Consider the following 72,089-nt stretch of genomic DNA (forward strand, 5'->3'; position numbering starts at 1 on the left):
TTTGTCCAGTTTGTGTTAGGATTTTATTCTGGTTGTTTTGTTTGTTTTATTATTCAAACCATTTCGCCGGTAGTCTAATACAAAGTCGGTCTTTTGTTATTTCCATGTCGTCTTTTGTTTAGTCCTTTTATCATTTTGTTCAATGCCGATTCTAGGGACATGACATGCGCACCCAGTTTGGGCCTAATCTTAAAAGTTACTCATAAAACCCCGAAAAGGCGATCAGACCATATAAAGAAAATAAGGACGGTTTGAGATTATTCAGAGCTCGAGTCATGTGGAACTGGGGCAAGTTAAGCACAAAGAAAACCGTTAAAAGCAAGATTCGCCAAACTGGCATGAGGGTTGTTCAAGATAATGAGAGTTAGAGTGTCGCCCAACGGTGCGTTAGAAGTGACAAATGAACAAACAAATGTTGAATATAATTGTCAAGTCCAACACCATCAGAAGAGACTACAAATTTAAATCGTGTTGTTCGCACTTGGCATATTTTGAAGACTGGAATGACGAAGGCATTTTGTTCTGCTACCTAAACACTTTATCCTTCGTTACCCCTTTTGACCCTTATTTATTTTTCTTTCATACCCCTCGTTCGGAATCAGTAACAACGAAAAAAAGAGAGAAAGAAAGAAAACAACAACGAAAAAAAAAGAGAAAAAAAAAGAAAAGAAAAGAAAAGAAAATTGATAACAAAGAAAAAAAAGAATCAATTGAAAAAGAGGAATTGGGAACTACGTTTGACCTGATTCCTCAAAGAGGATACGTAGGCGCTTCACGGCTCGGTCATAGTTTTGAAAAATGAAAAAAAAACAATTAAGATATCCCCAAGCAAGAAACTGGGGCAGAGGTTGTGGTCGTTGTAAATAAATCTAATTCCGAAGGTTGTAACTAATAACCCAAAACTAATGCATTTTTTTGAGCGTTTAATACCCTTTTTTTCTAGCCCTATCCAAAAACCCACATTACGGTCCAAAGAAAGACCTTCTGATCAGTTTTCAAAAAGTGCCAAGTCAGACAAATGAAGAGTCTTACCGGCGAACATAACATTCTGTTCCACAGCAGAAAGGACTCTAATCTCCAACAGAAAGAGTCATACCAGCAACACTCCAAATCCCCAGCTGGAGAGAGATATAAAACGAGAGAGTCTTATTGGTGAAAACCTTCACAGGCACCATAAGGCGATGAAAGCTGAGAGAAGAACCCAAAAATGAGAGAGACTTGATAGTGAAAACCCTTCGGGCACTACAAGTCGAATAAGATTGAGAATCAGAGGGGGAATCGCCAATTGAAGATCTTAAAAGATGATTGACGGCAGAGGATAGGCCAAATATGCATGTCATGGCCATTAGAGCCGGTATCTGCGTTTGATAGATTTTTATTTATAGTTTCTTTTGTAAAAGAGTCATTCGTTTCCTTTGTCCTTTATTTTGTTTCTTTTATCTTTCTCCTTTCATAGAAAAATTCCCCAATAGAGTCTGTCGGGCCAGAACAAGTATGAAATGACTTCAAATATGCCATCAGCTTTTCAAGATGAGATCTGACTAGTACATCCAAATGGTATAGTCAGCAAGGAACAAGCGCGAGGCCAGTGTCAATAAAGATATCCCCAGCAAAAGGGAATTGACAAAAGGATTGACGAGCGTCAAGAGGGATATCCTTGCCAAAACCAAGGTTATAAACCTCAAAGACAAGGCCCGTGAACAAATCAAGGAGAGCAGTGAGCATGATTTGGCGAAATTCATACTAGACTAAAAGGTCGGGGAAATGCCAGTTTCCAAGCTATGCCACAAAAGAAGAGGGATATCCCCAGCAGGAAGGGATTATCCCCAGCACATAATATCATCCCCAACAAGTCGTGGAGCACAGCGCAATGAAGGAGAAAGGGAAAGCAATCCCAATAGGAGTATCACAGCCAACCACCATGTTTTAAACTAACAAATTTTGTTTGATTTGAAACAGGTAAAGGAAATGGCATTGATGCAGAAACGCATGCCACAAGGGATATTATCAAACTGGGGCAGAAAATTTTCCTTCCATTTAGAAAATTTTCTGGAAGTCAGGTACCCCCAGCTGATAACATTTTACCCCCCAACAGGTAAGTAAATCAAGGGAGGTAGTCTTTGAAGGAAGAAGCTATGCAAAAACAAAACAAAAAAGGAATAAAAAAAAGAATAATAAAAAGAAAAACAAAAAGAATAAAAAGATAAAAAAAAAAGAAAAAAAAGGAAAGGGAAAAATCATCCCCATCTAAATAATCCCCAACAGTTTCGAGGGAAGACAACACAGGTAAGTAAATAATTCAAAAAAAAAAGCGAAGGTTTCATTAATAGGAGACGCACTTCCTAGTTTGAAATCATTAGAGTTCTACCCATAGGAGATGCATTTCCTCCTAAGATTGTTTTATTTTCACCCCATAGGAGATGCATTTCCTCCTAAGGTTGTTTTGGTTTTACCCATAGGAGATGCATTTCCTCCTAAGTTCGTTTTAGTTTCACCCATAGGAGATGCATTTCCTCCTAAGTTTGTTTTAGTTTCGCCCATAGGAGATGCATTTCCTCCTAAGTTTGAGTTTTACCCATAGGAGATGCATTTCCTCCTAAGATTGTTTTAGTTTCACCCCATAGGAGATGCATTTCCTCCTAGGTTTGTTTTAGTTTTACCCATAGGAGACGCATTTCCTCCTAAGTTTATGTTCTACCCATAGGAGACGCATTTCCTCCTAAGTCTAGTTTTACCCATAGGAGATGCATTTCCTCCTAAGTTTAGTTTTACCCATAGGAGACGCATTTCCTCCTAAGTTTACTTTCACCCATAGGAGATGCATTTCCTCCTAAGTTTATTTTACCCCTAGGAGATGCATTTCCTCCTAAGTTGTTAAAAAAAATATTAAAAAAAAAAAAGCAAGACCTAGTCTGATGAACCTTCTCCTAGGATCAAAATCTTAGTCTGATGAATCTTTCTCCTAAGATACCAAAAAGAAAAGACCTAGTCTGATGAACCTTCTCCTAGGATCAAAATCTTAGTCTGACGAATTTTCTCCTAAGATAGAGACCTAGTCTGACGAACCTTCTCCTAGGATCAAAATCTTAGTCTGATGAACCTTTCTCCTAAGATACCAAAAAACAAAATCTTAGTCCGATGAATTTTTCTCCTAAGATAGAAACCTAGTCTGACGAACCTTCTCCTAGGATCAAATCTTAGTCTGACGAATCTTTCTCCTAAGATAACAAAAAGAAAAGACCTAGTCTGATGAACCTTCTCCTAGGATCAAAATCTTAGTCTGACGAATTTTTCTCCTAAGATAGAGACCTAGTCTGACGAACCTTCTCCTAGGATCAAAATCTTAGTCTGACGAATTTTTCTCCTAAGATAGAGACCTAGTCTGACGAACCTTCTCCTAGGATCAAAATCTTAGTCTGATGAACCTTTCTCCTAAGATACCAAAAAACAAAATCTTAGTCCGATGAATTTTTCTCCTAAGATAGAAACCTAGTCTGACGAACCTTCTCCTAGGATCAAAATCTTAGTCTGACGAATCTTTCTCCTAAGATATCAAAAAGAAAAGACCTAGCCTGATGAACCTTCTCCTAGGATCAAAATCTTAGTCTGACGAATTTTTCTCCTAAGATAGAGACCTAGTCTGACGAACCTTCTCCTAGGATCAAAATCTTAGTCTGACGAATTTTTCTCCTAAGATAGAGACCTAGTCTGACGAACCTTCTCCTAGGATCAAAATCTTAGTCTGATGAACCTTTCTCCTAAGATACCAAAAAACAAAATCTTAGTCCGATGAATTTTTCTCCTAAGATAGAAACCTAGTCTGACGAACCTTCTCCTAGGATCAAAATCTTAGTCTGACGAATCTTTCTCCTAAGATAACAAAAAGAAAAGACCTAGTCTGATGAACCTTCTCCTAGGATCAAAATCTTAGTCTGATGAATCTTTCTCCTAAGATAACAAAAAGAAAAGACCTAGTCTGATGAACCTTCTCCTAGGATCAAAATCTTAGTCTGACGAATTTTTCTCCTAAGATAGAGACCTAGTCTGACGAACCTTCTCCTAGGATCAAAATCTTAGTCTGATGAATCTTTCTCCTAAGATAACCAAAAAACAAAAAAAACAAGACCTAGTCTTACGAATTTTTCTCCTAAGATAGAGACCTAGTCTGACGAACCTTCTCCTAGGATCAAAATCTTAGTCCGATGAATCTTTCTCCTAAGATGCTAAAAAAAACATTTTGAAAAAGAGTCATTTTCCTAAAGCCAGGCACCCACCTGTATAACGAGAGGAATACATTTCAGTCTTTTTCATTTCAAGTGTTGAAATTGGGAGCCCGCCCATAATAACAGAGGCATACATTTCAGTCTTTACTTTTCAGGTGTTGAAATTGGGAGCCCGCCCATAGAACAGAGGCATACATTCCAGTCTTTAAACTTCTTGCCAGGCGCCCACCTGTATAACGAGAGGAATACATTTCAGTATTTGCATTCCATGACCCAGGCGCCCACCTGTATAATGAGAGGAATACATTTCAGTCTTTTTCATTTCAAGTGTTAAAATTGGGAGCCCGCCCATAGAACAGAGGAATACATTTCAGTCCTTACATTTCAAGCATTGAAGTTAGGTGCCCACCTGTATAACAAGGGAATACATCCTAGTCTAGTGTTTAGTTCACTCTCAGCACTGCATCAGTAGTATCGGTGGGCTACGATTTTGCTAACGACTCACAAACCTTCCCAGTGCAAACTGGGTTAGGAAATTTCATTTGTGTTGTTTGTTTTGGTTGTCAGGAGCCTGCCTATAGAGCGGAGGTTGTTGTACGCCGAAGATTGAAGAAGTTAGGGGTCCGCCTGTAGGACAGCGGAACATCGTTCAAAGTCAAGCCGCAACCCATTGGAAGGCAGAAGGCTACGATAGAAGTCCCCAACACTCAATCCAAGATAGAAGCAACAAGAATCTCGCCCCAAGAATGCGAGTCAACAGTCTGAGAGGGTCAACAAAAGCTAGTCACAAAAACAAAAAGAAAAAAAAAGAAGAAAAAGAAAAAAGAGAAAAATGAATGAATCCGAAGCACGGATGTAGAGAACAAATGTGATCTGCTCAAGAACTAGTGCCTACAACTAGCAAGTATCAAGGTTCAAATCCAAAGTCTGTATGAAGCACCATTCAAGACTCAAGACCAAGTTTCAGAAGACTTAAAGATAGGAATCCTTGTAACTAGTAGCTGATAGGCTTAGTTAGTGTCACACCTCCTTTTTCCGCGCCCGAGGGGCGCAGGGGGAGTTTTTTTTTCAATTAAAGGACAATTGAAACGGGATTGGTTTAATTATTTCAGAGTCGCCACTTGGGAGATTTAGGGTGTCCCAAGTCACCAATTTTAATCCCGAATCGAGGAAAAGAATGACTCTATATTATGGTCTGCGTACCAGAAATCCGGATAAGGAATTCTGTTAACCCGGGAGAAGGTGTTAGGCATTCCCGAGTTCCGTGGTTCTAGCACGGTCGCTCAACTGTTATATTCGGCTTGATTATCTGATCTTATACAAGTGTGAACTTATGTGCAAAATTTAACTTTTAACCGCTTTTATCATTTACTGTTTTTATCAAGAATTGCAACGTTGTGAAAACATATCTCGAATCACGTTGCATCAATGCACCCGTGATTGTTGACATATTTTGACTCGGTTGAGATTTGGATTTGGGTCACATAAATGTGCACCCGAATTAAGGAGAGTAAATTATTAAGACGTGCCTAAAGCAACTAGCGTATTTGTTGTTTTGGGTAAGGCCGAAAAATTCGCTAAACGACCTGTCCCGAATTCTAAGTGTTTTAATATATATATACAGTTGGAGGGCCCCGTAGCTGTGTACATTTTTTATTTGGCGAGGCTCATCTCAATTTTTTTAAAAATGAAATTGCAACGTCATGGACACGCATATCGAACCACGTCACAATCAATGTACCCGTGATTAGAAACACATTTCGACTCCGTTGAGAATTGGATTTGGGTCACATAAATGCGCACCCGAGTTTAAGAAGGTAAGATTTATTAAGGCGCGTCCTAAAGAGTCTAACGTATTGTTATTTTTAGGAGAGTTGTGAGATTTGCTAAACAACCCGTCCTGGAACCTAGATGCTTTGATAATACACCTTTAAACAAGGGCCCCGCGTCTGTGCGTTTTGTTTATTTTCATCGAGGCTCATCTCGTTCTTATTTTTTTTTATTATTATTTTTTTTAAAAGGATATCCTATAACAACTACGTTTCTCGTCGTGTTTGTCTTTATCAATTGAAAACAGTAGATAGTCCTAATTAATTAAATGCTTGCAAGTTATTTGTAATGACATTCAGAAAAGCTAAAAAAATTTCAGAAATGAGGCTGTATGTACAGTCAGCCGAACAAACAATTATAGGCCCAAATCCAGCCCATGCGTGATAGGCCAGACCTGGGCCTCTGCCTGTTCTACGCGAGCCTACTTGGTTTGCTTCGATTTGGGCTCGACCTTCATGAGGTTGAGGCCCTGAACTGATTCTTTGTTTTGTGAAATGAGTTTATCAATTTATGGGACAATATGGCAAAAGGAGAAAGAACTTTAACTAAAACGGATAGCTTTCCTATTTGGCCTACATTAGAGAATATACTACACCATCAGACTAAGTCTGAAATACAACTTATTACACTGGGCATATTTTTCACCTAGCAGTATACATACAAGGCTAGCATTCGTTAACCTACATTGATATACTTAGTATGTAGGCTGCTTCTATTGTCCAAACAAAAATGTAACTATTTCATGACATTTAAAGTAACAATTCATGTACATATATAAAAAAAACAATCTGCAGGTCCTCTCTTTTGCATTCATGCTCAAACTTTCAGTTACATTTGTGGTATTAATTGTGTACCTGGTATGGAGGACAAAGAAGGAAGGAATGGTCAGCTAGGCAGTATGCAGTAAACACAGCAACAACAGATACACAACAACAACACAGCAACAACCAACTGAACCAAGTGTTTTCCACAGCCACAGACAACCAACAGTGATCTCCCAGAATACAAGGACTAGCAAATAGTCGAGTGCCAAGCCAGTAATCCCAGGAAAAAGTAAAGAAATAGCAGCAGTAACTGAGGGTTCAAATGCAGTAAAACCACCAGTTCAACAACCACAAACAACTCAGTCAATGCAAGCAACAGAACTTGGCCAAGACAGCTTGACCCATATGCACTCTTATACAACTTTCAGGCAGTGTTTGGTTACAATCTATTTGGAAACCAACTTATGTTATTCAGCTTTCTTTAAACTCAGTAAACCTTTCTTTAGACTAAAAGTTTCAGCTTTAAAACTAAAAATTCCAGCCTTTTCTCTCTTTTTTTCTGAAGACTAAAAGTCCAGCCCTCTTTTTGTTTTCGAATGGCCTATTTATAAGCCAAAGACTAAGTGCAGCTAGGCTGCCCCCCCCCCATCTTCTGCAACTTGCAGTCTGCCTATACCCCTTAAAGCCCATGCCTAAACATCTTTTGGTGTCAGCCCCCTTTATTCCCCACGCCTGGTTTTTGTTTAATCCAGAATTATGGGCTCATTTGTTTATTCATTTTAAGCCCCATACCCTTGTGTCTTGTTCCCCATTGGTATTAGTTTAATCCTAAATTAGTACCCTACTTGTCAGCCCATTTATACTAATCTTTTCTGTCTTTTTCAACACCCCAGAATGCCCTTGTTAACCCTGGATTATTACTGCCCTGCCTATTGCAGCATCAGGGCACTTTGGGCTTTGAACATTCGATTTCAGAACTGCCCCAACCTGGCCTTTAATTGTTTACAATGTAGTTACAAACTACCATTCATGGGTAATGCCCAACATTCAAATCACAATACAGGCTCATTAGTCATGCGACATTATTAGCTCATTCGATTCATTAGTTATAGAAAACTAATCGACGACATTTATCGAGTCGACTATACTAATTATAGCAGGTAATAATCAGTCGCTCGCATAAACAATACGTTCAGGGACCTAAGGGGTATCAGACAACTTTTGTTAAATTACTGGGCCTATATGAATTAGTTCATTTGACGATTAATCTAACTGACGATCATGTTTATCACAGAGTGTATTCAGAACAAACAGAAGACAATCGACCAAATAAAAGGCCTTTAACAGAGATGGAAGAAATCCGAAATAAAAATAACAACATAACAAACAAACACCACGAAACATGCTGACAACTTAATTAGAACTAAAACAAAAGAAAGGAAAACTTACCAAAAGAGTTTGAAATCAAAACGGACCCAAATCAGATTCAACTTCGAACTTTTGAGGCCGAACAAACTTTAATCAGGGTGTTCTCACATGAGAACACCTTGATTAAGGTCTATTAGACCTCAAACCCTTGTCAAGACCGGCCGGATTCCCCAGGTGCATGTGTTTCAAGTTCTGGATTTTCAGATCTAATTTTTAAGGAGTTATGGGTAGATTCGGACCAAACCAAGCTTGGTTTGGTCACGAGAAAGGTTAGGGGAGTGGCTGATACAAAGATGGTGAGGTTTGGTGTAGATCGAGTTTTGTCTCGAATCTTCAAATCCAGATTCGAGACGATAGGAGATGATTCGAGGTTCGTGGTTAGTGGATTCGTGTTCAGGGGAGTGAGGGGGTCTTAGGGTGTTCAGGGGGTGGTCACCGGCGTTCGTGCCGCCGGCTTTAATGGCGAAGGAGACTAGGGCGGCTGCTAGGGTTTGGGGGTTTCAGGGTTCAGGGAAGGAGACGATGAAGGGTGGGGTTGGTATAGGGGGTGCGGGGTAAGGGCTGAGTTTATATATGGGGAGGTTGATCGGATCTGAGCCGTTAGATCATATGATCTCAACGGCTTGGATCTGAGGGTGGGAAATGAGACGGGGTCGTTTGGTAGTTAAACGGGGTCGTTTGGTTTAAGTGAGGGGTTGGGTCAGGCTGGTTATTTGGGTCGGGTTTGAACATGGGTCGCTGAAAGAGGTCATGAACCGTTAGATCGGCTGGGATGGACGGCTCAGATTGATTTGCCCGAAACGACGTCGTTTCAGGAGGTGCCTGGGCAGGCCTGGTCTGGACTGGGCTGAGTGATGGTTTGGGCCTGTTTTTGTTTCATTTATTTGGGCCCAACCGATTTCAACTTTCTTTTGTTTTCCAATTTAAAGAAAAATAAAAATAAAAATAACTAATAAAACCAATGAAATTAAAACAAATAACAATATAGCACTTCAACATAATTATCATAAAAATAAAAATGTTTAAGTAAGTTAAATCACAACCTAACATGGACGACGCACACATATATATTTTGAATTTTCTTTTGGAGCGGTTGCTCGTAAAGCAAAAATCACGTGCTTACAGCTGCCCCTCTTTGCACGAAGACACGAAGGGTTTTCGCGCAAAGATAAGCGAGCGATTTTTGCCCGTCCGAATACTCCGTGTGAAGCATTTTTTGAGGGAGATTTGACCGAACCTTTGCTTCAGAGGTTTCCTACATATCCTGGGCTGAAACAGGAATCAGGTCAATGTAGTTCGGGAAATTTTGGTAGCTGGGACTACCGTGTGACTGTATTGCGTGCTGCTGTTGTGCGCTGTTGTATACTGCTGTAGGATGCTACTGCTCAACCGATCTCCCTATTACATTGCTCTAAAAGGAAAACAAGAAGCTAAGCTAAATTGAGGATCCTGAAATCTTATCCATCTTCAACTTGTTCTTGTTGCTTTGCTTTCTTGTCGGCTAACACTCTCCTCCGATGCCTTTATCTTGTGACTTTGGGAGATGATGCTGGTCCTTTGCTGACGTTTGAATGCCAGTTTACATTACTTTGCTTGATCCGCTGGGGACACGGCTTTCTTCTTTAAATCTTCCAATGGTTTCTTCAGTGGTATGTTTCTTCATCAGCATCGTCATGCTGGGCATGCTACAACGTTCCCAAACTGCTTCTTTTGAGATGCGTTCCTTTTTCCTTTTGAATTGCACACTTGCCTCTGCAGTTGTCTGCTTCTTGGTGCTGGGGATTTTATTGTTTCCCGTTTGGGGCTCTCTGTTGTACCCTTCCGTCTCCAGGTGGGGTGACTGATTCCAAAATCTAGAGCTAAAGAGTATTCCCGCATTATACTGGTGGGCGACCTAGAACTTAAAAGTATTCCCGCATTATACTGGTGGGCGACCTAGAACTTAAAAGTATTCCCGCATTATACTGGTGGGCGACCTAGAACTTAAATATATTCCCGCATTATACTGGTGGGCGACCTAGAACTTAAAAGTATTCCCGCATTATACTGGTGGGCGACCTAGAACTTAAATGTATTCCCGCATTATACTGGTGGGCGACCTAGAACTTAAAAGTATTCCCGCATTATACTGGTGGGCGACCTAGAACTTAAAAGTATTCCCGCATTATACTGGTGGGCGACCTAGAACTTAAATGTATTCCCGCATTATACTGGTGGGCGACCTAGAACTTAAATGTATTCCCGCATTATACTGGTGGGAGACCTAGAACTTAAAAGTATTCCCGCATTATACTGGTGGGCGACCTAGAACTTAAAAGTATTCCCGCATTATACTGGTGGGCGACCTAGAACTTAAATGTATTCCCGCATTATACTGGTGGGCGACCTAGAACTTAAATGTATTCCCGCATTATACTGGTGGGCGACCTAGAACTTAAAATTATTCCCGCATTATACTGGTGGGCGACCTAGAACTTAAAAGTATTCCCGCATTATACTGGTGGGCGACCTAGAACTTAAATGTATTCCCGCATTATACTGGTGGGCGACCTAGAACTTAAAAGTATTCCCGCATTATACTGGTGGGCGACCTAGAACTTAAAATGTATTCCCGCATTATACTGGTGGGCGACCTAGAACTTAAAAGTATTCAAATTGCTTCCCCGTTCTTCCGAGAAAATTTTCGACAATCGGCAGAAAATTTTCTGCCCCGGTTTTGGTGACTTCCTTGGCGTTGCATCTCGCTGTCCTCATCAATCCTTTGTTTTCCTGCAGCAGACAGAAGGATTTAATTAGTTTTTATCGTGGTGGTAGAGGGTGCCTTTCTGGCGGATGGTCTTCCTTTCTTCCCCTTTTCTTGCTCTTTGTCCCCATAATTGGTTGGCGGGCAAAGTTGCCTGTTGGGGGTCTCTAGCCTGCTGGGGATTGGTTTTCAATTTATCCCCTTCTCTGCTTTCTCTTTAAACACATGATGTGGGAGTCTGCTCCTAACTCCCGAAACCACTCCCTTTTGGAGCATACTTCTTCCAACATTTCCGAGCACAATCCCTGCATTGCCTGGGGCCGGCCTTTAAGACTGTTTGTATTATCCTGCATTGGATGAATTCCCCTTCGGTTTCTGGTAGTAAGCTTTGAAAAATCCTTTAAAGACACATTTTAGGAAAAGAAATAAAGATATGGAAAGGAGAAAATCTTTCTGAACCAATATTTTGTGGGAGGAGACAATCAAAAGAACTTATCTGGAGGACACAACTGGTCCCCGTGATCATGGCGTGCACCATAGATTCCGACCCAATCTATTTGTATCAATTGATTTGCCCGATGGTTTGACTTGCTGGGGATGATAAAGGAGTGTTCACTTCGTTTCTAATGTGGTAGCTTCGCTGATCTGTCTCGTCGCCTCATAGTGCCCTTCGAGGGGTTTTCACTAATGAGACTCTCTCTTTTCTCTCATCTCCCGGCGCCTTATGGTGCCTGTGAAGGTTTTCACCAATAAGACTCTCTCATTTTATATCCCTCATCTTACATCGCCTCTCGGTGCCTGCGAAGGTTTTCACCGATGAGACTCTCTCATTTTATTTCTTTCGAGGAATCGGGGTGTTGTAGATACGACCCTCTTTTCTGGAGATTCCTTTGACTATCAATTCGTTCCCAATCTTACGATCCTCTTCTTTGCTGGGGCTTGGTGTATTATTCTCGGTCTTATTCGCCTGACTCGACATCTCTTGAACATTGATCGGGAGGTCTTTTGGACGTTGATGTTGGTTTTGGTGTGGGGTTAAAGAAAGGCTATAAAATTGAAGATAATTTGATGGGTGATGTGCTACAACTTTTGGAATCAAACCTTTGTTGGAACTTAAAAACATAACCTCTGCCCCAGTTTTCTTGCTTGGGGAATTTATTATTTATACTTATGTTGCGCTATGTGCGTTACGCACGCTGTGCCTATTACGCACACTATGTACATTATGCATCGTATATCCACTATGATGCATACTATGACCGAGCCGTGAGGCGCCTACGTATCCTCTTTGAAGAATCAGGTCAAACGTAGTTCCCCCGGTTTTGTATTTCTTTATGATTTCATCTTCTTCTTTTTTTTTCTTCTTTTTTTTCTTCTTTCTTTTTTTTTCTTTTTCATTTTCTTTCTCTCTTTTTTCATATCTTTCCCATTAGTGATTCCAAAAGAGGGACATGAAAGAATTACTTAGGCTCGAAGGGGGAAGCAAAGGTTAAAAGTGTTTGGATAGAAGAAAGAATTGCCTCCGTCATCTTATTATTCAACAAATGCCAAATACAAACGAATAAACCAAAAATTGCCATAATTAAAAAATTACGCATAATATCTCTTGACTGCATCTGAATTGATAGCCATGTCAACACATCTACCTTCGACATCTGTCAAACACAAAGCACCGTTGGACAATACTCTGGTCACGATATAAGGCCCTTGCCAATTTGGGGCGAATTTGCCTTTTGCCTCGACCTGATGTGGGAGGATCTTCTTTAACACCTGCTGCCCTACCTCAAACTTCCTGGGGCGCACCTTCTTGTTATATGCTCTTGTCATTCTCTTCTGATACAGTTGACCATGGCACACTGCTGCCAATCTTTTCTCATCTATCAGGCTCAACTGTTCCAATCGAGCTTTTACCCATTCATCATCATCAATCCCGGCTTCAGCGACAATTCGGAGGGACGGAATTTCGACCTCCGCTGGTATCACGGCCTCAGTTTCGTATACCAACAAATAAGGAGTTGTGCCTATGGAGGTCCGGACGGTAGTGCGGTACCCCAATAAAGCAAAGGGTAATTTCTCGTGCCATTGTCTGGACCCTTCCACCATTTTTCGCAGTATCTTCTTGATACTCTTATTGGCTGCTTCGACTGCTCCATTCGCCTTGGGGCGATATGGGGTGGAATTGCGGTGTGTAATCTTGAATTGTTGGCATACCTCTTTCATCAGGCTGCTATTAAGATTCGCACCGTTATCCGTGATGATCACTTTTGGGATCCCAAATCTGCAGATGATATGGGAGTGAACAAAGTCCACCACTGCCTTCTTGGTTACCGATTTGAAGGTTTTAGCCTCAACCCATTTGGTGAAGTAATCAATGGTCACTAGAATGAACCTGTGACCGTTGGACGCTGCTGGCTCGATGGGCCCAATGACATCCATGCCCCATGCCACAAACGGCCAAGGTGCTGACATCGTATGTAACTCTGTTGGCGGAGAATGAATCAAATCTCCATGTATCTGGCACTGATGGCATTTCCTCACAAAAGTGATACAGTCGCGTTCCATGGTGAGCCAATAACACCCTGTTCGAAGGATCTTTCTTGCCAATACATATCCGCTCATGTGTGGTCCGCAAACTCCCGCATGTACCTCTTCCATAACCGCCATTGCTTGACTGGCATCTATGCATCTCAACAATCCCAAATCCGGGGTTCTTTTGTACAATACTCCTCCACTGAGGAAGAAACCATTCGACAAACGCCGAAGGGCTCTTTTTTGGTCTCCAGAGGCATGTTCTGGATATATCCCCATTCTGAGGTATTCCTTGATATCATGAAACCAGGGTTCGCCATCTGCTTCTTCTTCTATGGCATTGCAGTAGGCGTGCTGATCACGGACCTGGATGTGTAAAGGATCTACATACATTTTGTCAGGGTGGTGCAGCATTGAGGCTAAGGTGGCCAAGGCATCCGCAACCTCATTGTGAACTCTCGGGATGTGTTTGAACTTCACCGATCGAAATTGCTTGCTCAGATCATGCAAACATTGTCGGTATGGTATGAGCTTTAGATCTCGTGTTTCCCATTCACCCTGAATTTGATGTACCAAGAGGTCCGAGCCTCCCAAGACCAAGACGTCTTGGACATCCATGCCAGCAGCCAAGCGCAGACCCAGAATGCAAGCCTCATATTCGGCCAAATTGTTGGTGCAATAGAAGCGTAGTTGAGCCGTGATAGGATAATGCCGTCCTGTTTCAGAAATGAGTACTGCTCCTATTCCAACCCCTTTTGCGTTTGCAGCTCCATCGAAGAAAAGCTTCCAACCCGGTTCCTCAGGTAATTCCAACTCATTTGTATGCATTACCTCTTCGTCAGGAAAATACATTCTTAAGGGCTCGTATTTTTCATCAACGGGATTCTCTGCCAAATGGTCTGCCAGCGCCTGGGCTTTCATGGCCGTCCTCGTCACGTAGATGATATCAAACTCTGTGAGTAGAATTTGCCATTTTGCCAACCTTCCCGTGGGCATAGGTTTCTGAAAGATATACTTCAATGGGTCCAAGCGGGATATGAGATAAGTAGTATATGAAGACAGGTAGTGCTTCAACTTCTGAGCTACCCAAGTTAGGGCGCAGCACGTTTTCTCGAGTTGAGTGTACTTGACCTCATGCACTGTGAATTTCTTGCTAAGATAGTAGATGGCTTGCTCCTTCCTCCCTGAGTCGTCATGTTGCCCCAGTACACAACCAAATGAATTTTCCAAGACCGTCAGGTAAAGGATTAGGGGTTTCCCGGGCTTAGGTGGGACCAATATGGGTGGATTAGACAGATACCCTTTGATTTGGTCGAAAGCTTCCTGACACTCTGCTGTCCAACCTACCGTAGCATCCTTTCTCAGCAACCGAAATATGGGCTCACAACTTGCTGTGAGTTGAGCGATGAACCTGCTGATGTAATTGAGTCTACCCAGCAGACTCATTACCTCTGTTTTGTTCCTTGGTGGTGGCAAATCTCGGATGGATTCAATTTTAGATGGGTCTAACTCAATCCCCCGTCGACTGACGATGAATCCTAGCAACTTTTCTGATGGAACCCCGAATGCGCATTTGGTCGGGTTAAGCTTGATATCATACCTCCGGAGCCTTTGGAAAAATCTCCTTAGGTCTGCTACATGGTCCTCCTGACGCCAAGATTTGATGATCACATCATCGACGTACACCTCTATTTCTTTGTGTATCATGTCATGAAACACAGCAGTCATTGCTCGCATGTACGTTGCCCCGGCGTTCTTTAACCCGAATGGCATTACCCGATAGCAGTAGGTTCCCCATGGCGTAATAAACGCTGTCTTCTCAGCATCCTCTTCGTCCATTAGGATCTGATGATAACCTGCATAGCAATCCACAAAGGATCCAATCTCGCGCCCTGCGCAATTGTCGATTAAGATATGAATGTTGGGTAGCGGAAAATTGTCCTTGGGACTTGCTTTGTTGAGGTTGCGGTAATCCACGCACACCCTGATTTTTCCATCCTTTTTTGGGACTGGTACCACATTGGCCAACCATTCGGGATATCGAGTGACCCGAATGACCTTCGACTGCAACTGCTTGATCACTTCTTCTTTGATTTTTACACTCATTTCTGTTTTAAATTTACTTAGTTTTTGCTTGACCGGAGGGTATGCCGGGTCAGTGGGTAGTTTGTGAACCACTAAATTGGTGCTCAATCCAGGCATATCATCATAGGACCATGCAAAAACATCTTTGAATTCCCTGAGAGTTTCGATCAATTCTGCTTTGACATTCGGCTCAATGTGGATGCTAATTTTGGTCTCTTGGATGTTATCAGCGTCTCCTAGGTTTACAGCCTCAGTGTTATTTAGGTTAGGCTTGGGTTTCTCTTCAAATTGGCACAGTTCTCGGTTTATTTCTTCGAAGGCTTCCCCTTCATCACATTCGGATTCATTATCACAAACGACCTCTTGCATCATTGAGTCAGATTCAGATTGATTTATTAGACTAGGTCGAAGATCCGCTGTGCATGCCATGTCATTAGGACCAGTAAAAAGAGAACTGTTCAGAAAGAAAAAGAACAAAACAAGAAATTAAAATGGGACAAAAGAAAAGAACTTTATTAAATTTGCAGGATAAAAAGGGTTCACACTTTTACACAACGAAAGTAAAATTGGGATTACACCCTTGAATAATCCGATCAAACAAACAAACAAACAAACAAAACATTAATCAAAGCCTACTACCAAGACTCCCCTCGGACAGGAAGAGGAGTAACCGTCCAATTGTTGGTCTTGGCCTCAGGCCCCACAAATTGTATCTCTGCTCTGCTAGAACCTTCTCCAACTTCCACCATACTGACATCCGCAAATAGCCTCTCAAAACTCTGATTGAGGTCTTCATTTATACCGATCAAAGGTCCTCGAATCTTTGGGATCGCTGACCCCTTGGCACTTGCTTTAACAAAAGACCTTGAGAGGCGTGGCACTGGTTTAGGCAGAAACCAGACCCTCTTCTTCATTCTTCGCGCCTCCTTCCTGTCTGCTGCAGTTGGTTTGAACCCCAACCCGAAGGTTTCCAGATTCTTAGGAAGGGAAACAGGTTGGACTATCCCTTGAAGTTCAACTCCCAGGCCTTTTCCCAGCACAAATCCGTTACCCAGCATCTCCGATACCATCATGACTGTTGCGGCAGCTACCCTAGGGTGCGGGATGATTTCTCCTTCAGAGATTTTGTTGGCCGACCCTGTATCGAGAATCTGGTAGACCCAAGGACCCTTGTCATCAGTGGTCTCTATGAAAGGCACAATGGTTCCGCCCATGGTGCCTGTTGTATCCTCGCCGTGCAACACGACCTCTTGTCTTTCCCACTCGAACTTCACTGTCTGATGTAGGGTGGAAGGCACCGCTTTAGCTGCATGAATCCAGGGTCGTCCTAACAGCAAGTTGTAAGATACCATGGCATCCAATACCTGGAATTCCATGGTAAACATGACCGGACCAATGGTCAGTTCAAGTACAACATCCCCCACAGTGGCTGTTCTGTTTCCGTCAAACCCCCGGACACAGATGCTATTCTCTCGGATTCTTCCACGGTCAATCTTTAGCTGGTCCAGGGTGGATAATGGACAAATATTGGCGCTCGAGCCGTTATCCACCAATACTCGGGTTACCACCGAGTCTTCACATTTGACAGCTAGGTATAGAGCTTTATTGTGCTCTGTTCCTTCCACCAGCAGGTCATCATCTGAGAATGTCACTCTGTTTACCTCAAAAATCTTGCTGGCAATGGTTTCCAGGTGGTTTACAGAAATCTCACTGGGTACATGAGCCTCGTTCAATATCTTTAACAGGGCCCGATGATGCTCTTCAGAATGGATCAGCAACGACAACAGTGAGATCTGGGCTGGTGTTTTTCTCAGCTGTTCGACTACAGAATAGTCATGTACTTTCATCTTCCTCAGGAATTCTTCAGCCTCTTCTTCGGACACTGCCTTCTTGGTTGCCACTGGGTTGGTTTTTCTTAGCTCCACCGGAGCAAAACATCGACCTGATCGAGTCAGCCCTTGCGCTTCACAACTGACCTCTTCCACCGGTTTTCCTTGGTATGTCACCACTGCTTTTTCATATTTCCAAGGCACCGCCTTGCTGTCAATCATTGGCAGTTGGACCACAGGCTTTATGGTCACCCGTTCTCTACATACCCCTTTCAACATGACTGCCGGTGTGGGCAGGATCCCTGGTATTACCAACTTGCTTGGCTCGGGTTTGCTTGCTATGACGGATGGGCTTTTCCCCCATATCACTACCGGCTTGACGCCTTCTCCCTGCGACTGTACACTCGTTCCTCCACTGGCTAAGACTTCTTTCGGGGCGGCTTGGATCATCATCACTGTTTGTGAGGGTTTTCTTAATTCTCCTCCCTCACACACCAACTCAATCATGTGAGTTTCGTGGTGCGCTGGCAGTGGGTTTTGGTTGATGTTAGGAGCCTCCGGTGTCTGGACCTCGATCTTATTGGTGTCAATAAGATCCTGTATAGCATGTCTTAACTTCCAGCACTTCTCGGTATCGTGCCCGAGCATCCCTGAACAGTATTCACAACTGATTGAACGATCCAAATTCTGAGGCGGGGGATTTAGTTCCCGAGTATGGACAGGACTAACCAAACCCAATTGTCGCAGCTTGTGGAACACAGCGGTGTAAGTTTCTCCCAGTTCGGTGAAGGTTCTTTGCTTCCGCAACCTGTCATTCCTAGCATCTGGATTTCCCCGGAAACCTGCCCCTGAAGGGTTTCTATATGCCCTCGGTAGAGGGTAGGTGTTTTGTGGTGGTGCATATATGTTCTGGGGAGCCGGTGCGCGCCACTGTGGGCGAACCGGAGGCTGAGTGTATACCTGGGCTTGGTGTACGGAACAATGTGGTTCTCGAGGTGGATAGAAATTTTGTGGTGGGTTGTATGGGTAGTTTGACCTGTGAGGCCTGGGTTGGTTGTAATGCGGCCTGCCAGCCCGGGACCAACTGCCTGCCTCGATCGTGGCAACCTCTTCTTTCTTTCTTCTTAGCGCACCTCCCGTGCCGCTTTGAATAGCCTGGGTTGTGGCCTTGAGTGCCGAATAGTTCAAGATCTTGTCTGACCTCAAACCTTCTTCTATCATGACCCCTATTTTGACCACCTCGTTGAAAGATTTTCCAACCGTTGTCACCAAGTGACCAAAGTAGGTTGGATCCAATGTCTGCAAAAAATAGTCCACCATCTCTCCCTCTCTCATGGGAGGATCGACTCTAGCTGCTTGTTCTCTCCAGCGGAACCCGAACTCGCGAAAACTTTCCCCGGGTTTCTTCCCAGTTCTCAATAACGTGAGACGGTCAGGGACTATCTCCAGATTGTACTGGAAATGACCTGCAAAAGCCTGTGCCAGGTCATCCCACGTGTACCACCTGCTGAAATCCTGTCTGGTATACCATTCCAGTGCAGATCCGCTCAGACTTTGGCCGAAATAAGCTATCAAGAGCTCGTCCTTGCCTCCTGCCCCTCTCATTTTACTACAGAATCCCCGCAAATGTGCCATGGGATCACCGTGCCCTTCGTATAAATCAAACTTGGGCATCTTGAACCCAGCCGGGAGTTGGACATCTGGGAAAGGGCACAGATCTTTGTATGCCACGCTGACTTGATTGCCCAAACCGTGCAAGTTCCTGAAGGATTGCTCCAGGCTTTTGAACTTTCTCAGCACTTCGTCCTGTTCAGGGGCCTTAGCCGGCTTTTCAATCTCTGCCGGCACTTCCACATGTGGATTGTAAGCTTGAGGCTCAGGCGCATGAAATGTAGGCTCAGGGGGATAGTATTGTGTATCGTGAGCCTGAAACAATGGCTCACTGGTCGTCCTTTGCAAAGGGGCCGATGTTGGTCCCACAAAAATGGGAATATTGGGTGTTGGGAGAGGTTGATGGGTTGGTGGAGCTTGGGAATCATGAGGGCTTCTTTCTTGATGATAGAGGGGATTTGGGCGGCTTGTGGAAGGGCCAGAGTGAGGGTACTCCGGCATGTGTCCCAGTGTTTCAGGACTCTTTTGTGTTTTGGCTAGGGCTAGCTGCATTGCATGCATCTCTAGTCCCATCCTTTCAATCTTTTCCATTGCCTCTTTTAGCAACTGGCTCATCGGCCTTTCTTCCTCATTACTATTCTCTGAAGTAGTCATGCTTGTTGCTACCGGTCCTTTGGATCTGGTTTGGTATGAATGTGTTGCCAGAATTCTTTAACAACTAACTGTCTGATATCAGACAACAACAAACTTTGTTAGTGTTAGAGCTTAACAGATTTGATCATAACACATAGAGGATGCAATGCACCTAGGCAGTTAATCGTTTCTACATGCTTTGCCTCAAACAACATACGTCATCCCGGTTTGCTCATTCATCCCTTTTTAAAGTACTTTGGGAAACCCTGTGTTTTATTTTGTATTTTTATTTTTATTTATTAAAAGCGGTCGAATCTTATGGGGATTGCCTACGTATCACGTCCCCGCGTGAATCAGACCAGGCGTAGTTCTGCCTTAAAGTAAAGAAACACACAATTCTTGTGAAATCATTAAATTCATTCTCAAAATTTTGCTATTACAAATTACATCAAGCAAGGAATAGCAATAGTACAGACTCCACAGTTCTTAACCCGTTTTGACTAAAAGAAAGGAAAATAACATATGGAAAAACGACAAAGTCAAATAAACAGGACTCAACCAAAGATTAATTTTCCAACTTAGGGACCCGCGAGGCATCATTCGGCCTTTCCGCGGCCCTTGGTGTGAGGTCCCTCTGCAGGTTTTTCAACTCATTCATGATTCGGTGGACGCAACCCATGATGGAAACAAGGAGGGTCTTTCGAGGCTTTTGCTCGCATGCCAGACATCTCATGTAGATGTAATGCCCAATCTCGTCGATCTTTCCCCGGATGTTGTCCCTTTCTGTGAACAAATGCCTTATCTGTTGGTTCTTCAATCCCAGTGTTTGCGCATTGTTGGCAAGCTGATCCTGGAACATCTCCATTTGCCTTTCCATTCTGGTCATTGCATCGTAACATTGCCTTCTGTCGGCTTGGGCATCTCGTGTTCGCTTGAGGATCCTTTCTCGAAGAGAGGCATTCGTTTCCCTTAATGTCCTGACGCTCAGTTCATACTCCCTTATGACTCGTTGCAGGTGCTGCCTCCGAGCCATCGCACCTTTTGCCCACTTGGTTCGCAATTTTGCCGTGCTGGCCCTGGCTTTTTCCAAATCTTCCTGGCATTCCGCAACCTGATCCTTTAACCCTGCTATCAATCTTTTATCTGCCCGGCTTCTCAGCTGGCTATTAGCCTCTTTTTTCATTCTCCAGATCTGAGCTTTGAGGACCTCGCCTTCTCTGATTAACCTGTTCTTTTCTCCCTCATGGGCGGCAGACTGTAATTGGCACTCAAACCTCATATCCTGAACTTGTTGCTTCAGTTTGCCTGCTTTGACAAGATATTCCTGCTCTTTGGCCAACCAGCCCTACTGTTCTTGTGAAGATTTGGCAAATTCTTGCAGGTGAGGTCTTTTGGTCGGTCTTCCAGATGATGTCTCCCCTTTGTACCAGGCCTGATACCCGGGCGAAACTTCCCCTTTTGCCCGATTCATTACACAAGTATTTGCTTCTAAGTATTGACATTGGCTCCAAATTTGACGAACCCTTGCTTCAGGAAACTGGCCGTCGGGACTGATCTCGATTACCTGGATGCTCAGATCCTCATCTTTTGGCACTATCTGATACCTCCCAAGTTGCCTTAAAACCCGATGCGGTGCGTATGGTTGAATGCTCTTAAGTCCCATTAAGAGAAAATGGGGCCTAGCTGCTGGCATGTATATGACTTCGTCGATCGATAACCATCCTAGCGCCCATTGTATTTGACTGGCGTTGAGGGTATGGAAATATGAGGTCCATGCTGTGACTCCTTCTGGTAGGTAGGTTTCATTAACTCTGGTATAGAACTCCTCTATGCAGGTCTTTCATGCGGATCCATGGCTCAGAAACTGGGCTCGGTGACATAGGTGTTCGGTCATCCACATTTGCAACAACAAATTGCAACCCTCGAAAAAGCTTCCTCCGGCTTTGCAAGAAGTGAGTGCCCGGAATATATCAGATACTATCATGGGCGCCAACGTACTATCACTTTGTGTGAGCAACGTACTGACGACCCCTGCTATCTTTATGTCAATATTCCCGTCTTTTCTTGGGAATACTAGTAGTCCTAAGAAAGTTATTATGAAAGCAATCCGTCTATGTTCTTCCCACTTTTGGCGATTACCTTTGCTGCACAACTGGTTTTCTGGCTTGTCGAATCCTCCTATGTGACCATATCTTTGATATATGAAACTCATGCTGCAAAAACCTTTTGCCAAGTCAGGGTTATGAATTGTTCTGACTATCTTTAAGGAGTCCAGGAACCGGTGTATTGCTACAGCTCTTGGAGCAATCAGATATTTGTGCCTCAAAGGAGTCTCAGCGCTGCCGATATACCCTGCTATTTCTTCTAAAGTTGGGGTAAGTTCAAAATCTGAGAAACGGAAGACATTGTGCGCAGGATCCCAGTGGGGGACTAGTGCCCTTATGATATCTCCTCGTGGCCTGATATCCAACAAACTCGTGAGGCCTTTCAGATACTTCTTGATTTCGTCATGCCCTTCTTTGCCCAAATCATTCCACCAGAGCCGCAATTGGAGGGGAATTTTATTCATGATTGAAAAGGGTTCATTCGGAATCGTGCTCATTCTGCACATTTATTAATAAGATTTTAACAAACGACACTTATCCTGATAAAACAAAAAAATATATGCGATTTTTTGTGAATTTTCGTATATATATATAAAAACTTTCTAAAGAAGTCAATAACGGAAAATATTTTGGATTTTTGTTTCGAAAACTGGGAGCCTGAAAGGACTTTTCTAGACCTTTAGCAAGACAAATACTTTTGCCACAAATAAAGATATATATACATTTTGAAGTAAAGCAAAACTTTTGAATTTTTCATATATATATATATATATATATATATATATATTTTTGATATATATATATATATACATATATTTGCAACAAATAATAAAAGTAAAGACAACACAAGACTCTTTTTATTATTATTTTCATAAAAAACCATTTTAAAAATAAGATCTCTTTTTTTTTTTTTTAATTTTTATGACAAGACAAACTCTATATTTCTATTGATATTTTATTTTTTTGAAAAACAGAACAACGACTTTTTTTCAAAATTTTGGCAGAGTTTTGACAGTATTTGTTTTTTCTTTTTTTTTCAACAATAAACAATCAATTCCTAACCGTTATTTCCCTTTTTTTTTTCACAATATTCCAAATATTCAAACACCGGTCAGCATGCGGGCATGAGACAAATAAATGCACGGAAAACAATAGGATGCACCAGGGTCTTTTCATATCAGGTTGCTAGTCCTAGACGGACCCAACCCCTGTGTTGAGTCCCCTAAGTCATATGCAACATGATGCAAATAAGCGTTCCTACTAGGGATCCGGCATGAAGTCACGTTATTCTATGTTCAAAACCTGGGTCGGTGTTCTAGACAGTGTACCCGAGCGGACAACTCGAGCTGAGGAAGGAGCTCCTTTCCGGGAACCAAAAGGCCAGCCGGCTTAGAAACTTTCCGAGCCTCTTTTATTTAGGGTATGACACTAACAGAATAGAGAGTCTCAACCAGTGAGCACATCCCCGGAGGTAAGAAGATAAAGGTTTCGGCACAGTTTATATACAGTTCAAATAATATCAAAGCGGTAAAAGCAGCATTTAGCACATTAGGCTCAGAACATGTAATAATCAGATAATAAATAAAGCCAAATAATAACAATTATTCTAAGCTCGAATTCTTAACCCTGAACCAGTGGTTCTGGGTATAAAATCCCCAGCAGAGTCGTCAGAGCTGTCACACCTCCTTTTTCCGCGCCCGAGGGGCGCAGGGGGAGTTTTTTTTTTCAATTAAAGGACAATTGAAACGGGATTGGTTTAATTATTTCAGAGTCGCCACTTGGGAGATTTAGGGTGTCCCAAGTCACCAATTTTAATCCCGAATCGAGGAAAAGAATGACTCTATATTATGGTCTGCGTACCAGAAATCCGGATAAGGAATTCTGTTAACCCGGGAGAAGGTGTTAGGCATTCTCGAGTTCCGTGGTTCTAGCACGGTCGCTCAACTGTTATATTCGGCTTGATTATCTGATCTTATACAAGTGTGAACTTATGTGCAAAATTTAACTTTTAACCGCTTTTATCATTTACTGTTTTTATCAAGAATTGCAACGTTGTGAAAACATATCTCGAATCACGTTGCATCAATGCACCCGTGATTGTTGACATATTTTGACTCGGTTGAGATTTGGATTTGGGTCACATAAATGTGCACCCGAATTAAGGAGAGTAAATTATTAAGACGTGCCTAAAGCAACTAGCGTATTTGTTGTTTTGGGTAAGGCCGAAAAATTCGCTAAACGACCTGTCCCGAATTCTAAGTGTTTTAATATATATATACAGTTGGAGGGCCCCGTAGCTGTGTACATTTTTTATTTGGCGAGGCTCATCTCAATTTTTTTAAAAATGAAATTGCAACGTCATGGACACGCATCTCGAACCACGTCACAATCAATGTACCCGTGATTAGAAACACATTTCGACTCCGTTGAGAATTGGATTTAGGTCACATAAATGCGCACCCGAGTTTAAGAAGGTAAGATTTATTAAGGCGCGTCCTAAAGAGTCTAACGTATTGTTATTTTTAGGAGAGTTGTGAGATTTGCTAAACAACCCGTCCTGGAACCTAGATGCTTTGATAATACACCTTTAAACAAGGGCCCCGCGTCTGTGCGTTTTGTTTATTTTCATCGAGGCTCATCTCGTTCTTATTTTTTTTTATTATATTTTTTTTTAAAAGGATATCCTATAACAACTACGTTTCTCGTCGTGTTTGTCTTTATCAATTGAAAACAGTAGATAGTCCTAATTAATTAAATGCTTGCAAGTTATTTGTAATGACATTCAGAAAAGCTAAAAAAATTTCAGAAATGAGGCTGTATGTACAGTCAGCCGAACAAACAATTATAGGCCCAAATCCAGCCCATGCGTGATAGGCCAGACCTGGGCCTCTGCCTGTTCTACGCGAGCCTACTTGGTTTGCTTCGATTTGGGCTCGACCTTCATGAGGTTGAGGCCCTGAACTGATTCTTTGTTTTGTGAAATGAGTTTATCAATTTATGGGACAATATGGCAAAAGGAGAAAGAACTTTAACTAAAACGGATAGCTTTCCTATTTGGCCTACATTAGAGAATATACTACACCATCAGACTAAGTCTGAAATACAACTTATTACACTGGGCATATTTTTCACCTAGCAGTATACATACAAGGCTAGCATTCGTTAACCTACATTGATATACTTAGTATGTAGGCTGCTTCTATTGTCCAAACAAAAATGTAACTATTTCATGACATTTAGAGTAACAGTTCATGTACATATATAAAAAAAACAATCTGCAGGTCCTCTCTTTTGCATTCATGCTCAAACTTTCAGTTACATTTGTGGTATTAATTGTGTACCTGGTATGGAGGACAAAGAAGGAAGGAATGGTCAGCTAGGCAGTATGCAGTAAACACAGCAACAACAGATACACAACAACAACACAGCAACAACCAACTGAACCAAGTGTTTTCCACAGCCACAGACAACCAACAGTGATCTCCCAGAATACAAGGACTAGCAAATAGTCGAGTGCCAAGCCAGTAATCCCAGGAAAAAGTAAAGAAATAGCAGCAGTAACTGAGGGTTCAAATGCAGTAAAACCACCAGTTCAACAACCACAAACAACTCAGTCAATGCAAGCAACAGAACTTGGCCAAGACAGCTTGACCCATATGCACTCTTATACAACTTTCAGGCAGTGTTTGGTTACAATCTATTTGGAAACCAACTTATGTTATTCAGCTTTCTTTAAACTCAGTAAACCTTTCTTTAGACTAAAAGTTTCAGCTTTAAAACTAAAAATTCCAGCCTTTTCTCTTTTTTTTTCTGAAGACTAAAAGTCCAGCCCTCTTTTTGTTTTCGAATGGCCTATTTATAAGCCAAAGACTAAGTGCAGCTAGGCTGCCCCCCCCCCCCATCTGCAACTTGCAGTCTGCCTATACCCCTTAAAGCCCATGCCTAAACATCTTTTGGTGTCAGCCCCCTTTATTCCCCACGCCTGGTTTTTGTTTAATCCAGAATTATGGGCTCATTTGTTTATTCATTTTAAGCCCCATACCCTTGTGTCTTGTTCCCCATTGGTATTAGTTTAATCCTAAATTAGTACCCTACTTGTCAGCCCATTTATACTAATCTTTTCTGTCTTTTTCAACACCCCAGAATGCCCTTGTTAACCCTGGATTATTACTGCCCTGCCTATTGCAGCATCAGGGCACTTTGGGCTTTGAACATTCGATTTCAGAACTGCCCCAACCTGGCCTTTAATTGTTTACAATGTAGTTACAAACTACCATTCATGGGTAATGCCCAACATTCAAATCACAATACAGGCTCATTAGTCATGCGACATTATTAGCTCATTCGATTCATTAGTTATAGAAAACTAATCGACGACATTTATCGAGTCGACTATACTAATTATAGCAGGTAATAATCAGTCGCTCGCATAAACAATACGTTCAGGGACCTAAGGGGTATCAGACAACTTTTGTTAAATTACTGGGCCTATATGAATTAGTTCATTTGACGATTAATCTAACTGACGATCATGTTTATCACAGAGTGTATTCAGAACAAACAGAAGACAATCGACCAAATAAAAGGCCTTTAACAGAGATGGAAGAAATCCGAAATAAAAATAACAACATAACAAACAAACACCACGAAACATGCTGACAACTTAATTAGAACTAAAACAAAAGAAAGGAAAACTTACCAAAAGAGTTTGAAATCAAAACGGACCCAAATCAGATTCAACTTCGAACTTTTGAGGTCGAACAAACTTTAATCAGGGTGTTCTCACATGAGAACACCTTGATTAAGGTCTATTAGACCTCAAACCCTTGTCAAGACCGGCCGGATTCCCCAGGTGCATGTGTTTCAAGTTCTGGATTTTCAGATCTAATTTTTAAGGAGTTGTGGGTAGATTCGGACCAAACCAAGCTTGGTTTGGTCACGAGGAAGGTTAGGGGAGTGGCTGAATACAAAGATGGTGAGGTTTGGTGTAGATCGAGTTTTGTCTCGAATCTTCAAATCCAGATTCGAGACGATAGGAGATGATTCGAGGTTCGTGGTTAGTGGATTCGTGTTCAGGGGAGTGAGGGGGTCTTAGGGTGTTCAGGGGGTGGTCACCGGCGTTCGTGCCGCCGGCTTTAATGGCGAAGGAGACTAGGGCGGCTGCTAGGGTTTGGGGGTTTCAGGGTTCAGGGAAGGAGACGATGAAGGGTGGGGTTGGTATAGGGGGTGCGGGGTAAGGGCTGAGTTTATATATGGGGAGGTTGATCGGATCTGAGCCGTTAGATCATATGATCTCAACGGCTTGGATCTGAGGGTGGGAAATGAGACGGGGTCGTTTGGTAGTTAAACGGGGTCGTTTGGTTTAAGTGAGGGGTTGGGTCAGGCTGGTTATTTGGGTCGGGTTTGAACATGGGTCGCTGAAAGAGGTCATGAACCGTTAGATCGGCTGGGACGGACGGCTCAGATTGATTTGCCCGAAAACGACGTCGTTTCAGGAGGTGCCTGGGCAGGCCTGGTCTGGACTGGGCTGAGTGATGGTTTGGGCCTGTTTTTGTTTCATTTATTTGGGCCCAACCGATTTCAACTTTCTTTTGTTTTCCAATTTAAAGAAAAATAAAAATAAAAATAAAAATAACTAATAAAACCAATGAAATTAAAACAAATAACAATATAGCACTTCAACATAATTATCATAAAAATAAAAATGTTTAAGTAAGTTAAATCACAACCTAACACGGACGACGCACACATATATATTTTGAAATTTTCTTTTGGAGCGGTTGCTCGTAAAGCAAAAATCACGTGCTTACAGTTAGTCTTTTTCCAGTTTTCATTTTTGTTGTAATGACAGGACCGCGGACCGGAACCTCAACGGAACGGCACCTCGATCGGCTCTTCACCTCGGTACACTTCACTATCTCTCTCATATCCGAACTACACGTGGCCTGATTCCTGTATAACCAAGGATATGTAGGCAGCTCAGATACCAGGGCTCGGTCACATTCCCTCCCTTTCCTTCAGTGTAGTCCGTCCAAGTAATGGTCGGGTCAAAAACACGTCTAGTCGTTCTTTGTCGGAAAACTCTTCGTGTTTCCAGTCAAAGAGGGGCAGCTGTAAGCACGTGATTTTTGACCCTCCCCGGGAATTTTTACGTTCTTAGCTTAAAATATTTAATTTAGGACTAATATAGCTATTTTGACTAATTTTACTTTATTTTCTCGCAAAAGAAAAATTACAAAAAATATATATATAAATTTTAGTTTATGTATCCCTCATAAACTTGAAAAATCAAAAATTGCACTTTATTTTGGTACTTTATATAAATTCGAAAATTACAAAAATATATAGTTCTATTAATGTTTGCAGTCATTATAATTTTGAAAAATACAAAAAAAATATTACTTCATATTTTTGTCTTTAAAAAAAACGAAAATTACAAAAAATAGTTTTATTAATATTTTGTAGCTATTTTAAATCTTGAAAAAATATTTAAAAAGATATAGTTTTGTTTAAATACTAGTCTTATTTTTGGTAGTTATTTTGCTTACATAGGACTAGTTAAGCAACGTGTTCCTATTTCTCGGGGCCGGGCAAAAGGATAATATTCGGGTTCAAACTACCCGGTTTTAGGCCTAATTTTCGGACCTAGCCCATAATAAACCGAGTCCAGGACACATGGGGAACCCCACCACGCGTGGGGGACACAAGTCTCGAACCCCACCACGCGTGGGCTCATTTCCCTGGGCAAAGCCATGTCAAATACACGGACAAACATTTGGAGGAGGGGGACTTTTGAATTTTTTTGAGAAAAAAAGTATTGTTCACTCATCTTCTTCCTAAAAAGGAAGAAGAACTGAAAACCCTAACGATGGAGACCCCCCCAACGCCTAAACCCCAGCTCCCTCCCGTTCGTCACTGCCCTTCGACACCGTCCAAACACCACCCCGGCTCCTCCCAACTCCGTCGACCACTGCCCAAACAGCCCGTCGCACCCCCCGTCGCCAAGAACCACCATCTCCTCACGTCCAAACACCAAACACCACCTCCGCGAAACCCACCATTGTTGCCGCTACCAGTTTCCTCCACTGCGTCCAGCCTCTGTCAAGCAGCAACGACTGTTGCTTTCCCGTTCGTCGCCCCAGCTCCCTCTCCGACTCACGACCACCATTAACAACCCTCCATAACCCTCGACCCTACTGTCAAAAACCATCAGCCCACGTCCACTCCTCCTAGCTCCATCAAAGCTGTCCGGACTCCCTCCATTAAATCCGACGACCACAGCTGTTGCTGCTGCGTCGTCACTACACGAACGACCCTCCATAGCTGCTCCTTTCCTCACCTCCAACGACCCCTTATGTTGCAGCTTCACACAACAGTTGCTGCGTCGAAAAATACAGCAGCTGTTGATGCGTCGCTGCGTTGCTGAGTAGCTCAGCCGTTGCTTCAGTCCGGTGAGTTTGTTTTGCTCGTCGAGGTCCGGTACGTCGAGGTCGCTGTCCGAGGCGTCAAGGTCCGCCTACGGTTCGTCGCGTTTCAAGGATAACGCTGCCTCGCAGTTAGTTGTTTTTTTTTTCAGATTTGTTTGAGGCATTGTTGGCATTTTCCCTCGTTGCTTCAGTAGACTTTTAGTTGTTCCCTGCTCATATGTATATGGTTATTCACTTGCTTCGTTTGATATGATCCTATGGTTGAGATTCTGGCAAAAGGTGCATAATTATGCCTAGTTTTCTTTTTGTTGTTGTTTTGTTTAAGTTTTGTTTCTGTTACTTTTATTATTAGGGAACATTGAAGTTAGGTTATAGATTTATTTTTACGCGATTTTGCTCAATGGACATAGTCTAGTGCCATGCTCTTAGGAGTTGCGTAAATATGGGCTTAAACCGTTGGTAGGAGTAATCCTTTGAAATCAGAATCCTACGTGTGTCATTTTAGCAAATTCTATGTCCATCGCAAGGTAAAAAAAATAAAAATAAAAATAAAAAGAAAAACGAGGCAAGCTTCGCCAAAAAAATAAAAATGCACAGATTGCGGAGCCCTCTAAATGTATATATTAAATACTTAGATTCCGGGACGGGCCGTTAGCAAATTTCACGGCCCTACCCAATATAATAATGCGCTAGTTGCCTTAGGCGCGCCTTGAATAATGTTATCTCCCTAAACTCGGGTGCACATTTATGTGACCCAAATCCAAATCTCAACGAAATCGAAATGTGTCTCTAATCACGGGTACATTGATTGTGACGTGGTATGAGATGCATTTCCATGACGTTGCAAATTCCTTTTTTAATAATGAATGAGACGAGCCTCGCCAAATAAAAATGCAAACTGCGGGGCCCTCAATAATTAGTCATAATAAATACTTAGAATTTGAGATGGACCGTTTAGTGAATTTCACTGCCTTCCCTAAAGATAATAACACGTTAGTCTCTTTAGGCGCGCGTTTAATAATCTACTTTCTTAAACTTGGGTGTGCATTTCATGCGACCCAAATCCAAATCCCAAAACATCAAATAAAATACGTTCTGGATTGTGGGTGCATTTCATGTGACATAGTCCAAAGACATGTTTTAAGCGATGTTCACATTCTTGTAAAATAATAATAATGATAAAAGCGGTTAAAAGATAAAATTTGCACATAAGTTCATATTGTATTTAAAATCAGATAAATAAGCCAAATATAACAGTTGAGCGACCGTGCTAGAACCACGGAACTCGGGAATGCCTAACACCTTCTCCCGGGTTAACAGAATTCCTTATCCGGATTTCTGGTACGCAGACTGTAATATGGAGTCATTCTTTTCCTCGATTCGGGATTAAAATTGGTGACTTGGGACACCCTAAATCTCCCAAGTGGTGACTCTGAAATAATTAAACCAATCCCGTTTCGATTGTCCTTTAATTGGAAAAAACTCCCCTGCACCCCCTCGGGTGCGGAAAAAGGAGGTGTGACACTCACTCAACTCGGACCCAAGAGTCCCATTATTCCGAGCTCACATCAAATTGATTTAAGCTTAGCTCCAGGATTATCTAAAACCTTATGGGGTATTATATTGATCAATAAAAACCTAAGGGTTTATTATGTTCTGAGTCCAAACTAATGCCCAGACTGATAATTTAAGTCACACAATTAAAAAATTTCACAAATGAAGACAAAATGAGATTTAACACAAAGCCAAAACTGAAATAAAAAGGTCCTTTTGTATTTCTAAAGAGACGCTTGCAAAAAATATTTACAATACCCACGAGGGGTCCTTACACAAAAACAAAATAAAGAAACCTAAAACTACTCCAGGCCGCATCCTCGCCACCTGCATCTCCGGGAGTCGCGCCTTCGAGAGCCTTATATTCGGGGTCTTCATCTTCGTGTCCTCCACTATCAAAGCCAATGCCTGTATCCTCGTCATTAGAAAGCAAAGCGACGACCTCTTCTTCCAAATCCTTTACCTTTTCAATATCGGCCGAGAAATTGAAGTCGCGAGTATGCACCTCCTCGAGGATCTCTCTCCGGGACTGTCGCTTGGCGTGGTCAAGTGCACATGATAACTTGACTTCAGCCGCAGCAGAGATATCTCTTGCCCGGGTGTTAGCTGCTTCGGTGTCGGTTCGGTATAAAGACATAATTGCCTCAGCGTCAAATTTAGCTTTGGCCAGCATAGAAGTGGATTTAGCTTTAAGCTCCTCGATTTCGCGGTCTCGATCTAGGCTCTCCTCCTTCACACTTTGAAACTAGAGTTCGAGTGATGCCAGCTACTCTCTAAGAGTTTCTTTCTCAGAGGCGAGACTGTCCATGCCATGCCTCCACCCCAGGGTCTCGTCCTCCTTCATCTTTAGCTCCTCTCGAAGTTGCTCCACCAACTCACCCTTCTGCTAAAACTGTGAAATTGAAGCATCAGTCATCAAAACAAACAAATACACGACAGAACCTCAAAGGCTATATTACCTTTTCAACGAGCTCGATCCGTTCTTGACAAGCCTTCGTCAATTCAACTCGGAGATCACTGATCTCCCCCTCTTTCTTGTCATAGAGGATTTTAAGAATGTCCCTCTATTCCGAGGTCTTCTTAATCTCGGCCCCACATCGAGCAAGCTCAGCTCGAGACTTCGAGAATGCGTTCTTATGAAGCACGATGGCCTTCACAAAAAGGGATAGGCTAGATTCAAAATAACAAGGATAAAGTACAAGCGTGATTTCAAAGGACAAATACTTACTTGTTTGATGAGTCACCGGGCCTCATCGAAAATGAAAGAAGTATCTGGGTCGGGGCCATCCTCGATCCCAGCAAGACATTCCGGAAAGATATCATGCCCTTCATGGCGCGTCCCCATATCGAGAGTTCCCATGTTCTGAGCATCTCGGAAATTCCCTCAAAGAACTCAGGTCCAGGAGGCGAATCATATACATTGATTACCCCAAGTGATCCACTCGGGGCGTGACCTTCTATTTCAGGGGCTCGGGACCGAGCCCCTCGGTCTCACCCTCCAAATGACCTCCAAAATGAGGTGCTTTTTTTGCTGCCCCATGGGCTGGGGACTTTGCTTGAGCTTCCCTCGAAGATTTCTTCGGTTCTAAAATTAACCACATCTACCACTACCAGTTCGGTAGACTTCGAAGCACCATTGCTTTGTCTTTTAAGAGCAACCAACATGCAGTCGTCATCTTCTTCTTCTTTCTGGTCCCGTAGGCGTTGAGCCATTTTTGGAGATAAGGCCACAGTATCGGCTTTAGGCTTTTGAACCGTGCTCTTCTTCGGCTTCGGGGTATTTGCAGACGACCCCCTCTTTCTTTTCTTTTCTTTTCTTTGGGAGGCTTTGGGATCTCTTCTTCAATAGGTACGGGTGGCCACCTTTCGACAGCGTCTCCAAGGTCTACATAAAGACAAAGTAAGTATTTCATTGAGAAACACAAGTAAACAAACAAGAAAACTCACCGTGATTTTTTGCCTCCCATCGGCCCTTGGCTAAATCGTGCCAGCAGCGCTCCGCATAAGAAGAAGTAGAGGCCTGCTTGCGGACCCAACCTTCGAGGTCTGGGACCGCTCCTGGAAACCAAGTGGCAGCTGCACCATCGGAAAAGGGGTCATATTGAGAAGAAGATAAAATCATAAAAAAGGGAAGCAAGTTACTATGTATATACTTTTCATGTTCCATTGCACGGGGAATGGCATCCTTTCAGCAGGAATCAGGTTAGAGGTCTTGACTCGGACAAACCGGCTCATTAATCCTCAGTCTTTGTCCTCATCGATGCTGGAGAATAGAGATTTTGAGGATCGGCATTGCAATTTTATCAAGCCACCTCAGTATAGTCGAGGACTGTACATCCTGATCAGATGGTCAAGGGTGAAAGGCATCCCCTTGACTTGGCTCGAGAAGAATCTAATCAAATGAACAATTTGCCAGAATGAAGGGTAGATCTGGCCAAGCGTCACTTGGTATCGTTGGCAGAAGTCGAGAATAACTGGATCTATAGGATCCAGATTAGGATTTGTGGGGCCCAACGTGAATGGGTAGGTTTACACGCTTAAGTACCCCATTTTATGGGTAGTAATGTCCTCTTCTGGGGAAGGAATCACCACATCTTTGTCATCCTAGTTGCAATCCTTCTTTACCTGCTCAAGCTCATCCTTGGTTATCAAACAGATGTATCGAGACATGGGCTCACATCGGCCTAATGTCGATACAGGTTTTTCAATTTTGAAATCGAATATTATTTCTCACGATGGGGGAATGCACTCCTCGATGCGAGGTGGCACCAACGGTTTACTTCTCGATGGCCGTGATGACAAAGAGGCTTTTTCTTGTTGGGGAACGGTTTTGGATGTTTTAGCCATTGTGATTCAAGTAAAGAAGAGAAGGTTGATGATGAGGTAAAGAACAAGTTGAGAGAAGTGTGGTCTTAGGGAAGTTGAAGGAGCTAACAAGATTTGGGAACGAATTGAGAAGTAAAGTTTGCAAAATTGTGAAGTTGGCCTATTTATACAAGTCACTTAAGCGTATTGGGGAAGCCAAAAGGACGATCGTCAGCCGCCTCTAATTAATGACCTAGGAAGCCATGCAGACACGACCTTTCAATCACTTCAAACGCTAACATCACGAGATTGGCATCATGATCGAGACATCGAGGAGATCGAGACTCAAGTCGTTTTTATCATCTTATTCTAAGAAACGCAAAGACTATCTGTATACGCTCGAAATCGTATGCCTCCGATCTATAGGCTCGAGGGGTCGTCTTGAGCCCGAGTTCAGGCAAGGTCGAGTTCGAGCTCGAAGGACCAGACCCAAGCTCAAAGATAGGATGCAATGCCCAAGGGTCAAGTATGCTCGACCCCGGAATAGTACTGTTATGAATTTATAACAGAATGAGCTAGATTCCTGCCACGTCCCCAAGATCATGGCGCAAATCTCGCAATAGGATTATACGATTCCGTACTAGGCGGTTACATAGCTGTACTAAGAATATTCCTTACTGTAAATAGAAATATTCCTTATTTAGGGTTTCCTTATTATATAAAGGGGTCCCAATCATTTGTAAGATAATCTAATCAATGAGCAAAGAATATACTCTCTACTTTTTGCCTACTGTTCATCAGAATTGTTCTTATTGTTCTAAGCCCACCTCGAGGTCACCGCAGTTGAGCAACATTGGATTGATTCACTTGTTTCTTTCATTTCTACTTCATATTTGTTGATTACTAACTGGTATTGAACTAAATCACGTATCTTTAAAACCACAAATCAAGTTTAATTGTTACCGTATTTTCGAGATAAACACATATTTTATTGGATATGAGAAAATAATTTGAAATGAGTAATAAATATTGTGGGTATAATAGGAAAAAAATTTGTCTTCTCTTAATATGCGTAAAGTGACAAGTAAAAATGAAAATCTATTTTTACAATACATGTCAAGCAAAAGTGAACATAGGGAGGAGTACAAACTAAAGTTCATAATATTAGCATATATAGAATAGAGGGATCAAAATTTTTATTATTTCCCTTTTGTTTTTCTTTGTTCTTTATAAAGAAAAATATATGTTGGGAATTGGGATCTTTTTAATACACTCAGGTCCCATGTTATTATATAATTGTGATCGGGGCCCTTAGCTATTGATACGAGTTTAATGTTTTGGGGAAATACAGATAGTATGGGTATGACATGCATATCACATGGAGTAGTATATATAATCACTTTCTTGAGCAGCAAGAAAGTATTATTGTTTTAATTAATTTAGTTGGGAACTTAACATAAACGTTAAATCAATCATTTTCTTTATCATCTTTTAATAGTTCCCAACCCCCAACCAACAATTATATCAATGTTCTTTCTTGTTCCTTATTCATATTGTTTTTTTTTTCTTAACCAAATCCAACAGTTTGCTTGTAATAAGTAAAAAATTAACACAAAATATATCTATAAGTCATTATATTGTAAGATTATTTTCTTACCTTTAAATTGTAAGTGGGCATATGAAATTATTTTCTCTATATAATCGTAGCAGCAAAAATGAAATTTATTTCAAATGGACAAAATATACTTTTTTCCAAGAAACTCAGGAATAATTAAAAGTAAAATATACATCCACACGTGGTTCTGGTGTACATGGATCGGGTTGGTTCGGTTTTTATCAAAATCAAACCAAACCAAACCAACTATATCGGTTTGGATTGTTTCGGTTTTGTCGGGTTTTTCGGTGTTTTTTTGTTATATGAATACTATTTCAATCTTACTTTGTTAAAATTATAGATAAAGCTTTGATAAGTAAATATATGTTTAGTAAATATGAAAAAAATTGGCAAACATATGATCTATTAAAATATTCTAATGGGAGAATTTTTTTAGTAACACATGATAGTTATTTTCTTAGTCGTCTAACAATAATTTTTCGTTAATTTATGCTTTCAAGGTTAATACATGAGATGATCCCAAATATTTCTACATTTTCTAAAGAAAAATCACTATAAAGTCTTAAAAATATAAATAAAATTTATATATTTATATGTCGGTTTGGTTCGGATTTTTTTACTCAATATCAAACCAAGTCAAACCAAACTTAGTCGAGTTTTTTAATCGATTTGATTTAATTTTTCAATTTAGTGTGATTTTTTCGGTTCAGTTTGAACACTCTATTTTCATATCCTATTCACCTTTTTCTTGTAAGTCTATGTAACGTTCTTTTATTATAATCAACAAAAGTGTCTCAGTCTCTAGTACTCTAGTAACTAGGCACATATAGTCAAATATATCCAATTAATTAACAAAAGTTAACTCTGCTTCCGTGGGGTGTGGTTGCAGTGTGGGGTTGGGAAGGAAGGTCGTTATGTGTGGATATGTGGCGTTTTTGGGCTTTCTCTTGTCCCAATCTTGTGGTCGGCTCTTGAGTGTGTTGTGTGTTTTGTGGGGTGGGTAGGTCGGGGCGGATCTATAGTATTTGTCCGGACGTTGTACATATAAAAAATTTTAAAATTAAATATCTAAAAGTATTTAACGATAAGCTCAATTATTATTATAATATTAATTTGAAGTTACTATAAAAATTCATAAACTTTAAATTTTGAATATTAGTTAGATAGACAAAACTAGTACTACTTTTATTATATTTGTACCTTTATCTACCTCCTAAATAAATTTTATAGCCTATGATAAGTACTGTCTCCTATATGTCGTTAATAACTAGTTTCTTGTCCAGATCTACGTTTTTTTTTGCTTTTGTCTCAATTGTTAATTGTGAGGAAGGGTTGAATTGCATAATAGCAAATTTGTGTTGGAATATATACCTACAGCGGAATCAATAACAAAATCTTATTCACGTGTAATCTAAACAACTAGCACGTATGGAGATTTTAGGATTACCTCTTGAAGCGTAAACACAATAAATCTATGTCGTTTTCCAGTTCCTCAGTTGAAAACACACCAGCAGATTTCCACAGTCTTCTACTGTGTTACCCAAACAATAGCCGGAAAAACTGGAGAATTTTGGGTGGGCAAAATTCTAGTAGAAACCGCAGTCAGAATCTTGTCAAAAACGTCCGGCCCTTATATCCATATATATAGATGCGTTTTAGGTCAAAATCGTTTTCAAAACCTGTTAGGTTTCCTTCTCCCACTAAGGGACGGTTTCCACATTTTTTTCCCACTAAGTAACAGTTTCCACTATTTTCTATTATTTAGGCACAGTAGGAACCACAGAATTTAATTAACAAGGCTTCCTATTATGATATTAATTTCGAAATTCTGAAATTATCATAGTAAATTACGAATTATTCCACTAAAAATTCGTAATTGCACTCCTTAGTTCAATTTTGAAATTCTTCCATAAAACCTTATTTAACTCCCCATGTTAAGATTCAGATACTAATCAATCAAATTAAATTACTGACTATTTAATTTATTGATTACTTCCTTTAGACTTACACTTAACTTATTTCATGTGTCGGATACAAAATCCGCCGGCCGGGTTTACACATGAAAACTTATAAGCTTTCATATCTCAAAATCGAGACAAGGATTCCATCAACTAATTATTACATCGCCAATGTATATCATTGTTATCCAATTTACCAGGCTTATTGACTCGCGAAAGAATCTCGCCTTTTAATAAATCAAAACAACAAGTTACATACACAGCTAATAATAATTATATCAGGATTAAGAGTATAAGTACATTAAATGGACTAGAGAAATTATTTTATAAAGTCAGTATAAAATACTCATCTCTACTTGATCCGTTCAATACATACAAAATGTACTAGCACAAGAAGTTGGAATTAAACCATTCCCATAATCAAGATAAATTATATTTAATCTTGTGCTACAATCATTCCGATGATTTGTCCAATTCCATCGTTAGATTGTGAACATTAACTTTTATGTCTTACAAGAACCGAAGCTAACTCTATACACTAAATCATCTACTATGTAAGCAATGGACGCACAAACCAATACATGATCTATTTAAAATGAAACTTTATTGAATTTAAACAAGTAAATAAATAATTGTTCATAAAAAATACTATAACAATACGCATGGCTTATAGTATATTCTAACAATTTATAGGTCAATAAAGTTAACTGATTTGAAATCGAACTCTCTATCTTGAGCGAATAGTGATAGAGATTGAAAATAACCAGTTTTTCTCTCCTCGTGAATGAAGCTAACCTAACAAGTTGAGTATTCCTCCTTGCGAGAACACTAACCCTTCCGATCTCGCTAGACTGGGCCTCAGTCTTGAATAATTTTTGTTTCCTGTACCAAATACTTATTCACGTTTAGTGCTTAATTAAATTACATTATATTAATAGTTAATTTAGCGACAAATTGATTTGAAAATATATGCAATTAAATAATTATGGTTAAGTAATCAGAATCTGTCTAAAAAACATACGTTTCATGTATTTATTGAATTTGTGTTAACATAAAGATGCCATTCTTTTTTTTTGTGTGTGTGTGTGGATTTATATGGGGGTTGACTTGAAGATGGCCTTGACGTTAAAGTCGTTACATCAGGCTGCCTTAGGTCACTGAGCATAAGCCTCTCTTGCCTAGCTGTTTCTTTCTTCATTCCACGAAGCTTCTCTAATTACCCAATTAAACCGTTAATATTACAAATAACCCTATGCTTTTAATTTATTCTCCACTTTTCAGTTTAAATCAAGGCTCCTACCACTTTATATATAAATAAACTAGTCTTCATATCCACCTACTTATCCCATCCCTCGTCATCTCTCTAAGCTCCATATTTCTACTGCTTTATACTGAAAAAATCTTCATCTTATCACACTTCAATACAGAAATGGCTGCTAAACGGTTTTTTGATGACTCCGATACCGACCCAAACCAACCAAATTACAAACGCATCAGAACTACACCTTCTTTTGCTTCGTATGTTCCCTTATCATAGATCACTACTTTTAATTCTTTCTAATATTTCTCAAAGATTGAAATCTAACTTATCCTTTTTTGGGTTATTTTGTAGTGTCATTAAAGAAGTGGTGATGGTGAAATTCTTAGACAACGTCTCTTCCGCCTTGGAACCTATGCTCCGTCGAGTGGTACGACTTAATTTCACAAGCTTTTACTACTAAAAAAATAAAAATTAACTGTTTTGTAGCTAAATAAAAAAAATTGTTGCTAACCTTATTTAATGATAGATTATCAAAAAATTATATTGAAAATTAGCGACAAATCTCATAGCTTAAAGTAATTAAACTTTACTCATGATAATTGGTGAAATTAATTTACAGGTTCATGAAGAGGTGGAAAGTGGATTAAGGCGTTACTCATGTCGTACCATAACGAGATCTCCTTCACTAAGAATCAAAGCTTTAGAACCATCTAATCTTCGCCTGACTTTCAATAAAAAACTCTCTCCCACAATTTTCACCGGCAGCAAAATTGTCGCCGGCGACGGCCACAACCTCCAAATTCTGCTGGTGGATACAAGCGGCGAAGGCTTGGTTCCGACGGCTCTACCTTATCCTATCAAAGTTGAAATCGTCATACTCGACGGAGATTTCAATTCAAAACAAAATGATCAAACCAGCTGGACTCATGAAGAATTTAACAAAAGCATCGTTAAGGAGAGAACCGGAAGGAGGCCATTGCTTGCCGGTGAACTCAATTTCACTATGCGTGACGGCGTCGTTTCTGTTGGAGAAATTGAATTTACTGATAATTCGAGCTGGATTCGGAGCGGAAAATTTAGGCTTGGTGCAAAATTGGTTCAAATTGGAACAAGTCAAACTACTGTTCAGATTACAGAAGCCATTACTGAATCTTTTAGGGTTAAAGATCACCGCGGAGAATGTAAGCTATTTCTCTTTTCAATATAATCTTTTTTAGTAGTCAAAGCTAATATGCATCGATGACTCGTTCGTTATTCCAAGGTAACATGTAATCTGTCTTATTTTTCGGGTTTTTAGTTTCGTTTTTGCTGATTATTATTTGTAGTTATCATATAGGTAACTTAATAGTGTTGTAATTTTTTTTTATAATTAAACTCATAAATTTGATATGTAACATATTACAGTGTACAAGAAACATTACCCACCAGCACTAGGAGATGAAGTGTGGCGGCTTGAGAAGATTGGAAAAGATGGAACTTTTCATAAGAAGCTGTCTTCAAATGGAATCAACACTGTACAAGATTTCTTGAAGTTGGCCACTGTTGACACACCAAAGCTTAGAACTGTAAGCCTCTTCACTAGAATATTCCTTTAATTGATTAAGGTGCTACTGAAAAAATGAGATAAACAAATCTAAATTATATAGTATGAAAAAGAATCTTTTTATAAATCAACTGAAACTTAATTATTTATGATTTCACAGATACTAGGAAGAGGAATGTCAGACAAAATTTGGGATGCGACATACAATCATGCAAATAGTTGTGAGAAGGGATCTAAGTTATATGTGGCCAGTGGAGCAAACTACACTCTATTTCTTAGTCCAATATGTCAAGTTGTTAGGGCAATCATTGATGGCCAGATTTGCCCTACCCGTGATTTAACTGGAATACAAAGGGTAACATATTGAATTATCGATCGAATTTTCACTTTGAGCTACTGTATATTTTAACTTAAATAGTTATAATAATATCTATATCATGGTATTTTTAGGCCAATATTCAGAATTTGGTGAAGTATGCTTATGCCAATTGGAGTTCCTTAGAAGAAGTTGATGCTCGGGTGAATGGGCCGGCACTGCTAACTCAAGGTACTTTATATATATATATATATATATATATATATATATATATATATATATATATATATGCGTATATTTTCAATTTCTAATCCGTACCTTAATATCATATTATATGGCCACCATGCACAAAAAGTTGCTTTTAATTTAGTTGTACTTGGTAAAGATTGTATATATAAAGAGTTCCTTTTCGAAAAGCTCAAGTTTTTGGAATTAATAATAACAGTCAATGTTCTATATTTTAGTACAGTTTGTTGGTTTCTATAATATAGTAATGAATTCTGATATGAACAGGAGAAACAGTGGTGGATCAATATCCAAATGTTCTTTATCAGCAGCTGCGATCCTATCAACTGAACGCAATTTTAACAGATGCATCAGAACAGTTAGTTGATTGCAACAATGATTGGATTGATAGTTCTAGCTACATTTTCACGCCTGCTGATCATAATGGTGGTTTCTGATAATGGACAACTACGTTGACTTTTTTTTACGCTATCGATGTTAACTTCTTCTAAAAAGAAACTCTCAAGGAATGAAATTTATGCATCACGTTCATGTACATATTGCGTAGAATCCTCATTTTGCCCAATAAGGGGCTGAAAAATGTTGTAGAAGTCGTGCCAACCCCTTTGTAAAAGATATGTGTGGTTTGGCAATAGTACAAGTCTAGCGGTTGTTGATCAATTTTACCTGAATGACCAAATGCAATTATTTATTTAAGTATGTATCTATCTATATCTTCTTTATTTTACACCCTTATACAACTTTATTCTTTGACCCAAAAGAGAAAATTGAGTTTGAGAGAAGTTGCTGGTGAAATACCTAATTATGCGTTGACTTCTTAACACCTTTTCTTCAAGTCACTATTCAAACTTGTCCCATTTCATTTTTTTCTTCTTCTAACACTTACAAGTTTATAAAAGGCACCTCTCACAAGCAGAGGCGGACTTATGCGCAGGGTGTTCACGGTTCAGTTTGGCCGATTTTGATTAAAACTAAAATCAAATCAATTTAATTGGTTTTTAAAATTTTAAAACCAAAACCAAATCAAATTATATATAAACCATCGGTTTGGTTGTTGTTGGTTTGGTTCGATTTTTCGGTTCTTAGCAAGCTAATGATAAGTTGATAATAGTAAAACAACACTAGACAACAATTTGAAAATAATTTGCTAAATTTATGCTTTTTTATATATTTATTTCGGAACTGAAAATTTATTTACCTGTTTATACAAAAATGAACAAAAAACAAACTAAAAGTTTACTTTCTCAAGCTCTAACTACTATAGTCTTGCAATTTGAGTTTATTTTATTTACTCTTGTCATAGTTTTTTTTTTCCTAACTCTTTTATTAGGAAAAAGTATGTGTGTAGGTTAGAGAATTAGATTCTCTTAAGGAAAAGAAAATTGGCCGATTCCTATTCTTTTGAGCTTAGACAATCTTTTAAGATATAAGTAGGATAAATCAAAATTCAAAATAATAATTAAAATGCATAAAGTATTTAAAATTATTTACGAAAAGATATTATATCATATATCAATAATTATTAATATTTTTATATAATTAATCGGTTCGGTTTGGTTTTTTCGGTTTTTTATAATAGAATCAAAACCAAACCAAAAATTATCGGTTTTTAAAATTTAAAACCAAAACCAATCCAAATCAAGAAAAATATCGGTTTACTTAATCGTTTTTCGGTTTGGTTCGGTTTTCTATCAATCCGTGAACAACCCTACTTATGTGGAATCTAGGGGGTAACTAGCACCGAAAATTCCTGTAAATTAAATATAGGTGTATATAGGCTATATAGTTTAATCTAGAGGTGTCAAACGGGCTGGGTTGACCCGGGACCGCCCTGGCCCAGATTGGTTGAAACCCAGACCGGCCCGGCCCGGTACTTAGGAGGAGGGGTTAGGGGGTTGGTCCGTTCACTTTAATTCATCCGGTTAACCGGACTGGTCAAACCCGATCAACCAAAATTCCTGTAGAACCGGTTAACTGGTCCGGCCCGGCCTGGACCGGTTTAAAGGCTAGATTTCAAATTTTTTTAAAGGTTTTAGAGTTTAAGGCAATGCAAAACCTTTGAATTTACTCTTTTTTCGTTAATTTACTTGTTAAATGTAAACCTTTCAATTTGTAAGTATGAATTTTGAAATAAATATAGCACTTGCAATTTATAAGTGCAATTTTTTTTCCATCTTCATTGAATTCTTTATATTTTTACTTATATTAATATAAATTACAATAGTTATACAAAATACAAAAAAAAAAAAAAAAAAAACAACACTAACCCGACCCGGCCTGGCCCCTTGAACTCGTAACCCTTACATTCCATTTTTTACCCGAATGAACCCGAACACGTTAAGCCCGGTAACCCCTAACACGTAACCGGCCCGGTTCGAAATCGGGACGGTTTCAACTTTTTCCTACCCAGCCCGGCCCGGCCCACCCGTTAGACACCCTTAGTTTAATCTATATTTGTTGAATTTATGTAAACAGCTAATGTGAAGATATGAGTAATTCTTTAATTTTTTTTAGGATTTATATAGGGATGGGGGTTGACTATAAAAATTGTACAGGGCGTCCTATTTGGTCCCACTATTTAACCTATACCCTTTTTTTTTAAAGTTTTAATTTGTACCCACTTTTTTAAATAACTTCATCCCTCTTTCTCCTCCTCCTTCGTTTTCTTCTTCTTCTTCTTCTTCTTCTTCTTCTTCTTCTTCTTTCTTCTTCTGCTGTTGGTGCTGCTATGAAACTTCAGTTCATGGGATGGTTGCCATAAGTATGTTTATCAGATTATTTAAAAACAAATTATAAATAATTACGTAAGTTAGTAGACAATAATTTGTGAATATTTTCACGTACGGAAAGTTTAAGGTCACACTTAGTGATTCTTTTCATGATAATTCTGTTCTTTTCACGTTTATTGTTTCCAAAATTTATGATTTAGATACTATTGGCAATCTGATTATTTATCTAGTATGTTAGAAAGCTTTTTCAAAAACTTCAGCTTATATAGTGCTGAAGTTTTTACAAATGAACTAAATAACTTCAGCATCTTCTGCTGAAGTTTTTGAAAAAGCTTTATGACAAAACTAATGAATCCAGGACAAAAAAACTTCAGCTTATTTAGTGTTGAAGTTTTTACAAATGAAGTAAATAACTTCAACATCTTCTGCTGAAGTTTTTGAAAAAGCTTATCCAGGACAAAAAAATTTCAGCTTATTTAGTGCTGAAGTTTTTATAAATGAACTAAATAATTTCAGCATCTTCTACTGAAGTTTTTGAAAAAGCTTAATGACAAAACTAATGAATCCATGACAAAAAAAATTAAGCTTATTTAGTGTAATTACAAATAAAAACTTCAGCAAATAGAGAACAAAACTTCAGCTACTATGCTTAAGTTCAGCAATTATAAACAAAAATTTCAGCAAATAGAGAACAAAACTTCAGTTACTATGCTTAAGTTCAGCAATTACACACAAAACTTCAGCAAATAGAGAACAAAACTTCAGCTACTATGCTTAAGTTCAGCAATTACAAACAAAAACTTCAACACACTTGGTTCAGCATACTTGCTACTTCAGGCCCGTCTACTAGAATGCTGAAGTTTTGCGTGATTGTCTTTGCTACTTCAACCCCGTATGCTGAAGTTACGCGAAAAAGTGGATACGCTTGCAATTTTTTTTTGCAAAGTGAGCACAAGTTAAAACATGACCCAAAAAGTTGGTATAGATGCAAATGCCCCGGGTTGACTTGAAGAGGGCCTTGATGCTATTTTTTTTTTTTTTTTTTTTTGGATTTTTGTCTTTTAAAATTTAGTCTTGTATTCTCGATAAGTTTTATTAGTAATTACGATCCAGTGTATAGCTGTGTGATAGCATGAATTGTATAAGTAACCAGTATTGTCAAGGTAAATTTTTTTTTTTTTTTTTTTTGTTTTCTCAAGCTAAAGTACTATATTCGAGGGAAACCTTTCTATTGCTTGATTGTTATAACCTTTAAATAAGGCAATATGCCCCTTAAATTAGGGTTTGTAATGTAAATGAAATAATAAATTGGGCAAAATACAAATTGGTCGGTCGACCGAAAGTAATTATGTATAAAAGTGTGTATAATATGCATATATAAAAAAATATATATTTTATCGCTATTATTTTTAGGAGTGGCAAAAAATATACATTTCTCTAATAAGTTCACCTAAAAATGTACATTTCCCTAACAATATGAAAGCTGCTTAGAGGTAGGGGTGTTCATGGTTCGGCTTGGATCGGTTTTTCCTTAAAAAGAAACCAAACCAAGTAAGTCGGTTTTCAAATATTAGAACCAAACCAAACCAATTAAGTCGGCTTTTTCTCGATTCGGTTTATGTCGGTTTTTTGATTTTTTCGGTTATTTGTCGATTTTTTCTTAAATATAAGACATACACTACCAAACACACATTTCGGCGACCACATTTTCAACGTAACACTATCAAATCAATTGCCCTTTGAGAAATCTATTATTTACTAACATATATTGATGATAATTGAATCAAATAATGATGAATAATTTAAGGACTCAATTAAAAATATATTATTTTTAACATGAAATAGATTCTTACACTTAACAAAAGAAAACTACCAATTAAACTAGAATGTAAAGGTAAAGAACTGTACTAAAAGTGTAAATGATTAATATTTACTATAAAAATTTTAAAACTTTATATAAAAGTATACACATATATAGGTGTAACAATAAATTTAAAATAGTTACTCCTATATTCGGTTTGGTTCGGTTTTTTTTAATTAAAACCAAAACCAAACCAAATTTGATCGGTTTTTAAATTTCAAAACCAAAAAGTATCCTTTTTTTTATCGATTTGATTTGGTTTTCGGTTTGGTTCGGGTTTTCGGATTTTTCTGAACACCCCTACTTAGAGGTAACTAAACAATTTGAAAGCGGGGTTGAGGGAGCTCGCTCTTTTTTACGCCATTTTCACGAGGCTAAGCTCACTTTATAAGTAATCTCGAGATATCAAGTAGTTTGGGTGATTGAATAATTTTAAAAGATCTTTTAAAATGCTGTAATTGTTAAAACAAGTGACTTTAATTCGCTATACCAATTTTTGAAGCATTCGATGTCTTCGTCAACTGAGTTGATGGTAAAGGCGATTTCTCACATAATTAGAGAATGTTAAAATCATTACAGAATTAACCTCTCCCAATGATCTCATAAAGATTTTTTAATCCTCATGCGCTATCTGGTGCCTTACTCAGTAAACATATGTAGAATCTTGTTGTTGATATTATTAAGTTATTTGGCAAGATAACTAAGAATTTGATAACTAATAGCATAAGTAGTTTATTAATTTGTAATGTAACTAATTGATATCATAGTTCTGAAATCAGTGAAAGATGAATTTTAAGCTAATTGGAAGAAAATTACTAGTAACAATTGCAAGTAGAAAGGACATAATAATATTGAACACTACTGCCTAAGGGGATATTAATTTTGGAGGAGAGTTGCAAAGTTGACAATAGGTATGACATCTTTTTCCTAACACCGTCTTTTGTAGTAGCTCGATTTAATGGACAATTTTGCAGCTTAATTTACTCTGATCAATACATTCAACATCAATATCCTGCCATGCCAGACTAAATGTACTCTGATTAATCATCCTGGTAAAACTTACTTATAATCTGCTACTACAAAGATAGCCAATCAAACAAGTATCTACTTAAAAAAATTAAGAAATGAATTGAATTAGGGTTGTTAAATGGGAAATGCTGCATACGAGATATGTACATCCCTGTTAAGATAAAATTGGTCCAAATTAATAAAAGAAAAATTTCAGGTTTTGGCAACCAATAGAGCAGGTGCTCAAGAATCACCATAAAGTAAACCACAAACTAGACAAGGTGAGGGCATAAACTTAGCCAGTACTGGAAATAGATGTTGTTGACGTGCTACTGCTAGTCCATTTTGCAATAACTGAATCAGGTGAGAGAGATAATATATTATTCTTCAACAAGCCAACATCATCGCCAGGACTTTCCTTCTCTGTTGCTCCTGTAGTTTTATCCATACTCTGAATTCCCAGAAGAGCCTTCAAAACATCTTGCATGGATGGTCTCAAATCTCTGTCATTCTGTAAACACTGGAAAGCCAATTCTGCCATGGCGGTGATCATCAACTTTACCTTCTCATTGGAATCAAAACCAAGACTTGGATCAACCAACTCATGTAATGCATTGCTCTGAATCTTGTTAATAGCCATATTTGACAGATTTATTTCGTATCGATGCCTAGAGATATCAACAGCTGGTAGGGAGGATATAAGCTCGATTAGTACTACCCCGAAACTATAAACATCACTTTTACCGGTAAGTTGATAGCATTCGTGATACTGGGGATCAACATATCCAGGGGTACCCTGTGGAGCTGTTGACACGTGAGTAGCATCAGTTGGGAAAAGCCTAGACAAGCCAAAATCTGCTACTTTGACGCAGAAATTATTGTCTAGGAGGATATTGTCAGTTTTTACATCTCTGTGAATGACATCTGAATTGTGGAGATATGTTAGTGCACTTGCCGTTTCTACGGCAATGCTCATTCGTGTATTCCATGAAAGCGATCCAGGCTTAGTGTGTTCTCCATGAAGATGATCAGCAACTGTGCCATTGGGAATATATTCATACACAAGAAGAAGCTCGCGGCTATGGCGAGATGTGCATCCGTAAAGGGTAACTAGATTTCGATGGTGCAGGCGTGTGAGGAGTTCAACTTCATTACGGAATTGCTCAACTCTCTTGTAGTTGTTCTCATATAAACGTTTTACAGCAACAACACGTCCATCTCGAAGTTTACCTGTAACATATCATGTATAACCAGATGGTCAAATAAAATATTTAGGTTTAGTAGCAGGTTGGTGGTGAAAAGATCACTTCAAGATAATTCTTTTACCTTTGTATACTGTGCCAAAGCCACCTTCTCCTAGCTCTTTGTTGGAATCAAAATTGCTTGTGGCTTCTTGCAGTTCATTGTAGTCAAATACGTGAATTCCGAAATAGTGTGAAGCCTTTTCAGGGTCCGTTATTGAGGAGGGATAAGAAAGGATGCTACTGGAGATCAAAGACGAACCAGCGTCACTTTTCTTCTGTCGACGACGATAGAGAAAGAAAATTACACATGCCACAAAGGCAGTTAATGCAACTGCACTTGCACCTGAAAGAGATAAATATGTGACCAGGGAGTTCGAGATCGTTGTTGAAGAGAAGGACAATAACAAGATGAACAAGGTCAAAGGACAGTTACCTACGACAGCCTTCACTCTGATATCTCTTTTATTGCCTGTAACGCAGACATAAACAAGTGATGAAATGATACAGAAACACAATAAAGAATCTCCAGTGGTATAATAAATCAACTGCTATCACCTTATTATTTCTTATCTATGAAGGAATAAGGTGGGTTTTTTTGTACTCCGTTATGGATTACATAGTCAAACACGGAATTGGACTTTTAAGTTTCTAGATTAAACATGACGTGTTCTGCTTTGAGTTTAGATTCGTTATTCGAGCACCACATTGCTCTATGCTATTCAAGCAATCTCGACATTTTAGCCTCACTCTTTTGCAGAAGTTGTGGGTAATTCATTTTCGCATAAACAGGGTGCTGACATGATTCTACTGCATAGTTATAGTGCTCTAGAAACTCACTATGAAAAACCGGAAAAGAATGATTGATGATAGCATTACTGGCGCAATTCACAACATATGTTTCCCTTTGACAAGATTGGGTACAGTCATAGGAGAAGAGGAGATGTTGTTGGACCTAGCCCAAATAGAGGCGCCCGAGGTTGGGCACAAATGCTTCATCAGATTTCTCTGTCTTTTATGATCTATCCCCTCCTTAGTGTATTAATGGAGGAAACTTAACAAGCAAAACAGATAATAGAAGGAAACATGGAAAATAACTGTTGTAAAAACAATATTTAGAAAAGCCTGAATCCTAAGTCAGGTTAAAATGATAGAATATAAAGATATTCGGATGAAAAAGTGAGAAAAAGTTGCATTTCTTACTAAGGTCAAATGTCCAACTTCACCACCTACTGGCTAAGAGAGTCAACGAGTCGAGATGGTGCCAAAAGCTTATAGACATTTCAATTACGAATTAGAAAAGAACTAGTAGAAAGGACAGGGAATTCGTGAAGTATTCAAATCTCTGCTTGGTAGGAGCGAAAGCGAGGAAACATAGAGGGAAGAAGTTGTTTAATTTAGTCATCGCGTCCACATGCGCTTTAGGAACAAGCTAAAAGAATACCCTGATGGAGACCTTTTCAAGAATTTACGAGTGAATCAAATTCGATCTGTTGTTTTCCTGGAAATTCTATCATATATCTGATGAATTTCTCTGTCTATAGATGTATTGTCATCTCCATCTTTCACCAGTTTTGATATCCCTATCTTGCCGGGTGAGGCTAAAACAATACTTCCTGCTGTGTAATACTACTGGAATCTTAGAACAGGCATCAGCAAAAAAGGCTTGTGCTGGGAAATCTGTAACTATATTTTATTGTTTGGGCTTCACAAACTTGATAAAAATGCCCCAACAAATGTTACAAGGGGAGTAAATTAGAAAGACGTGAAAAGAATTGGAAGTTCCCCCCATAAAAATGGAAAAAATATTTTGAATGGACAATTTAATTAAGATGTCTGTCAGGGCCAAAATAGTAGGCCATATGCCAGCCTATGGTTTTTTCCCCTCCTTTCTTGAAGACTATGGGCTACCAGTTAGATACAGCTAAATTTGGCAAACAGAGTAAATTAGATTAGGGAGATGGAACACACCTTGATCTATTACATAACCACAGTAATAAGAATAAGTTCGGTCCCTACAAAGGCACGTTGGCTCCGTAAGATTTGTCTCTGACCAACATAACCCGCCTGACTTCTCACAAACTATACATTCTGTGCTTTTGTTAAACACCACATCAAACCCTTGCTTCAATAGCTCCAATATCTTCGTACTTCCTTCGTTCTTGAACTGCTCAAATGCCTTCATCACAACAGGAACGATGACCTTATGCTCACATCTCGGGTAACTTGGGCCCCAGAATGATGAAAATGACTCATGTGGATAGAAACCAAGACTAGAGTTTCCATTGATATTGCAGCTAAAGGCGAACTTTTTCCAGTCTGAAGGTATATCGAAAGGACAATCATAGAACAAGAGGAAGGCTTCCGAGTCAGGATCATAGCGGAAAAGAGCATCATTCAAGGTAGTGTTACCAAATCTATCAGGACAAATGTCTTCTTCAAGATCTTTACGTGCAATTCTCATGGTTTGTTTTTCTCCATTGATGTCAAGTACACGGAAATCATGACCGTCAATCTTCATAACGGGATAATGGTTGGCTTCGCATTCAAGGTCGAATTGTGGAAGACCACATTCTTGAGGTCGATCACCACCCCAGAAAGGAAAGCCGATGTTCTGAATATTCCCACAGCTATAGGAGCTATTACAAGTAGTAAGCTGTTTATTTTCTTGGCCATAAGATAGTGAGGAAGTGATCAAGAAGAATATGAAGGTGATGATGGAATGGAGCAGAGGAAGAGGGAAGCTTTGAGCATGCATTTGTGAGAACTCATCAATGATAGACTTGGTTGGCTGGAGGAGAAGTTAGGTAAAATATATGATTCAATTGAAATGTCCAAGAGTCAAAGTTGATCCAGTTTTGACTAACAAAAAATGTCATACTTGAGTATTGTTATGGTAAACAAAGAATTGGCTGCTCCTTTTATGACTTTTCCAGTGTATTGTAGAAAATTCGCTTTTAACTTGAGAGGGTTGGAGGAAAATAAGGTTCTTGTTCACAACTAGAAGAAGAAATTTCAAACGAATAAAAAGGCATAGATATTTTACGCACGTCTTATTGGTAGCTTTCCATGCAATAACCTTGAAACTTTCCTCCGAGACTGTAAATGCAGTTAGTTCTAGATGATGAAGCTAATTTTAATTAAAAAAAAGATAGGAAAAGGGACGGCAATACTAATGTGGACAGGAAAAAAAACGTATGCCTTTGAAAATTCCCTCTAAGCATGGAATATAAAATTCCAAAGTCTCTATTCATGAGTTGACTGCACCTGACGACCATTGTCTAATGTCTATATTATTCAGTGTTTATTTTTTTTGGGTGCCATGTGAACCTAACGGGTACTTTCAGTGCAGCTGATAGTCAGAATCTACATCTTAGCGGAAAGAATAGGAGATAAATAATAAAAAAGGAGATGGCTTTTTAGACCCTGAGTCTCGTCTACAAAGAGGGCTTTTTTCGAATTTTCTTTTGGGTCGCCCTGTATCACTTTAGTGTAATGTTTCAATTTGCAAAGTGTTCTCCTCTTTTCTAATTTTCTTCCCTAATTTAATGGATCTGTCCTTAAAAAGAAACTTTCAGAAAAGAATATGTACCTGAACTAGGTCGTGAAAGAATAATCTCTAGATTGGAGTCATGGAGTGTTTACGAAACAAGCAGAATTTGCTTATTTTAACAAAGAATATAAACCAGTTTATTACATATTCCAATAACGTGGAAAAGAGAGAAAATTCCAAAAGAACAGAAAAGAAACATCATAGGCATCAAAAGGTCACTCATTTCCTACCGATTCCTATTGTCGAAACTAAGTAGGCGTTTGGCCATAGCTGCCAAAAAAAAGTTTTCGAAGTAGAATTTTTTATTTGGAAATTAAAGTTTTATTTTGAAAAAAAAAAAGTTAAAAAATTCCAGAAAACTTGAAATTTTTGGTTTTTGAAAATATTATTTTCGAAAAATCTCCAAAAACTTATAAATATTCATGGACAAACAGGTTTTTGAAAATATTTTCTGGAGAAAAGCAAAAAATGTGTAAAAATAGCACGGTATAGCCAGTTTTCGGACTGGTCATTCAAAAATAACCAGCGTTTACGAAGTCAATGAAAAATAGCCACTATTTTGCTGCAACAGAGACCGGTCCAGCATAATATACTGGAGTTCGGTGCACCTGTGTATGAACTCCAGCATATTATGCTGGACCGGTATACTTTGCTGACTCCAGTATAATATACTGGAGACTGGAGCACCGGTGCTCCAAACTCCAGTGTATTATACTGGACAATTATACTTGTTGGAACTCCAGTATATTATGCTGGAGTTCTAGTGTACTTATGCTAGAACTCCATCATATTATGCTGGAGGTCCAGCATACTTATCCTGGAACTCCAGTATAATATGCTGGAGTTCAAGCATACTTATGCTGGAACTCCAGTATAATATACTGACATATTTTTCGGGTTTTGAACAATATTTTCACTCAGATTTATCTTTACATGAAAAGTGGCTAAATTTCGATTACTTTTAAAATTGTGCTATTATTGAACGACCAGTTGTAAATCTGGCTATTTTTGAATTTCTCCCAAAAAATGTGTATGGCCAAAAACAGTTGGGCAAGGCCAACCTTTAATGGGCCTTTTATCTATGCTGCCTACTGGGTTCATTTTGGGCTCTTTTTGTGGATTATTCAAGAAATTTTACCTCCTATAGCAAAGGTTAACACCTTATTTATTTTTAAAAAATATCATTTAAAAAAATTATATTCTATAGATACCTTTTAAGTTTTATAGCAAAATATTTAATTTTAATTACCTCCTAGCCCTAAGCCACTAAATACGCTAATCAATTACACTATTTTCTTTCTCTCTATACTTTGATACATCTCATTTTCTTCCCCCATCCCATTAAAATTTCCGATCTCCTCCTTCTTCCACCGGATTTGTGCAAAGCCCATCTCCTAGATTCTTCAACACAATGACCCAATTTAAAATTTTCAAGAAATTCAAACGCTTGAAGCTTTTTGAGCCATCACCAGGTGTACTTGGCTGTTTTTTCTTCATTGTTTGCTTATTCTTGTGTCTGTTTTTGTTGGATTACAGAAAAGTAAACAAGGACCTCGTTTGTATCAGCAAACATCCTTGTTTGCTACATGGATTGGGCTCAATGGATCGCCTGTTCCATATAACAAGACTGAAAAGTTGGATTTTTTTGGAAAAGGGAGCAGAAAGTTGTGATCTTTTTTATGGGAAACGGGTTTGGGATGAAAGTTATCCACTGTATAAATAAAAGGATTGTAAGTTCTTGGATGAAGGCTTTCGTTGTTCTGAGAATGGTAGACCTGATAATTTTTATACTAATTGGCATTGACAACCTAAAGATTGCAAAGACAGCAGCCGCCGACATATAATCCGGTTGGTTTGTTCTTGAACAAAGACGATGGAGTTTGGGGCTGAGCAACTTAATTTTCTGTTAATATATTTCAATGTATTTTCATGAATTTCATTGTATTCATTGTCTTTTTTTTCATTGTAATTCAATGTGTCTCGTTGTATTCCATGTATTTCATTGTATTCACTGTCTTTTTTCTCATTGTATTTCAATGTATCCCGATGTATTCTATGTATTTCATTGTATTCACTGTCTCGCTATATGCCATGAATGTATTCATAAGTTTTTTTAATTAATATAATTTATGTATTCAGATGTATTATATAATTTCTCTAAAGATTGCTATATTTTTGGGGTATTTTCGGTTGAGAATCTTTTTTATAACTGAAAATACAAAATTTGTGTGTTATGATTGAGTTTGTTGAGTTATATTACGAGTCTATTATGTTAATTGATTCACTTTCCGTTTTAAAAACAGTGTAATTCCCTATTTCACGTCGTGAATACAGTCGAATACAATAAGTTGTCCAGCTGTAATCCCATGTTTCACTCCATGAATATAGTCGAATACACTCGAATACAACAACTGATTAGCTGGACTACCTTGATTCACGCCTATTTTTGCTACTGTATTCATGAATACAATAGCTTAAATACATCAAATACATCTTATAACCATATAAAAGGTATCTATAATCCGTAATATAGCAAATGGTATCTATAGATGACTAATTACTACTAAAAGATAGTGCTTTATGAAAATTTCCCATTATTCAACACGGTTCAGATTTTAGACGCACTTCAAAAATAGCCAGATTTACAAGTGGTAACTGAAAAATAATCACAGTTTCAAAAGTAATCGAAATTTAGCCACTTTTCATGAAAAGATAAATCTGAACGAAAACACTGTTCAGAATCCGAAAAATATTCCAGTATAATATATTGGAGTTTGGATTTTGTACATGTGAACTTCCAGCATAATTTACTGGACTTCCAGCATAATATACTTCCAGTATAATATGATGAAAATTCATACACAGGTGCTTCAGTCTCCAGTATATTATGCTGGAACTTTCCGTGTGCTAGAGTTCCAGCATAATATGCTGGAAGTTCATACACAAGTGCACCAATCTCGAGTATATTATGCTGGAACCTTCCGTATTGCAGTAAAATAATGGCTATGTTTCAATGACTTTGCAAATACTGACTATTTTTCAATTATCAGTCCTAAAACTGGCTAATCCGTATTATTTCCACAATAAATTGTTGAGAAGTTAGGCAAGGCAAAGCTGTGCTCTGATTCGTTTGAATTCAAAGTAGGTAGAGAATAGAAATGGTATAATATTAAGAGTCAAATTCAGGGCCGGCTTTTGGGTAAAGCCCAAGCTTTAGGCCCCCAATTTTAGTGGGCTCCATTTTTTACCTTATAATTTTTTTTAATTAAGTAATTTTACTTTTATTATATATTTTGGTAAAAAATAAAATATTTTTTTTGTTTCTTAAAAATGAGCTCCTACGTATAAATGCAAAATTTATGGAAGGAACCAAGTGATTATTCTTTTTTTTTAAAAAATATTTTTCTCATTAAATATTATGTAAACCATATTCAATTTCCTTTATTTTTAATCTTTCTCAGTTCTCACCAAATGTTACTACTATTATATTTTTTCTTTGTGCCTCCAAGAGATCATATTATTCTATAATTTTGTCAATTAAGCTAAAGCCTACCAGAAGTATATTGAAAGAAACATATATTTATTTTCACATCAAATGAATGAATCAAGTTCTTTTATTCCAACTTTTTAGTACTAGTTTTCATCTATATTTGTTTTATACATACTCATATATTATCCTTTTAGTATTTATTAAATTTAAATATGTCAAATATAAAGTATGAATTCGGTTATGCAAGACTTAAGGAAAAAAAAGTTAAATCTTTGATACAATCCCAAAAAGAAGAAATGATAGTACTCTAATTGATATACTCAATTCAATAAAAAGATTTGATTCTTTTTCAAATGCTTATATTGCATATAGAATAATGGTAACAGTTGTTTCGGGTGGTCCTCGACCACAAACTAAAACTTTGAAAGAAGTTTTTTAAATTAAAAATGATAAAATCTTACTTAAGATCAACCATGGCGCAAAAGATTAAATAGATTAACTATATTATCAATTGAAAAATAACAATTAGAAGAAATTAATTATAAAATAAATATTCATAAATTTGCATCTGAAAAAGCTAGAAAACTAGATTTCAAATAAATAATATATATGAAAGTTTTTTTATTATAAAATATAATTAAGGCCTCTGGTTTGGCCTTAGGCCCCAATGGTATGGAGCCGCCCCCGGTCAAATCCTAACATCAGCTATTCAACGAAACCTGATACCATTGGCGTATAGAATAAGATAAAGATAATGAGTAAACGCGTAAGCCAAAAATCAGAAGATTGGACTTTTTGGATCAGATAGCATTTTAAATTAGTAGTTGGGAAAGAGAAGTGATATAACCTAACCTTTGCATCAATATTCTTGTGCAGGACGAACGGTGTTCTTTATTAAGGTTTGTGGAACCCCTCTTGACTAACCAGCCTTTAAGCCAGGTTTAAAGTATTGATAAGATATCAATACCTTCCGATTTAAAATCAAGAAATATAGTGGGATAGATGTGATCCTTTCACCTTGTAGTAAACGTTTTGGAATGGAGAAATCTCTCGTTGGAGATGCTTCCCCTTCTAGTGAATTCGGTGTAGTTAATCAATCCAGTGATTTCAAATATTAGGTGAATAAATTGAAAAATAATGAATTGTGGAATGATATTTCTTATATCGAATATCTAAGAAGCAATAAGTTCTCAGTGTATCAATAAGCTAAAGCGATACTGAAGTCTGCAAGTTATTTCATGCATACATAAACTCTGACCTTCAATTTGATTGTAAATGGAGAATCTTAGTAGCTAAATTGGTTGACTACCTCAACTTTTATTGGTGAGGGTTCAATGAACATCTTATAATCCGCTTCACCATTAAGAAATCGATTTGATTGTAAAGTGTAAATCAACAAAGAATTTAACGATGAAATGGACTTATAAGCAGCAAAATAATGAAATGGACTTATAAGCAGCAAAATAATGAAAATTAAACGCCATTTTTCTAAATGCAAGATAAAAAGTACTATTACTGAAGTTGATAAAAATAAAGTTGGGCGTACCTTTGCAATGATCAAACTTAACGGTACCATCTTTGCAAAAACACAAGAGATCCTGGGTTGAATTGTTGAAACCACACCGCCCGTGTGAGTCCTCACACTTGCCGCACTCCGACGCGCTCCGCCAGTCCAGCACGAAACCCTCGCCCATGGCCCCACCAAATCCTCCGATCCAATCATTGTTCTGAAAGCTTCCCCTCTCCGTCACCGCCGCCACCACTTTCTCCTCACAAATCCCAAACCAGGCCAAATCTTCCGGCTCGCTAATTTCCCCAACATAGAAATAAGATGCTTTTCCACCTGGTTTTATTAAGCACTCCGCGGGATAAGCTTGAGGTATAGATTTTGTACAATTGAAATAAAATGTAAGTTTCAGATCGGAATTCGAATAATCCAACGGCAAGTGCTCTAAAGTAAGATTGTGACGTGCTCTGGGACATGGCACGTCGAAAACATCAATGTCCACTAGAGTGAGAGAATTGGTTTCATAATCTATATTTTTAACGTAGAAAGCATCTCCCGGAAGGTGAAGAATAGGATATGGTTGAGAATGAGAAACGGAACAGTTGATGCCAAATCCAGGGTAACCACAGTACTGAGGAGCAGTTGCGTTATAATTATCAAGCCTCCAGAAAGGATATGAAACTTCAACTCCATTGCAGTTATGTTTTGGACAATATGTATTAGACGGAGCATCATCATTTGCACTGGATTTCACTGAGGAAAACAGAGGAAGAAGAAGAAGAAGAGACGAGAAGAAGAAGGATAGAGATTGAATTTGAAACATGGTCAATTGATGTTGAATAGTAAAATGCAATGCTGATTGGTATATACTAATACATGTAGTATTGCAGCTTCAAGTGTAATATTGTTTTAAAATTGGGACTTGTAATTATATATTCTTTGTCAGCATGAAGTATGAAACGTTGAATTTGGGAGCTGAAGTATTTGTTGTGAAGCTTTATAGAGTCACACGGGTAGGCACCGAACTATATTGGCTCCATTTGTTATTGAGAATTTGATTTCTTAATTTAGGTATTGACTTTAGTGGACTTTCTATTTTGAAGATTTTTGTTATATTTATGTATTGGGAAACATAAAGAATGAGGAATAAGGTGAGTGGTATTATGCCTTTGATGCCAAATGCACAAGAAAAGAAAATAAATACTGTCAATCGCGACGTCAACCAAAAGAAGGAAATAGCAACGTGGCTTCCCTTTATATTACAGTACAAACCAACGAGCTTCCTCGACCGCGCCTATTTGCAATTGAGGTACAGAAAAAGGTATAGATTAATCAAAGAGGATTACAGTAGTACAACACTGAAAAGAGAAGCACGTAGTGTACGTTATGATATTTGATTACAAATACTTTGTATTAGCTCTCAACCAATGCATCCAAGGATGTCAAAATATAAAGAAGTAAATACACGAAAAAAATCAAGGAAAGACAATATATAATTATATATACCTATAAAAATAAAATTTAGGGGTGTCAACATAAGGTGGCTCCGCCGCTGCTCTCAAGAACATACTGATGAGATGTTTGGTGCGCGGATAAAATTATGGTGGGATTAAAAGGGAGATATTATACTATTGAGATTTATTAATTCCAATTGATATTTTTGATTTGTTTATGTTGATACATAAAAAATAAAAATAAAAAAGGGAATTATACGATGCATACTTCAAAATGTATTGGGTTTCCTATTTTTAATTTTAGTTTTAACTTTAACCATTTTAATAATCCTTTGAAAATGTTCTGGCAGATGTAAATTTTTGTCATTTAACTTATTTTATCTAGATGGATAAGATTAGGAATGAAGTTATGCGAGAGAAGGTGGGCCTAGCCCCCGTGGAGGACAAGATGAGGGAAACAAGACTCAGATGGTTCGGGCACATTCAGATGAGGAGCACCGGTGAGGAGATGTGAGCGACTAGCTGTGGTGGGTACGAGGAGAGGTATAGGACGGCCCAAGAAGTATTGGGGAGAGGTGATCAGGCAGGACATGACACGACTTAGGATTACTGAGGACATGGCCCTTGACAGGGAATTGTAGAGGTCAAGCATTAAGATTGTAGGTTAGGAGGTAGTTGTGAATATTTCTTTGGCGCATCAGAGTGAGACTTGCCAGTTAGGATTTAGTCTTAGGATGTTAGTGATTTCTACTAATGCCGGTCTTTACCTACTAGTTATTGTTGTACTTTCCATCTATTTCGTATTTTTTTATATTGTTGTTAGTTTATTATGATTCTATTGATAGTACTAATATATCGTCTCTTATTGTCTTCTTGAGCTGAGGGTCTCCTGGAAACAACTTCTCTACCCCTAAGGCTGTATTGTGGGTTGGGCCTTGGCCTAAATGGGCTAAATGGGTCGGGCCAAACGGTCCCGGGCTCTGGCGGGCCGGTCTCTGGCGGTCCAGGGCCAAACGGTCCCGGGCTTAGCGGTCCTAGAGGGTGGAACCGGCCCACTACGGGCCTAAGCCCACATGGTCCCGGGCTAAATGGGCCGGGCCCATGGGCCTAAGTGTTCCGGGCTATTTTTTTTTTTTTGAATTTTTTTTATCTAAAGCAATTTCTTGTAAATTTTATATATATATACATACTATATATACTATATATAATACATTTATATCTATATTTATCTATCTATCTATATCTATATCTATATCTATATATATATATATCAGTCATCATAAATTGCTTATATGTATATATATATACACTATATAGTATGTATTATATATACTATATATAGTATGTATTATGTATACTATATACATATATATAAGCTATATAATTTACAAGAAATTGTCTTAGATAAAAAAAAATAGTCAAGACCCGTTTCTTCTTTATTTTAATAGTACAACACAAACACAAGCATAGAAACTTAACATAACTTAAATTCAGTACAACTAATGAAAACACATGACACGGAAAACATAAAGATACACTACTAGGCTCAACACATACATGTCATTGTTTATCACTACCGCCTAGTATTCTCTGCTCCAACCACTTAAATTTGTCTTCCAGCTTATTTTTTTCTTCTTTCACCTCTTTGAGTTTCTCCTTCAACTCTGCAACTTCTCGTTTGGATTGTCTCTCTCTTTCCCACTGCTTCAAACATAAACAATGAAGATACTGCAACTTTTCTTTGTAGTATTCCTGCTGACAGGGTTCATCAATCCATACCTCAAAATTGCAAACAGGTTCGTCGGGAACCCTATAAAACTTGTTCATACACGCCCAGTAGCGGCGTCCAGCTTCACCATCATCCCAACAGTCTTGCATCATGCATTTTTTGCCGCACTCGCACCTTGGCACATAAAGGGGTTCAGACATTTGTTAAAGCGTAAAGAAAAACTTTGAAGAACTAAGAATTAAGAAATGAGTGATGAGTGAAGACTTGAATACTTCAATTTGAGTTTGAGAAATGAGAGAGATTGGTGATTTTGTAAGTAAAAATGAAAGAATGAGGGGGAATTTATAGTTGAGAATAGGGAAAAAGTGTAATTATAAAAGGGTTGGGGTTAAAACAGAGTTTGGTGTATATATATATATATATATATATATATATAGCTTATATATATATTATAGCTAATGTTATATCGAAATTCGAATATAGCTTATATACTATACACTTAGTAGTTAGTATATTGTCGTATCTTATATATTGCCTTATATAAGATTGTATACATTAGCTATATTAAGGCGTATATATATATATATATTAAGATGAACTATATATATATATATATATTAAGATGAACTCGGTATCAAAGCTGCAAATTAAAGTTTACATTTAATACTTCAAATTAAAGTTCAATGCCTTCAACATAATACTTCAAATTAATCTAACAAACTAAAACATTAAGCATAATACGTCTAATAATTTTAAAATAACACAAATTGTCTCAAATCAACTTAAAATCTTAAATACGAATGTCTGGAGAACGCGCAAGACAACTCCTTAAACTGTTTGTGCCCTCCTTTGGACGACGAGTGTAGACTCGACCACAGTTCTTGCACTTTATTATGTAAACTTCTTCATTTTCTTCTACCACATTAAAGTGTTCCAAAACAAATGGGTGCAATCTAGAATCACACGGCATGATTTAACTTGAATTAAGAATTTGAGTTTGAGAAATGAGAGATGAGTGAAGACTTGAATACTTCAATTTGAGTTTGAGAAATGAGAGAGATTGATGAATTTGGGAGTAAAATGAAAGAATGAGGGGATATTTATAGTTGAGAATAGGAAAAAAGTGTAATTATAAAAAGTTTGGGGGCCAAATGACTATTTTTTAAAAAGCAAAACGGCTAAAATTGCATGCCAACGACTACTTTTTAAATTTCAGACCGTTGTTTTTTTTTTTTTTTTGAAAAATAGCCGTTGGGCCCGGTTGAACCGGCCTAGGCCCGCCTGCCGATCCCGGGCTCGCGGGCTATTTGGTGAGGACCGGCCCACCGTGGGCTTTTAGGACCGGTAGGGACCGACCCGTTTGGCCCGTTTGCTAGCGGTCTCGGGCTGAGCCCAGCCCACAATACACCCTTATCTATCCCTTAGGGTAGAGATAAGGTCTACGTACATACTACTCTCCCCAGACCCCACTAGTGGGATTACACTGGGTCGTTGTTGTTGTAACTTATTTTATCTAGAGATAGTTAAACCTAAACTTGCAGCTATAATCACATGGCCACCTGAAATGTTAGGCCGTGAGGTTCTCTCAATCTAATTCAGCATTTTCCGTTTTGTTTGTTAAATTTTCTTTGTATGGTCTTTTTAATTTAAAACTCTTTTTTTTTTTGTGCTGGTGTCTTAACAATATTAATGCTGCTGACCACAGCTGACTCAGTACTCGTTTTCATACTTTATACTCCAACACGAAGTGACGCACGCACATATGCACCACTCTTTTTCATAAATATAAAATCCTTTACTTCTTTTTCTTTTTTTTTTACGATAAAGGGACAAAAATATACCTAACACATGAAAAATGGCTTACAAATAATTTTCTATCACCTTTTGGTCTAAAAATACTCTTAATCTTTATTTTTGGCTAATGAATACCCTTCAAACTAACGGCCTAATTATTAATATATGTTTCTACCGTCAAAATACATATCATAGACGGAAGATAATCAAAAGTAATGTGACTCAAGTCATAAAATAAAACAAAAAGGGAAATAGATTGTATTTTCCACATGCCCTTCACCGGGGGTAAAGCAAATTAAAGGGGAAAGAGGAAATTGAATAATCCGGTAATAAGTTTGTGCTGTATAAATAGGAATTGCAATTAATTTTCAAGTTGGCAACACCGGGTAATTATTTTAGCCTTGATAGGCACTATGCGTTATTTCCTCTATTTAAAAATATTAAATGTGTTTCATAATGGAAACAAGAGAACAAGAAAAGCATTAAGTGTCACTAAAAAGGTTTTTCTTTTAGTTTACAAATTTTAAGTGGTAGGTATAATCGTCATTAAACGCTATGTTGCTAATGTTCATAACGTTATATGAAGAGAAATAAGAGCGTGTTGACCAACTTTTAAGCACTTTTTAACTTTTGGATGTGTTTAACAACCAAAAAAAAAAGGCTTAAGAAAAGTTAATACCAACAAGTTGGGTAAATCTAACTTTTTCGAAATTGGCTTAAAAGTCATATTACTTTGACCAAAGACATTATATTCTAATCCCTTATTAAAAAATTTAATCTCGAAATTACCCCTCAGTAGAAAATCCTAAAATATACGATCTCTTTCTTTTCTCTATTTTTGTTGCAGCCTCTACATTTTTCTTCCTCTTCTTCCATAACTTTCCCCAACTTCAGGCCACGTAAGTATATTATTCTTGTTGAATTTCAATTCCTTTATAATTTTTGGAATTATAAATATCATAAACAAGTCTTGGTATTAAATTTTTACCCATTAAAATTGAATACTACCGTTACGATCCAAAATCCACTAAGGGTCGTGATGGCGCCGGACACCGCTGTCACGCAAGCCAATCATAAATACTTAATTTAGGCCTTATTTAAATAATTTTGAAAACTATGATTTTTCCTTCAATTTTACTAGTAAAAGATAACCGTATCAAATTAAATAGAAATGGTTAGGAATTAATACAAATACACAATAATCATTCCAGAATCCGATGTCACAAGTGCATGAGCATTTACTAGGGAATGAAATAAAATACAATAACTGTCTGGAATACAATTGGACAGGAATGAAATAATACAGTACAATACTCTGAAGGGGGCTCTGTTGGCTGCGGATCGTCTCGCAAGATGCAGCTCACCTAAGTACCCGCATCAACCATGCAGCTATGCCACTAAGCCACTAGCCACACATGAACCTATGCAACAAAATGCACAACAAGTGTAGTATGAGTACGAAAAAAATGTGTACCCAGTAAGTATCCCATCTAACCTCGAAGAAGTAGAGACGAGAGGTTGACTTCGACACTTACTAGTGGTCCAATAATAATATATAAATAATGCGAATAATCATGGATTCATTAAAGCGGCAATAAACTCAAGTAAGTCAAGAAACAAGTAAACATCTCTCTTTACATTTAGGAGTCTCCAAATTTATAATCCATTATTTATCAATTTATCTCAGACCAGGGAGGCAATATCAATTTACAAATCTCAAGCAAACATTACAAGCATGCGCAAATCATGCCGAGGTCGTACGGCCCGATCCAACAAATATTTAAATTGTGCACTGCCAGAGGGTCGATGGCGCGAACCATAGATGCATCTATTTAATCTTCCGAGGCGTTCGGCCCGTTCCAAAGTTAAACACACACAGACAGTCAATCAAGAAGTCATCAGGGAACAATTATCCAAAAAAAACCAATTCTCTTTTAACAATTTAAGAAAATGAAGTTTAATCTTCTTTTTTTTTTAGAAATTCATTTACTAATTCGATGTGATTTAAGCAATTCAAACTGTCAATAAGATTACAAATATTCCAGGTATAGCATGCTTTTGGGTTCTAGACTACCCGGACTTAAACGTAATAGTAGCTACGCACGGACTCCCGTCACCTCGTGCGTACATAGCCCCCACAAATAGAAGCACATAACCAATTATTTCACATATGGGAACAATTCCCTCTTACAAGGTTAGAAAGGAGACTTACCTCGCTCCGAAGTTCAATGACCGGCTTCCAAGCCCTTCCGACGACTCAAACCGATGCCTCAACGCTAAAAAATTAGCCAAATAACAGGCAAACCAATAAAAATACACCCTAATATTTATAACAATTCAATTTATATAGAATCCCAACTCCGCTCGAAAAGTTGACAAAATTGCCCTCATGCCCACGTGCCCGGATTCTGGAATTTTTTGAAGATAAAGTTTACTCATAACTGTGAGCACGTGATTTTTGCTTCATGGAAACTACTCCAAAAGAAATCGGAAAAGAAATAAAACAAGTTACCCCCGGGTACAATTTTGAGGATTTATGTGACATTTTGATAATTGTTCTGTCCGTAAATGCTCGCCTCGCTATAGTTAGAAAATACAAAAATACATGCTGCAGGCATTTAGGAATAATTGGTGCATTTAGGAATTAGTTAATTATACTTTGGTTGTTTAATAGCGAAAATCACAAAATACGCATTTTTGTTGTCATCGTAATTTTATTAAAATGTTTTAATTCGTGTGATATTTGTTGTTAGGTATTAATTAATATTTGTATGTTTAATTTTGGTTTTTAGAAATTTTTTCTAAATTATAGGAGGGAAAATATCTGATTTGGGCCGAAAATTCAACTGAAAATCGGGCCCAAACCAATACAGTAACCCAGTCCAAACCAGGTCTTCCAGGGACCCCCCCCAAACGACGCCGTATGAGGCGTTTGATCTGAACCGTCCGTCCCACCTAATCCAACGATCCCCTAGCTTTCCCCAGCACCCGGCCCGTTTAAACCTTAGGCCGACCCATTCCCATTTAAGAGAGACGACGTCGTTTCCTGGTGCCAGATAGATCCTGGCCATAGATCCAACTCGATCCAACGGCCAGGATCTAATCCCTTACCCAATATATAAATCATTCATCACACCCCACGCCCCCATCCGAACACCCCCCTTCATCGTCCCAAACCCAAACCCAAACCCAGACCTCCCAAACCCTAGCCGCCCTAAGCTTCCTTCGCCTGAAACCCGGCGGCATCTACGCCGCCGGTCAACCCTCTAACACCATAGCACCTCCTTTCACTCCCTGAACCCAAATCTGTTACCCCTTTGCCTCGAATCATCCCCCTTCATCTCGAATCTTGATTTGAAGATTCGAGCCCAACCCCGATCTACACCAACCCACCCCGAATTCATACCAGCCACTATCCTGCCCTCACTCATGACCAAACCAAGCTTGGTTTGGTTCGAATCTACCCACAAATCCTCGAGCCCCAAATCGGACTTTTCGAACCCTAGAACACAAGAATTTTTGGAATCCGGCCAGATTAAACGGAGGGTTGGGTCTAATAGACCTTAATCGAAGTGTTCTCGGTTGAGAACACCTTGATTAAGGTCTGTTCGGCCTCAAATGGGCAAATCCAGTTCGGGCATGGGTCGCCTGTGTTTAAGCTTTTCAGAGTGAGTTCACTTTTCCTTTTCTGTTGTTGTTTTAGTATTATTTTAGTTTATCGGCATGGTTAATTAGTTTGTTTGTTATTTCTGGAATTTTCTGTCAGTTGTTCTCCATCTTCGTAAGACCTTTTATTCGGTCGATTGTTATTCTATTTATGGTTGAATATGTATAGTGATATACATATTTCAATTTGTTTAATATCGTCGAATCGATATTGCCTGTAGTTTCCCTGTGTCGTGCAAAATTGTCAAAGACAGTTGATGCCCTATTCGTGTTGTTTGTTTGGTCGACTGTTTGTTCTATGTTATAATTAGTGTAGTCGATTAGATAAACGTCGTCGATTAGTCTATAGAACTGAATGTTCAAATATTCTGATTCATATAGCTTCGTATGACTAATCGAATCATTGACGTTAGCTGTTTGTCTGACATTATCTGGGAATGGATTGTAGCTGCATTATAATAGCTAGAATTCAGTTTGAGGCAGCTTGAATTTGAACTTGCAGAAGTTCAAAATGTCCTACTGCTGCAGTGGGGTAGTACAGTAATAATTAGGAGCTAACAGGGGTAGTTTGGGGTGTGAAAAGAGCAGAAATGAGTAGTTTAAGATGGACTGACAATAGGGTACTAAAATAGCATTAAACTAATACAATAATGGGGAACAAAACTTGATAGCATGGGGTTAATTTAAAGGCTGTCAGCTGCCCATACCATTGGGGAACAAAACACTTGTTAATGGGAAATAAAGGGGTATGGGCAGAGTTAAGAGCTGGGGGGGGGGAAACGAGGCAGCCTGGGGCTGGCTTGTATTTAGCCTATAAATAGGCTCATTTGAGGGAAAAAACGGGGTTGGACATCAAAGGTTAAAAAAGGTTGGACATCAGGAATTGAGAGAGGTAGAGTTTAAAGCTAAAGCTTCCACATTAAAGAGTTTTGAGTGTTGGGAGATAAAAAGAAAAAAAAGCAAAAACAAGGTTGGTCCTTCTACCTTTAATGGGTCAGTCCAATTTAAGAATAATATAGAGTAAGAGTGTGCTGGATTTTTTATCATAACAGTCAAAAGCTACTGCTTTTCTGCATCTGTTTCCTTCTTTGCTTAGCTCGTATTTGTTTTGGTGCTGCTGAGCTGCAAACGGGGTCCTTTACTGGTAGAGCGCTGTTTCAGTTGAGTTGTTTTTGGTTTTCCGAGTTCACTGGACCTCTGTTTGGCTCAAATCTGTTGCTGTTTCTTTCTCTACTGGTTATTTTTTTTTCATGCTGGGTTTGTTTGGGCTTCACAAATTTGACTGCTGGGTTGCTAGTTGCTGAGTGCTGCCTTTCTGTTGCTGCTGTTGTTATGTGTGTGCTACTGCTGCACTGATCATTCCTCTTCTTCTTTTGCTTTCCAAATATCAGGTACATCACTGATACACTGATCAATGCAGGCTGAAATTTGAAGCATGAATACAAAGAAATGATGAAGTTGAAGTTATTTTGGAAATTCACTTTAGAAATTTATTGAACATTAGTTGTATGTATGACAGTGTACTTTCTCTACTAGAATCATGTAGTTAACTATGATGTAACTGAATCTTTATACAGCTCATTTAGTTGAAGAACTCTACGTGTTGCTTATAATGAAAATGGATTGATGTTGTAGTAGCCATGTTCTATTAATTCATTATTGTGTTTGTCAAGAAGCATGTTAGGTGCCCGATAGTTCTTTCTTTAAACAAATGGTTTGTTTTAAGTTGTTAGGAATATGGTTTGATTAAGACAAACAGCACATCGCATTTCAGCTTTTTCCCCCTTTTTTTGTTTATAAATGTTAAACGCATATCAAATGAGTTGAACAGGCCCAATTGGAATAAGAGTGGCCCAGGCCGAATTTAACTTCATACACATTAGGCCTGGGCCCATAACTGCCAAACGGACTACCCGTATCACGTCCCTCCTTCAATAAATCACGTTTGAAACTTAACTATAATGACTCATAAGTATGTAAATACAGTAGGACCTTTCCGTTTTGTTAGAGACAAACAATTATAGGAAATCATAGTTTGCTTTTAGGTTTGCCTTTAAATAAAAGGAGATGAGCCTCGCCCAAATAAAACGCATAAATTGCGGGGCCCTCGTTAGATGTATATATTAAATATTTAGATTCTGGAACGGGCCATTTATCAAATTTCACGGTTTTTCCTCAAATAATAACACGCTAGTTCTTTAGGACGCGTCTCAATTAATCCTATTTTCTTAAACTCGGGTGTGCATTTCATGCGACCCAAATCCAAATCCCAAAAAATTGGATAAAAATATGTTCCGAATTGCGGGTGCATTTCATGTGACGCAATACAAAGACATGTTTTAAACGATGTTCACATTCCTTTAAAAATATAATAAAAGCGGTAAAGAGTTAAAATCTGCACATAAGTTCATATTTGTATAAAATCAGATAAATAAGCCGAATATGACAGTTGAGCGACCGTGCTAGAACCACGGAACTCGGGAATGCCTAACACCTTCTCCCGGGTTAACAGAATTCCTTATCCGGATTTCTGGTTCACAGACTGTAATACAGAGTCATTCTTTTCCTCGATTCGGGATTAAATCGGTGACTTGGGACACCCTAAATCTCCCAAGTGGCGACTCTGAAATAAATAAACAAATCCCGTTTCGATTGTCCTTTAATTGAAAAAACTGCTTCACCTCTTGCGGGGGCGAAAAAAGGAGGTGTGACAGCTCTGGCGACTCTGCTGGGGAATTATTTTGCCCAGAACCACTGGTTCAGGGTTAGAAATTCGAGCTTAGATAAATTGTTATATTTGATTTTATCTGATTTTGTTACATGTTTTGGCTCGATGTGCTAATTGGTTGCCTTTTACCGCTTTGATATTACGTGAACTGTATATAAACTGTGCCGAAACCCATCTTCTCTCTGAGTCTTCTGAATCATGAAGAAGGGTGTACTTCGTACGACTTCTTTTCTGTATAGTGTCAAATCCCAATTTAGAACGAGGTTCGGACAAGTTGCTAAGCCGGTGAAGCTTCTGTATTCCCGGTACGCTGCCCCCCTCGGCTCGAGCTGTCCGCTCGGGTAAGCCAGGTCTAGAACAAACACCCAGGTTCTGAACCTAGTATAACAAAGCCACATGCCGGAATCCCTAGTAGGAACGCTTATCTGCATCATGTGCATTTTTGACTTAGGGGACTCAACACAGGGGTTGGGTCCGTCTAGGAATAGCAACCTGAAACAGAAAAGACCATCCTGATGCATCTTACTCAACGCTGTGCATTTATTTGTTTTGGACTTGCATGACGACCGGTTTTGAATATTGAAAAAAAAAAGAAAAATAGCAGTGTATAGGGTTAATCATCTGTTTTGAAAAAATAACAATGTCCAATAAGTGTCGAAACTCTGACGAAATTTTGAGAAAAATATTTTACTTTTAATATAGTTGTTTTATTCAAAAAAAAAAGAGTCTATCATTTTTAGTTTGTCCGATCTGCAGAAATGGAAAAATGAAAAATAACTTGTTCTGTTATGGGAAAAGAGTCTTGATTTTTTTTTGTTTTAGTTTATTTGCCAACAGAAGCGAAAATAGGTTGTTGTTTTTTAAAAAAAAATATATATATAAAAAATCAAGGTTGTTTTTTCCTTATTTTATTTATTTTCATTTTTATTTTTCTTAAAGTACTTCAAAATAGTTTGTTTAATTGGGCGAACTTCGCCGGTTTGATTCTCACCGGATGTGAGATACGTAGGCAGTCCTAATCGGGTCCAACTTCCCCTTTTGCTAAGATAACCAAAAAAAAGAAAATGTCAAATGCTAATCTCATCAGAAAATAAATCCAGTCAGGCTGTTTTGCCATAAATAACCAAGTACTCCCGAAAGGGACACCGGAAGGCTGAATTTGCACAGACGGCCATTTTTGTTGATTTTTTTATCGATATACCCACACAGCCTTAAAATCTTCGTCCCTGAAATGCTGAAAGGCCGTATCTGAAAACCGAGTCCTTCATCTTCAAAATTCAAAAAAAAAAATCGAATATAGATAGTTTTGTTTTGAGTCTAATAAAAGTCTTCTTTCTTTAATTATCTTAATAAATGTGCAGGATGAGCACAAATCGAAATGAACCGTTCTCAGTCTTTAGCGAGGTCCCTCTACAACTCCACATATGGTGGAACGATCTGGAAGCCGATAGTAAAGAGATAGTGGGAAGAGTATTGGGAGGTTTTGTCAATCTACTGAATATCAAGCCAAGGACAGATATCCTCGAAGCTCTAATACCGTTCTGGGACCCAACCCGCAATGTATTCCGTTTTGTTGACTTTGAACTTTCACCTACACTAGAGGAAGTCGCCGGATATGCGGGATTGAATGGGAAACTAAGAGGACAGTATTTACTTTCACCAAGACCAGTATCTCCGCACGCATTTTTGGATTTGCTAAGCATTAGTCGGAAGGTGCAAAATGATGATTTGTCAAGAGGATGTTGTGCTCTCCAATTCCTATATCAACGGTATGATACTCCTCAGGGTTTTGAAGAACCAAACGTCGGATTAATTCATGCATTGAGGTAATATACATGGCAGCCGAGGAATGTCATATTCTTTTGATAGGACTTCGCAGCATCCAACCATATGCTCCTCATCGGGTATTGCGCCAGCTAGGAAGATATCAAGTAATTCCCACTGATGAAGATCTAAGCAAGCACGTCATTGAGCTGAGCCCAGGAGTCGTATTTCCCGAAGGAAAGATTAGAAAGCTGTGGCACGAATGTAGATTCTTGGAGCCCAAGACTATGATTCGAGAACTAGCTAAGGGTGAGGTAGACCCAAAGTACGATGTTTGGTTCAAGAGAAGGTTCCAGATTTGTTAGATACCTACTAAAAGAGCTCACGTCCAACAATTTATGGATGATTCGCAGAAGCAGTGGGGCTGGTTAAGGAGGGAGAAAGGCTACCGGGCTGAAATCGGGAAGCTAAAGCGACAAGTTGAAAGGCTTATATTTGAGAACAACGTGCAAGTCGCCTCTGAGCAGGGTGAAAAGAACAAATTAGCTAAAGAAAACCAGACACTGAAAGCCCGTATTCGCCAAGTCAGTAAGAGTAACAGCGACCGACAAAAATGTCGCTCCGACGAAAGATTGATAGCAGAGTTGAGAAATCAAGTCAGCAAAAGCCGAGAAGAATTAGAGAGATCGGAAGCTTGCATAGCAAGAATAAAGGTCAGATGAGCAAAAGGTACAATGGCCCGGAGAAAGCATCTACAACAAGTCATAAGGGATTCTGAAATGAGCATCAGGATATTAAGGAAAACGAACTCCACTCTTCAGGAGCGGATCTTCAAACAAGCACGAGATGCCCAAGCTGACAGAAGGCGCTGTTACGATGCGATGACCAGAATGGAAAGACAAATGGAAAGGTTCCAGGATCGACTCGCCGACAATGCTCAAGCACTAGGGCTGAAGAACCGGCAAATAGAGCAATTGTTCGTTGAGAGGGACAACATTCGAGGAAGGATTGATGAGATTGGGCACTACATCTACATGAGATGCCTAGCATGTGAGCAAATACCTCGTGATACCCTCCTTGCTTCCATCATGGGCTACGTCCACTAGATCATGAATGAGTTGAAGAGCTTGCAGAGAGGCCTTATACCAAAGTCCGCGGAAAGGCCGAACGATGCCTCGCGAGCACCTAAGTTGGAATTTTAATGTATCCCTAGTTCGAGTCTTGTTTGTTGGCTTTATGGGCCCATTGTCTTCCCATATGTTGTTTTTTTTTCTTTTCATCGAGTCAGGTTAAGAACTTTGGAATCTGTACTATTGTTGTTCTTTGTTTGAGATAAGTAATTTGTAATAGCAAATTTTGGTGATGAATTGAATGATTCCAAAAGAATTTTTGTGTCTTTACTTTGTGACAGAACTGCGCCCGGTCTGATTCATGTGGGGACGTGATACGTAGGTAATCCACATAGGATTCGACCGCCACTAAAAAGAAAGAAAAGAAAAAAAAGAAAGAAAGAAAAGGAAAAGAAAAAAAAAGGGAAAAGAAAGAAGGAAGGGAATAATAGAGAGAAAAATAGGGGTTCCCAAAACACTTTAAAGGCACAAATAAAGCAAGCCGGGATGATGCATGCGTTTGAAGCAAAACATGTTAGAAACGGTTAACTGCTTAGGAGCATTGCATCCCCAATGTGCTGTTATCAAATCTGTTAAAACTCTAACGCTAACAAGTTTGCTGTTTTCCCAAATACCAGACAGTTAGTTGTTAAAGTGTTCTGGCAACACACCCTTATCAAACCAGATCCAAAGGACCGGTACCAACAAGCATGACTACTTCAGAAAATAGTACCGAGGAAGAAAGGCCGGTAAGCTAGTTGTTGAAAGAAGCGATGGAGAAGATAGAAAGAATGGGATTGGAGATGAATGCGATGCAGTTAGCCTTGGCTAAAGTACAAAAGAGCCCGGAACCACTAGGGCATATGCCGGAATACCCACACTCTGGCCCTTCAACAAGCCTCCCGAATCACCGCTATTATCAGGAGAGAAGCCCTCATGATTCCCAAGCTCCACCACCCCATCAACCTCTCCCAATACCAAATGTTCCCACTTTTATGGGACCCACACCAGCCACACTGCAAATATCAACTAGTGAGCCGTTGTTTTAGGCTCACGATGCGCAATAATATCCCCCTGAACCCACATTCAATGCACCAGAACCCCATACCTATAATCCACACTTGGGGGTCCCGACAGATATTGAAAAACCAGTTAAGGGGCCAGAGCAGGATGAGGTAATGAGGAAGTTCAAAAGCCTGAAGCAATCCTTCAGGAGCCTACGTGGATTGAGTAACCAGGTCAGCGTGGCCTACAAGGATCTATGCCCTTTCCCGGACGTCCAACTCCCGGCTGGTTTCAAGATGCCTAAGTTTGATTTATATGAAGGGCACGGTGATCCCATGGCACATTTGTGGGGCTTTTGTAGCAAAATGAGAGGGGAAGGCGGCAAAGATGAGCTACTGATAGCTTATTTCGATCAAAGCTTGAGTGGATCGGCATTGGAATGGTATACCAGGAAGGATTCCAACAGATGGTACACTTGGGATGACCTAGCGAAAGCTTCCGCGGGTCACTTTCAATACAATCTCGAGATAGTCCCCGACCGTCTCACATTGTTGAGGACCAGAAAGAAGCATAGGGAAAGCTTTCGTGAGTTTGGTTTCCGCTGGAGAGAACATGCAGCCAGGGTTGATCCTCCCATGAGAGAGGGAGAAATGGTGGACTACTTCCTGCAAACGCTGGATCCAACTTACTTTGGTCACTTGGTGACGACGGTTGGAAAATCCTTCAATGAAGTAGTAAAGATAGGGGTTATGATCGAGGAGGGGCTGAGGTCTGATAAAATCCTGAATTACTCAGCACTCAAGGCAACGACCCAGGCTATTCAGAGCGGCACGGGAGGTGCGCTGGGAAGGAGGAAGAAAGAAGAAGTTGCCACGGTTGAGGCAGGCAGTTGGTCTAGGTCCTGCAAACCATACCATAACCAACCTAGACCCCACAAGCCAAATTA

General features: G+C 38.9%; 2 protein-coding genes across 3 annotated transcripts; one reads left to right on the forward strand and one right to left on the reverse strand.

Annotated features, from left to right (window-relative positions):
• Positions 1–38,295: 38,295 nt before the first annotated feature.
• LOC107830019 (protein SAR DEFICIENT 1) lies at positions 38,296–41,206 on the forward strand. The gene is made up of 7 exons (XM_016657491.2): positions 38,296–38,657; positions 38,752–38,827; positions 39,020–39,581; positions 39,805–39,965; positions 40,104–40,298; positions 40,394–40,490; positions 40,773–41,206. Exons 1-7 carry the CDS (start codon positions 38,569–38,571, stop codon positions 40,940–40,942), a joined length of 1,350 nt encoding a protein of 449 aa, XP_016512977.2. The 5' UTR covers positions 38,296–38,568; the 3' UTR covers positions 40,943–41,206.
• Positions 41,207–46,203: 4,997 nt separating this feature from the next.
• On the reverse strand, positions 46,204–57,052 carry LOC107830020 (LEAF RUST 10 DISEASE-RESISTANCE LOCUS RECEPTOR-LIKE PROTEIN KINASE-like 1.2). Of its 2 annotated transcripts, none has more exons than XM_016657493.2 (4): positions 55,934–57,052; positions 47,781–47,816; positions 47,430–47,690; positions 46,204–47,333 (listed from the first exon to the last, which is right to left on the reverse strand). In XM_016657493.2, the coding sequence occupies exons 1-4, from the start codon at positions 56,715–56,717 to the stop codon at positions 46,399–46,401; spliced, it is 2,016 nt and encodes a 671-aa protein (XP_016512979.2). In that variant the 5' UTR covers positions 56,718–57,052; the 3' UTR covers positions 46,204–46,398. The 2 variants fall into 2 exon arrangements, with proteins under 2 accessions (XP_016512979.2, XP_016512978.1); XM_016657492.2 differs by lacking the exon at positions 55,934–57,052 and adding an exon at positions 49,316–51,212.
• Between the last annotated feature and the right edge of the window lie 15,037 nt (positions 57,053–72,089).

The sequence above is a fragment of the Nicotiana tabacum genome, chromosome 6 (genome assembly GCF_000715075.1).
Source record: "Nicotiana tabacum cultivar K326 chromosome 6, ASM71507v2, whole genome shotgun sequence".
NCBI lineage: Eukaryota > Viridiplantae > Streptophyta > Magnoliopsida > Solanales > Solanaceae > Nicotiana > Nicotiana tabacum.

Excerpts from the sequence above, each read along its gene's own strand:
- LOC107830019 (XM_016657491.2), top strand. The coding sequence starts at position 38,569 with ATGGCTGCTAAACGGTTTTTTGATGACTCCGATACCGACCCAAACCAA. Across the intron at positions 40,299-40,393 it reads ATTTAACTGGAATACAAAGG|GCCAATATTCAGAATTTGGT; the intron begins GTAACATATTGA and ends TGGTATTTTTAG. Across the intron at positions 40,491-40,772 it reads GCCGGCACTGCTAACTCAAG|GAGAAACAGTGGTGGATCAA; the intron begins GTACTTTATATA and ends TGATATGAACAG.
- LOC107830020 (XM_016657492.2), bottom strand. The coding sequence starts at position 50,102 with ATGCATGCTCAAAGCTTCCCTCTTCCTCTGCTCCATTCCATCATCACC. Across the intron at positions 47,817-49,315 it reads TGGTTATGTAATAGATCAAG|GCAATAAAAGAGATATCAGA; the intron begins GTGTGTTCCATC and ends TCTGCGTTACAG. Across the intron at positions 47,334-47,429 it reads CTTTGGCACAGTATACAAAG|GTAAACTTCGAGATGGACGT; the intron begins GTAAAAGAATTA and ends GATATGTTACAG.